At 51.8% G+C, this 68,808-nt stretch overlaps 3 protein-coding genes across 5 annotated transcripts; 2 read left to right on the top strand and 1 right to left on the bottom strand.

Moving 5' to 3' along the window:
- Positions 1–13,727: 13,727 nt before the first annotated feature.
- Positions 13,728–28,032, top strand: Slc1a5 (solute carrier family 1 member 5). The gene is made up of 9 exons (XM_059281196.1): positions 13,728–14,491; positions 17,952–17,994; positions 18,948–18,995; positions 19,435–19,479; positions 19,926–20,086; positions 23,717–23,950; positions 25,954–26,148; positions 26,232–26,366; positions 27,485–28,032. The coding sequence occupies exons 1-9, from the start codon at positions 13,929–13,931 to the stop codon at positions 27,720–27,722; spliced, it is 1,662 nt and encodes a 553-aa protein (XP_059137179.1). The 5' UTR covers positions 13,728–13,928; the 3' UTR covers positions 27,723–28,032.
- An 8,757-nt stretch (positions 28,033–36,789) lies between these two features.
- Positions 36,790–43,387, bottom strand: Fkrp (fukutin related protein). The gene is made up of 2 exons (XM_059281184.1): positions 42,339–43,387; positions 36,790–39,500 (listed from the first exon to the last, which is right to left on the bottom strand). The coding sequence occupies exon 2, from the start codon at positions 39,457–39,459 to the stop codon at positions 37,975–37,977; it is 1,485 nt and encodes a 494-aa protein (XP_059137167.1). The 5' UTR covers positions 39,460–39,500; positions 42,339–43,387; the 3' UTR covers positions 36,790–37,974.
- Positions 39,125–68,496, top strand: Strn4 (striatin 4). Of its 3 annotated transcripts, none has more exons than XM_059281175.1 (18): positions 39,125–39,448; positions 49,996–50,099; positions 50,525–50,598; positions 51,745–51,823; positions 53,750–53,947; positions 55,693–55,834; positions 59,052–59,211; positions 59,735–59,848; positions 60,178–60,293; positions 61,727–61,902; positions 61,976–62,023; positions 62,696–62,817; positions 65,173–65,343; positions 65,469–65,609; positions 65,885–65,983; positions 66,116–66,202; positions 67,326–67,558; positions 67,775–68,496. In XM_059281175.1, the coding sequence occupies exons 1-17, from the start codon at positions 39,416–39,418 to the stop codon at positions 67,493–67,495; spliced, it is 2,034 nt and encodes a 677-aa protein (XP_059137158.1). In that variant the 5' UTR covers positions 39,125–39,415; the 3' UTR covers positions 67,496–67,558; positions 67,775–68,496. The 3 variants fall into 3 exon arrangements, with proteins under 3 accessions (XP_059137158.1, XP_059137148.1, XP_059137140.1); XM_059281165.1 differs by lacking the exon at positions 39,125–39,448 and adding an exon at positions 43,628–43,926 and having other exon boundaries at positions 60,199–60,293; XM_059281157.1 differs by lacking the exon at positions 39,125–39,448 and adding an exon at positions 43,628–43,926.
- Positions 68,497–68,808: the final 312 nt, after the last annotated feature.

Raw genomic sequence — 68,808 nt, 5'->3', positions numbered from 1 at the left:
CACGCCTTTAATCTCAGCACTCGGGAGGCAGAGGCAGGTGGATCTCTGTGAGTTCAAGGCCAGCCTGGGCTACAAAGTGAGTTCCAGAACAGCCAGGGCTACACAGAGAAATCCTGTCTTGAAAAACCAAAAAAGAAAAAAAAAAAAAAAAAAAAAGCTAGGTGTGGCAGCATGCACCTGTAATCCAAGTGTTGATCAGTCAGAGACAGGCCTAGCTAAGCAGTAAGCTTCAGGTTCAGGAAGAGACCCTGCCTCAAAAATAATGTGGAGAGTTACTGAGGAAGACAAGGCTGACCTCTAGCTTTCACATGCACCTGCACCCATATGTGCACAAGAAGAACACATGCACATACTACACACACACATACACACACACACACATAATAAAATAAAAATCATTGTGAAGAGAGATGGAGAAAATACAATATGATATATTAGTCAGGGGCCTGTGGCTCCAGCTACTTGGTAGGCTGAAGTGGGAGAATCACTTCAGTGCCCAGGACAGGCAACTTGGCAAGACATTCTTTTTTTTTTTTTTTTTTTTTTGGTTTTCGAGACAGGGTTTCTCTGTGTAGCTTTGCACCTTTTCCTGGAACTCACTTGGTAGCCCAGGCTGGCCTCGAACTCACAGAGATCCGCCTGGCTCTGCCTCCCAAGTGCTGGGATTAAAGGCGTGCGCCACCACCGCCCGGCAAGACATTCTTTTAAAATAGCGATAATGGTGGTGATGATGAGGTGGCTGGAGAGATAGCTCAGTGGTTTAGAGCACTGCTGTTCTCCCCAGCACCCAATGTCAACTCACAATCTTCTGTAACTCCAGGGCCAGGCGATCTAACACTCCTCTGACCTCTGCAGGCACCAGGCACACTTGTACTGCAACATATACATTCAAACAAAACCTTCACATGCAAAATAGAATACATCTACAATAATAGCAATAGTGTGGCGTGTCAGTCGATGTCCTGCTCCCATGGTGTGACTTCTCTGTTATTCTGAGGAGTTCGTGCCACTTCCGAGTGTCCCCTCATCACCAGGACTTGAGCAGGCTGAAGCCAAAAGCCTTCATGACTCATGGCTTCTCCTGGGTCTCTTTCTGAATTTGCCATGGGAATTTTGGGACTCGGTTTCCTCATTTGTATGAAAACAGATTCTTGGCCCACTGGTTTGTATGTGGCCCAGGCCACACATGCTTGGGCTTAAGCTTGAATCCAAAGCCTCTACTTACTATCCCGTCCCTATGCCAAAATGCTAACACTTGTCCCCTGAGGACCCGGAGGACCTTTCTGAGGGCCTGTCAGTCTGCACTGGGTTGTACCCTCCGCTGGCAATGGCTGAGGTTCAAATTATAACCCCTCAAATCTAATCCCACCTTCTACTAGCCTTCCTCCCCCATAGAAAGCAAGATGGGAGTCTGACTTACTGTCCTGGGCCAGCACTTGGGAGGCTAAGGCAGGAAGATTGTCAAAATTTCAAGTTCAGTCTGGTTTACATAGTGAGTTCCCTGTCAGCCAGGACTACGGAATGAGATCTTAACTAAAAAAAAAAAAAAAAAGTGGAGGCCAGCCAGGGATACATGACATCCTCTCTCTCTGTCTCAGAGAGAGAAGAGAGAGAGAGAATTTGCTGAGATTGTAGCTTAGTTGGTGGAGAGCTTGCCCAGCATGCATGAAGCTCTGGTTTCCAATTCCAGCCCTTCATAACAACTTGCAGAATGAACCTCTCTTCATACAGAAAGGGGATTTATTAGAATGACTAACAGGCTGTGGTCCAGCTAATCCAACAAGAGCGGCCTATGAACGGAAGGTCCAAGAATCCTTCCGTTGCTCAGTCTATGAGGCTGGATGTCTCAGCTGGTCTTCAGTAGACGCTGGAATCCTGAAGAAGTAGGCTCTAATGCCAGTGAAGGAATGGACTTGCTAGCAAGGAAACAAAGAGCAAAAGCTTCCATCTTGTCCTTAAATAGGCTTCCAGCAGAAGGTGTGGCCCAGATTAGAGGCGAGTTTCCCCAACTCAAATGATCTCAAAAGATCTGGATTAGAAGTGGATTTTTGCTGGGCGGTGGTGGCGCACACCTTTAATCCTAGCACTCGGGAGGCAGAGGCAGGCGGATCTTTGTGAGTTCAAGGTCTGGTCTACAGATCGAGATCCAGGAAAGGCACAAAGCTACACAGAGAAACCTTGTCTCAAAAAACAAAAACAAAACAAAACAACAACAAAAAGAAGTGGATTTTCCTACTTCAAATTAAACAAAAATCCCTCACATTTTGGGGTTTTAGTGCATTCTAGTCGTAGTCAAGTTGAAAACCAAGAATAGCCATCACACCAGGTATGGTGATTCACACCTGTCCAGCATTTGATGCCTTGATGAGTAATGCAGAAGAATCAGAAATTCAAGGTCATCTTCGGCTACACAGAGAGTTCAAATTACAGACCAGTCTGAGCTACATGAAACTTTGTCTCAAAGAAAGAAAGAGGAAGCACGAGAGATGGCTCCCATGGTTACCAGCACTGGCTGCCCTTGCAGAGGACCAGGGCTCAGTGTTCAGCATCCACGGCAGCTCACAACTGTAACTCCAGTTCCAGGGGATTTGGCCTCCCATGTGATGCACATGACCACATGCAGGCACTCTTATAAAGGAAAGCATTTAACTGGGGCTTGCTTACAGTTTCAGAGTTTAGTCCATTGTTGGCATGGCAGGAAGCATGGTGTCTGAAGGTAGGCATGGTGCTGGAGAAGGAGCTGAGAGTTCTACACCCTGATCCCCAGACAGGAGAGAGAGAGAGAGAGAGAGAGAGAGAGAGAGAGAGAGAGAGAGAGGGGGAGAGAGAGAGAGATTGGGCCTGGCCTGGGCTTCTGAAACCCCAAAGCCCACCCCCAGTGACACACTTCCTCCAACGAGGCCACACCTATTCCAACACCTATTCCAAGGTCACACCTCCTAATCCCTCTTAAATATCTCCACTCCCTAATGACCTAACATTCAAATATATAGGCCCATGGTGGGGGGCATTCTTATTCAAACCACTATAACATAAAAATACAATTTTAAAAAAATCTCAAAAGAAGAGGGGGAGGAGAGCTGAGCATGTTAGCTCATGCCTTTAATCCGAGCATTTAGGAGGCAGAGGCGCCGGGCGGTGGTGGCGCACGCCTTTAATCCCAGCACTCGGGAGGCAGAGCCAGGTGGATCTCTGTGAGTTCAAGGCCAGCCTGGGCTACCAAGTGAGTTCCAGGAAAGGCGCAAAGCTACACAGAGAAACCCTGTCTCGAAAAAAAAAAAAAGAAAAGGAGGCAGAGGCAAGATACTCTCTGAGATTTCTGGGCCAGCCTGGTCTATATAGCAAGGTCCAGGCCAGTCAGAGTGATAGAATGAGACCTTATCTCAAAAAAAAAAAAAAAAAAAAAAAAAAAAGGAGGAGGAGGAGGAGGAGGAAAGAGAGAAGAAAAAGAAGGAAGAAAGGAGGGAGGGAGGGAGGGGGGGGAGGGAAAGAGGGAAGGTCCTGTGAGGTCAGTGAGAGGGCTCATCAGGTAATGGTGCTTGCCATTAAGCCTGACAACCCAAGCCCAATCCCTGGGACCCACACAGTGAAAAGAAAGAACTGACTCTCACAAGTCAATCACAGGTATGCTGTGACCTGTTGGCCCTCTCCCGAAAATAAATGAAGAAAGAAAGAAAGGAAGAGAGAGAGAGAGAGAAAAGAATTAACAGAGATGGCTTGGGGTTAAGAGTACTTGCTGAGCAACCCAGAAGACTAGAGTTTCGTTCCTAGTACCCATACAGAAAGGTGGGGTGGTCTCACTCCCCTCTGTAACCCAGCATTGTGTGGGTTGGTGGAGAAACTTTAATCACTGGCACTTGCTGTCTGCCACCCTAGCCAAAAAAATGTGAACTCCAGGTTCAGGGAGAGACTCTGCCTCAAAGAAAAACTTTGGAATAAAAGAGGACACAGAATGCTCTCCCCCAGACTCCTCTTACGCACATAGAGGCATGCCCGCCCACATACGTGGGTGGGCACACACACACACACACACACACACACACACACACACACACACACACGAAATGGGGGAAGGAGGGAGGGAAAGAGAAGCAATCAGTGGCAGTCACATCTTCCCCTGTGGTCCTGTGACAGTCTGAGGCAAGTGTCTCCCAGACACAAAAATGTCCTGGTTCTTCAGGCTTGCTGCCCTCAGGGAAAACACCCACAGAGCTGCTTTGAATGGGTTTGGTGTTTACTCCCTGAATCAACTGCTAACAAGGTCATGGGCCTGAGTTCCCGCAGGGCAGGTGTCTGTGTTCCCTCAGAATCCCCGTGTTCCCCTCAGCTCCCACCCAACACCTGACACAGGGCTGTGCCCTCCCAGAGTCCCTCCAGCATAGCCTGACTTGCTTCTGGACCAGGCTTTGTAAAGCAAAATTGTTCTTGTTAGTTTGCTTTTTGGTTGGTTGGTTTTGGGGTTTTTGAGTCAGGCTGGTTCCAAATCGTTACATAGCCCAGGTTGATGCCACCTCCTGAGTGCCAGGATCACAGGCATGTGCCACCATGCCCTGTCCTCTAAAGGGGAAGCTGAGCAGTGATTTCGGCTCCTTTTCAGTTTCTTCTCGCCACAGTATTGAGTGGGCAGGGCCATAGCCATGATGGAGGCTGAAATAAATTCAGAAGCCTATTTTCCCTTGCCAGCAGCCACCTCACCAAGAAACTATTGAACTTTGTAAAAGAAAAAAAAAAAAAACAACACATTGTTTTTATTACAGCTATTTGTGTGTGTGTGTGTGTGTGTGTGTGTGTGTGTGTGTGTGTGTGTGTTAATCTCCAGGATCCACACAATGGAAAGAGAGAACCAACTCCTTCAAGTCGTCTTCTGACCTCGACATGGACCCTGTGCTGTACCCCTCACCCCCAATAAATAAATAAATATAAATTAAAACAAACAAATGGGTCAGGGGTGTAGCTCAATTGGTAGGTGCTTGCCTCACATCCACAAAGCCCCAGGTTCAGTCTTTGCCTACAAAGCAAGGTCAAGACCAGCCTGGACTAGATGGGACCTTGTCTTAAACAAAAAAGCAAACAACAAAATAAAATTAAGAGAAAGGTAATGTTCCCACTAATAAAATAAAAATATAAAAACACAAGTGAGGGTTGGGGATTTAGCTCAGTGGTAGAGCGCTTGCCTAGCAAGCACAAGGATCTGGGTTCGATCCTCAGCTTAAAAAACAAAACAAAAAAAAAAACAAAAAAACAAAAAAACAAGTGAGTTCTTTTTCTGCCAGTGCCCAGGCCTAACCTTTTGTTGTTGTTGTTGTTGTTGTTGTTGTTATTTCTTTCTTTCTTTTTTTGAGACAGGGTCTCTCTACACAGCCCTGGCTGTCCTGGAACTCACAGTGTAGACCAGGCTGTTTTTTTGTTTGTTTTGTTTTTAATTTCTTCAGTTACTAGCCCATGTCCATACATGCGGTATCTGTGTTTTTCAAAATGTTTTTGTCCGTAGTTAAAATTTTATTGAAGCCGGGCGGTGGTGGCACACACCTTTAATCCCAGCACTCGGGAGGCAGAGCCAGGCGGATCTCTGTGAGTTCAAGGCCAGCCTGGGCTACCAAGTGAGTTCCAGGAAAGGCGCAAAGATACACAGAGAAACCCTGTCTCCAAAAAAATAAAAAAAAATAAAAATTTTATTGAAAAATTGACATCAAAATAGGAGATCATTGTTTTGTATGTGTGTGCATGTGTGCGTGTGCATGTGTGTGTGTGTGTGTGTGTGTGTGTGTGTGTGTGTTAAAATCAAACATAATAATCATGTTGGTAGAGTAGCTGAACTTGAAGATAGGCTTTCTTTGAGAAAACACAAATTCGGGAGGTTGTATGGATCGTTAGTGTTGCTTTACAGTGGTTTTTGTTTTAAGGATTTTCATTTTTAATTATGTGTATGTGGGGGTATATACACAGGAGAGCAGGTTCCCACGGAGGCCAGAGGCATGGGAGTCCCTGGAGTTCACAGGTGTTTGTGAGCTGCCTACACAGCCTCCTGTGAGTCCAGCTTTTCCTCCTCCAGGCGGGCACCACCTCCTCCAAGAACCACTGTCTGCCCCTGGCTGGAAACTCTGGCACTCCTGCAGCAACCAGGCCATTTTATGTCCACGAAGCAAGCCTTTGGACTTTGAGCTAGCTGCGGCTTCCTGTGTTTTTCCTTTTCCTCTTCCAGTGACAGGTGGAGCACATCTCTATCCAAAGGCATGGCAACGGCTTCCACCAGTGCTCCGCCGGAGTGAGGCACTAAGAGAAAGTGCTAGGCGGGTCTTGAACTTTTGTTTATTTAGTTTATATGTGCCCGTCTGTCCTCACATGCACACCCAAGTGTAAGATGTTAGATCACATGACAACTTGCTGGAGTTGGTTCTCTCCTTTTGCCATGTGGGTCCTGAAGATCGAACTCTGGTCCTCAGGCTTGGCAGCAAGCCCCTTTTACCTACTAAACCATGTCATAAGGCCTGAAGGCTGGGAGATTTGTGATCGTTTTTGTTTTGTTTTGTTTTAAAGATTTTCATTTTTAATTATGTACATGTATGTGGGGGGGGGGGTTTACACACACACACACACACACACACACACACACACACACACGAGTGTAGGTGCCCTTAGAGGGTAGAGGGATCGGATCCCTTGGAGCTGGAGTGTTTGTGAGTTTCCTGATTTGGGTGCTGGAAACTGAACTCAGGACCTCTGCAAGAGCAATCAATACAAGCTTGAAACCCCCAAGCCAACTCTCTAGCTTTTTTCTGTTGTTGTTTTGTCTTTAATTTTGTTTTAGTTTTCGTTTGATGTTACAGGCATGGGTGTTTGCCTGTATGGATGTCTGTGTACCGCTTGCATGCCTGGTAACCCTGAAGGTCAGAAGAGAGTATTAGATCCTATGGAACTGGAGTTAACAGACAATTGTGAGCCATCAAGTGGGGCCTGGGAGTCAAACCACGGTCCTCTGGGAAGAGCAGCCAGTGCTCTTAACCACTAAGCCATCTCTCCATCCAGCCCCTAGTTTTGTTGTTTTCTTTTGAAGACAAAAGCATCTCGCTATAGCCTAAGCTGCTCTAACACTCCCAGCAATCCTCCTGCCTCAGCCTCCTGAGTGCTGGGATTACTGGGGTCTACCACCACACCCAGATAGCAGTGGTTTTGTTTTGTTCTTCTGCTACCTGGGGCAGTTACTGCTGTTCTCCTGAGCCACACATTTAAGGACCCGAGGCTCAGGTGAATCCCTTTCGACCAAAATCCCCAATGCATCTGAGGGCCCATCCCTGTGCCTGACTGACCCTCACTTCTCTGCCATTATCATGCCCTGTCTCTCAGAAGCATCAAATGTCTCCCTATCCAGGTCACCGGAGCCCAGAGACCATGGGGTCCAATCCTGGACCTGCAGTGGTGGCTAGGGCACATGCCCTAGGAAACTCTCCCCCGGCAGCCTATGCTGGATGTCGAGGAGGAGATAGGGCAACACCTGACACCCCAGCGCTGGGCCTCCAGGCCTAGAAAGGAGTGACAGGTGTAGTGTGCCACAAACTGCAGGGCCTGACAGGCTACAGCTGGGAGAGGCCTGCAGGGCGCTTTACAAGCCAGCTTGTAAATAAGTAAGTAGGCAGGTAGGAAAGGCAGCGTGGGACCGTCTCCAGTTCCCAGGCTCAGAGGCCAGCCAGGACAGGGGCAGGAAGCTCCAGGCCTTCAACTCAAGCAAACCAAAGGTCCGTGTTGGTTGCAGAGCGCTGCAGGAACTCTCTCTACACCTACCACCTCCTTTACTCCCCCACCCCCACCCCATTCTCATGACCTTCAGCTTGCTCTGTGGCCAAGGATGACCTTGAACTCCTCATCTGCCTGCTTCCACCTCCCAAGTGCTGGGTTAAAAGGGGTGCACCACCATGCCAGTTTTAAACAGTGCTGGGGGTGCTGTATGCAGAACCCAGGGCTTCCTCTGTGCTAGGCAAGCACTCTACCAACTGAGCTACAGCCCCACACCTGTTTCGGTTTGTTTTGCCAGAGTCCTGGGATTCCAGTTCTGAACCACCACACCTGACCTTCCTTACTGCTGAATCACATATCCCAGGAGTCCCTGCTGTCTGTGTACCTGTCCCAAAGCAGACCCATGTCGGGGACACAGAAGAGCTGGGAAGAGCCCCCACCCCCACCCCCTCCGTCTTGCAGAAGGGGCAGGTGCAGCCTCTGAGAGGAGCAACCCAGGGTGAGCGATGTAGAGATGGGAGAGTCCAGGTTACTGAGGGGTCTGTAGGCTGGGGGTCGGGAGACTCAGGATCCCTGAGCGGAATCTGAAGACGATGGGGTGACAGAAAGGGGTGTAATAAGACAGGCCGGGGTGGGGGGAACAGTCTATGTAGAATTGGCACGCCAGATGTGTCACAGAGTGTATGTGCTGTTTGCACGAGAGAGCGTGTGTGTGTGTGTGTGTGTGTGTGTGTGTGTGTGTGTGTGTGTGTGTTTGAACGTGCAGGCCAGAGGTCAAACTTGTGTGTTGTTCCTCAGGAGGCATCCATCTTGATTTTGAGGACAGGGTCCCTGTTAGGGTTTAGCGGAGTACCCTGCGCGGCAGGGCCAAGGTATGCCACAAAGATCACACCACAAAACACATCTCATGTAAGAGGTTTATGGGGGAGGGGGGTGAAAGGCCATCTCAGAGCTGGAGAGAGACAGATACAGACAGACAGACAGAGCAGAGAGCAAGAGAGCAGTCTGTGATGGTGGAGACCTTTTAAGGGTACACACATCAAACGAATTTAGTGACTGGTGGCTGGTGATGACATAGCCCACGGCACTGAGTCGCTGAGGGCAGGCTGGGAGAGCACCTCACCTCATTGGCCTGAAACCCTTGATTTGGCCAGAATGGGTTTTCTGCCTTCCTTCCCAGTACTGGGATTACGAGTGTGCACCACCGAGTCCCGTAATGTTTCGTTTGGGCACTGGGGAGAGAACCAAGGTCCTCACGCAAGCACACAGCAAACATTTACCCACAGAGCCACCTTTTCAGCCTTACCACTGCATTTTCATCTGTAGGTCTTTGGGGCCCAGGGCAGCAGCCTGGTCCAAAACAATAGCCTCTTTATTTATTTAGGTTCTTTGTTAGTTGTTTCTTTAGCTGGTACTGAGGATGATATGGATCCCAGAGCCTTGCACATGTTAAATGTTCAGCCTGTCATTGAGCTGTATTTCTGAGCCCAATTTTATTTATTTATTTATTTATTTTTGGGAACAGAGGCTCCCTGTGTAGCCCAGGCTAGACTCTGTCAGTCCTCCTACCTCAGCTTCCCAAGTGCTTGGTTATAGTCATGCCCAGTTTGTAATGTTTAAAGAATGAAATATACACCCGTGTAGATGAATGTCAAGGGAAACGATGAGACATGGTAGTACCAGCTCGGGGCACACAGGTTGGAATCAGGAGGCCGTTGTTAACAACAGCTCACTTTACCTTAGAATTGGGCTGCAGACTGGGCCTGGTGGTACACATCTATAATCTCAGCAATCAGGAGGCAGAAGCAGGGGGATTGCAAGTTCAAAGTCAGCCTGCGTATTGAGTTCTGGGACAGCCAGGGCTATATAGAAAGACCCTGGCTTTGTTGTTGTTTTGTTTTGTTTTTGGTTTTTTTTTTTTTTTGGTTTTTCGAGACAGGGATTCTCTGTGTAGCTTTGCGCCTTTCCTGGATCTCTCTCAGTAGACCAGGCTGGCCTTGAACTCACAGAGATCCGCCTGGCTCTGCCGCCCCCAGTGCTGGGATTAAAGGCGTGCGCCACCACCGCCCGGCTCATCAGGCTGTTTCAATGGGGTTAGGTTAGGTTCCATAGCAATCACAAACAGTCCCGACTTCCTGTTGGGTTACGAAGACAAAGGGCTGGAGGAGGGAGAGATGGTTTCAGTTCCCAGCACCCACATGGCACCTCACAACCTTCTGTACCTACAGCTCCAGAGGACCCGACGCCCTCTTCTGGCCTCTGAGTACGTCAGACATGCACGTGGCACACAGACGCACGTGCTGGTGGAAACACCCATACACATAAAATAATACAATTGAATAAAATACAACGTCAGAGGTTTGTTGCTCGGGGATGTTACCTGTCCAGATTCTAATAAATGTGTCCCACCTCTCTCACTCCTCCCTCACTTCTGCCCTTCCTCTCTCCTCCCATTCCTTGACTTCTTCCTTTACAGCATGTGCAGTTAAATTCCTAAAAAGTTCAGTATTGGTAAAAATGGGTCCCTTTTGATTCCACATTTCAGCCCCATTTTTCACTCCTTGGCTTCTGTCTGTGGCAGAATCCAAAAGCCCTGTCCGTATGCAAAGTCACCTACAAATTCTGCAGGAACCCCGCATCCACAGGGGCTTCCTGTCTCCCAGCAGGGGCTATTGACCTTGCTGAAATCACCTTCCAGTGATGAGGCTGGTTTGAAAGGCCAGCAGGAAATGGATAATTTATGTAATTAACTCCCAGCTCCCGAGCCTCCCCTCCGGGCAGCTGAAATGTGTACAGTCCTGGATTTGGGTTTAATCTAATGAGTTACCGGGACCGAAGCAAACGCACAACAGGACGGACCATGTGCGGTGAGGGCTTGCCTATCTTACGAAGCTGGGAAAACATGGCTGCTGGGAAGACAATACAGGAACAGGGTGGCAGAGAAGGCTCAGAGAGAAAAGGGACTTGCTACCAAACCTGAAGGCTTGAGTTCAATCCCCAGGACCCACATGGTAGAACAACAGAAATTACTAATAATGCAAGGTGTCCTCTGTCTTCAACACATTTATGAGCATGGACTCGCACACAGTAAATAATGAAGTGCAATTTTAAAAACGCTTTAATAATGAGAAGATGGTGTAGTATTTTCATCAAACCTATATCCATCCTCCATATACTTTTTTTATTTGAGACAGGGTGTCACAGTGTGACCCAGATTAACCTGGCACTCACTACTGGTAGCCCAAGGTAGCTTCTTCAGAGTTACAGCAATCCTCCTGCCTCAGCCTCCTGAGGGCTGGGATTCCAATTGGATGGCACCATCCCTCAAAAGCTGATATGGATGCCTCTTCCTCCAACAAGCCCTCCCTGCCCTCTCTCTGTCTCTCAGGCTAGTCTTCCCCTCATGCCCATGTTTACTCCTAGTGTCGCTGGCTGTGGCCAGGCTGGTCAGGAACTTGGAATCCTCCCATAGTTAGGATTGCAGACCTGAACAAGAGCTGTGGGTGAGCTCCTGCCCAGAAGGCTGGTGGGACAGACTGAGCCCTGAAGTGTCCTCTGTCCCTCCTACGGGCAGACACCAGACTTTCTAGAAGAGCCACCCCTCAGGGCATTTCCCAGGTGGTCCACAGGGCCCAGGCAGGCTCCTATGGCTCAGCCCAGCCTCTCACTGGCCCACTTTACCCTTCGGGAAGCCCCAGGCCTTTCTCCCACTGATGAAATCTGAAGGAATCTGGGTAGGAGGTTGGGCCACAGGGAAGAGAGCTAGCTGAAACCAGTTTGTGAGTTTCTTCTCTTACAAGGGGCAGGCAGTGGGGCAGAACACTCCTAGCCAATCCTAACCCCCCACCTTCAACCTCATTTTCCTGGCTGAGACTCACCCTACACATCCCCTGAGATTCTGGGTTCGGGAGGCCTCTTTCCTCCTCCTTCTGAGTCTGTTGTTCTTACCCTTGGAAGAATGACATTGTCTAGACTAAGAATGGACTTTGTGGTGAATTGGCCTAAGGCCAATTTTTAAAAATATTCTTACATTTATTTTATTTATTTATTTATTTTTGTGTGTGTGCCCATGTGTGTCACGTGTGTGTTGCATCTGCCATGCACCTGTGGGGAGCACCCAATCTGTGACTGTCTAAGGAAAAAGACTGCAAATGATCATTTTTCCTGGCTAGGGAGATGGTTTGCTGCTCGAGCATGATGCCCGGAGTTCAAATCCTCAATATTCATGTAAAAGCCTGGCACAACAGTGAATGCCCGTAACCCTAGTGCTAGCAGACACAGGCTGGAGGACCTCAGGGTCCACCTAGCCCCAAGCCTAGCCAAAATTGATGAGCTCAGATTCTGTGAAAGGGGAGAGCAATCGAGGATGACACCTGATGTCCACCTGCACATGCCCACTTGAGGGCAGATGGACCTATTGGCACACAAATGGATTCCACACACAAACACAAGGTCTTGTCTATCAGGGTGGTCTCAAACTTGCTGAGGCTGACCTTCAATTACTGTTCCTCCCCATGTCAACCTCCTGCCTCTGTCTCGTGAGTGCTGGGAATGAAAAATGCTCCAGCCCAGGCTCCCCAGAATTCAAAAAAGATTTATTTTTATTTTATATGTATGTTTGTCTACATGTATGTATGCATGCCACATTCATGCAGTGACTGCAGCAGCCAGAAGAGCGTGGAGCTCCTGGAAAGGCAATTCAGGTCTTCTGCAAGAGCAGCAAGTGCTCTTAATAGCTGAGCCATCTCTCAGTATAGCCTCCTGGAATTTTTTCCTTCCTTCCTCTTTCTTCTTTTGTTTGTTTTTCAAGACTAGGTTTCGCCGGGCAGTGGTGGCACACGCCTTTAATCCCAGTACTCGGGAGGCAGAGGCAGGTGGATCTCTGTGAGTTCGAGGCCAGCCTGTACTACCAAGTGAGTCCCAGGAAAGGCACAAAGCTACACAGAAAAACCCTGTCTCGAAAACCAAAAAAAAAAAAAAAGACTATGTTTCTCTGGGTAGCCTCGACTGTTCTGGAACTCACTGTGTAGACCAGGCTGGACTCAAACTCAAGAGATCTGCCTGCCTCTGCCTCCTGAGTGCTGGACCTAAAGGCGTGCGCCATCCACCACCTAGTTTATCCTCCTGAAGTACTTTTTAAACGGAGAGGAACATGAAGGTCCTGTAATCCCCGGATTTGGGAGGTTGAGGCAAGAACACTTCAAGGTCAGCCTGGGCTACATGAAACCCTATCTCAAAAATAAAAATAAAAACAATGAAAAAGAAAACTAACCGTTCAATGACTGCCTGCCCTTTCTAGAAGTCCTGCTGTGGTTAATCAACTACAACCCACAGCTAGATTCCCTTAGCAGGGTCGGGGTGAGGTCCGGGTGGATGGATGTGGGTTGGTACAGTTTCCCAACGCCCCGCCCCTTTTGGACGCCTTTGCATGCTCTCCGACCCCGCCCCCTTTCCGGCCCCGCCCCTGTCCAGGCATTGTTATTCAGCCTTGCTTGGGTGACCAGCCCCTCTTTGATCTTGGTCCCACCCCTCGCTCACCACCTGGCGCCGAACGCTCCGTAACCAATCAGCGCTCGCGGGCTGGCCTCCGCCTTCTCAGGCCCCGCCCTTCGCCTTTAATCCTAATCGCTTCCGTCTAGCCGTCTCAGAGCCACGCGGCGCGGCCTGGGAGGTGTTTTATTCGCTCTTTGGCGCCACTTTCCACATCCTCGGGCCTCTGCCTATTTGCATTTTGGAATCGGATTTCCTCTCCCGGACCCGCGACCCTCAGTCCATTCCTCCTAGGGCACCAGTACCCAGGGTTCGAGAGCCAGGCGCCCTAGCCCTGGGATCCCGCATCCCGGTCTCCCGGAGCCAGGCATCCCGGATCTACGCCACCTGGGTTGAGCTTCTTGAAGACCTCCGCCACTTGGGCGCCCTAAAGCTTTCCCGGAGTCAAAGATTCCCATGTCCTAGTGTGAAGAACTGCCTCCCCCACCCCAAAAGAAGAAAACTCCCAGTTTTTGGGGATCCTTCAACACTGGGAAAAGTAAAGGGGTCTCGGCGCACAGCCCGGGGGGCTTAGGACACTCCACCCTCCGAGAGCCTGTGGACTCACAACTTCAAGGACCCCTGCAAAGTTCCAGCCTCGACTCTCGGTCCCAAGAACATTGCACCCAGTCTCTAGGCGCGCAAGGAACCCCCAATTGCGGCTCAGCATGGCAGTGGATCCCCCTAAGGCCGACCCCAAAGGGGTGGCAGTGGATCCCACCGCGAACGGTGGCCCGGCGTTGGGCTCCAGAGAGGACCAAGGCGCGAAAGAAGGTGGCTGCTGCGGTTCCTGGGACCAGGTGCGCCGCTGTCTTCGCGCCAACCTGCTGGTGTTGCTCACGGTGGCGGCGGTGGTGGCCGGCGTGGTGATAGGGCTGGGGGTCTCGGCGGCGGGCGGTGCTGAAGCGCTCGGCCCCGCGCGCTTGACCGCCTTCGCCTTCCCGGGAGAGCTGCTGCTTCGTCTGCTGAAGATGATCATCCTGCCTCTTGTGGTGTGCAGCCTGATCGGAGGTGCAGCCAGCCTGGACCCTAGCGCCCTCGGCCGTGTAGGCGCCTGGGCGCTGCTCTTTTTCCTGGTTACCACACTGCTCGCGTCCGCGCTCGGCGTGGGCTTGGCTTTGGCGCTGAAGCCGGGCGCCGCCTTTACCGCTATCAACGGCTCGGTGGGAGGCTCCTGTGACCACAGTGTACCCACCAAGGAGGTGCTGGATTCCTTCCTGGATCTCGCGAGGTGTGTTCCCACCGGGGATTGGGGTGGGAAGGGCCGGGTACAAGCGGCAATGACGGTTCGAGGGAGGAAGGACTCTGAGTCTATGTTGCTCAGGATGGCCCTGAACTCATGGCAATCTTTCTGCTTCACGCTCTCAAGTGCAGGGATTACACACGTGTGCCACCACTAGTGATGGGACTTTAGATCCCCCAGAGTAAGACACGCCTCCTAGAGTCTAGGAAAACCCAAGGTAATGTTAACAGGACTTCGAACTCTTTGGAAGGGTGAATTTTTACGGAAGTTCCCTAAATTTGGGGGCGGATCTAGATGTGGAGGGCTTGTAGAGGAAGGAGGAGTAACCCTTCCTAGTCTTGTTTTTGGAGACAGGTTACAGGGTTCCACACAGCCACGCATGGCCTTGAACTCCTGATCTTCCTGACTTCATCTCCCAAGTGGCTGGGATAACAGAGCATCATTTTGCTTATTGAAAACAAGTCTGCTACATGGCTCAGGCTGCTCTCCTGGCAGTCCTGCCTCAAGCCTCTTTTCCTCGGTTTGCAGGGGTGGGGTGTCTAAAGAGATGCAAGGTCTGATCTAAGGAAAAGAGCCAGAGCCAAGCGCCCCCTCAAATAAAAAAGTTTGCGGCTCCACAGAGAACAGCTGTGCAAACTACTGGGAGGGAATTTTTGGGTGGCGAAGGGCACACAGAAGGGGCTCCTGGGTAAAGATTTGGACCCAGGGTCTAAGGCCCTTGTACTCCTCTGTCAGGAGCCATTGGGGGTGCAGTGGGGATGTGAGGGCCTTCCTGATCCCCAGTGATAAGTGTCCTCGCACCCAGCTTCCCGCTCACTCTCTCTAACTAACCCCAAGCAGCCAATCAGCTTTCCGGTGCCATCTCTCTGCCTTACCATCTCACTTCCTCCTGCGTGCTCCCCTTCAGTGCCCTCCCCCAACTTGCCCTTCTCGTACCCTCCCCACTTTGGAGGACTCTAGACTCTGGGTCCACGTGGCCTTGCCATGAGGCCCTCTGATTCAGTGTCTTCAGATTGGGGACTTCCTGGAAGGAAACGAGAAGGGGTGGAGGAAAAAGTGAGTCAGAAAACAGGGCATCTTCTGTTCCCGGGCCACAGCAGGGGCTGAGATGGAGGACTGGGCTCTTCTTGTCCATACTGAGTATGCCTCCTGGCTGGTGGAGATTAGCTGGGTCTTGGGCCCTGCCCTGGGCTGTGAGCAGGCACACCCACCTTCAGGCTGTTTATGAACAGAGCCTTTCCCTCCTGCCCAAACTCAAAACAGCTGGAACTCACTTGGCTGGCTGGCCACCCACCCTCAGTCTCAGCCAGCTGGCACTCAGGTAAACACACAGACGCACACGTGGCCTTAAGCTAGCTGTGAGGTACGCACACAGGGTTCTAGGCACTCTGTCTATATTTTTATTATTATATGTATGAATGTCTTGCCTGCGTACCACATGTGTACCTGGTGCCCACAGATGCCAAAAGCAGTTATTGGATTCCCTGGGACTGTAGTTACAGGTGGTTGCAAGCTGCCATGTGTATGCTGGGACCTTATTATCTGCACCTCCCCCACCACTAGAACTCTTAAAGAGCCACTTTTTTTGTTTTGTTTTGTTTTTCCAGACAGGATTTCTCTGTGTAGCCCTGGCTGTCCTGGAACTCACTCTGTAGACCAGGCTGGTCTTGAACTCAGATCCGCCTGGCTCTGCCTCCCGGGTGCTGGGATTAAAGGCGTACGCCATCACTACGGCCCAGCTTGGAGCCACTTTTAATGATGCCACAGGCCGGTAGAAGCTTGAAGCCCGAGTTCTAGAGGGCAGTACAAGTCAGACATATGGTGGCTACACCTCCAACTAAGACTCACCACCGGTGAGATGGAGGCAAGAGGATCAGGAGTTCTAGGCTGTCCTGGGCTGCATGAGACTCTCACCTCCCCACCCCACCCCCAAGAACAAGGACAAGCAAAAAACCTTAGGCAAGTTTCTTGCCTTTCTGTGCCCTCAGTTTCCTGTGTGTGTGTGTGTGTGTGTGTGTATTTTTAAGGCAGGGTTACCCTGTGTAGCCTTGTCTTTGAAGCAGCCCCCACGCCTGCACCGATACACCTGCAGCCCCCACACCTGCACCGATACACCTGCAGCCCCCACGCCTGCACCGATACACCTGCAGCCCCCACGCCTGCACCGATACACCTGCAGCCCCCACGCCTGCACCGATACACCTGCAGCCCCCACGCCTGCACCGATACACCTTCAGCCCCCTTCGGTTAAAAAGGCGTTGGCTATGTAAAGCAGTAGCTGTTGCCACCTGGCATAGGGCAGACACCCGCCACACACAAGTGGCCTTGCAAGGACAGATGCATATTCATGACTGGAACAGCCGTCCCCTCTCACTGCCACGTTTCCTCATGCCCAGATCCTCCCCCCTATTCCTCCCGTGCTCTCCGACCCATCGGCCTGCCCCTTAGGGATCACCCTGTCCTCACCCCTCCAGGAAGTAGCTGATGCAAGACACCAGGGTATTAAATGGTTGTAGGGGGTGGAGCTGAGGCCTGGTGTGACCCTGCCATTGCCTGCCTCTCAAAAGCCCAATTTTTTGTTTGTTTAGTTTTTTTAATTTCTAACCCACAATCCCTTAGTTCTGAAATACCAGCTTCCTGGGGCCAGAGGAGGCCAGTTGAGACTCCCACATCCTGGAAAGGTGTGCTGGCTTGGTGGTGTTGGACTAATTCCTCCAGCTACTCTGGGGGCTGAAAGATCACAAGTCTGAGGCAAGCCCTGGGCCGATGCAGCTAGAGGCCAGCCTGGGCAACTTAGCAAGACCCTGTCTCAAAAAATAAAAAGGTGGCTGAGAATGTAGTTCAGTGGTAGAGTGGGCAAGGTCCTTGGGTTCAGTCTCTAGTATGGCAAGATAAAAGGATGCTAGAGTCCAGCTCAAGGGCTTAAGGTACTTTCGCTGCCAAGCCTGATGACCTGGGTTTGATTTCTGAGACGCACACAACAGATGGAGAAAACTGACTTCTGCACACAAGAGCAGTGGGGTGCACATGCCCCCCCCCAATAAATAAATGTTTATGGCCTGGCATGGTGGTGTACACCTTTAATCCCAGCACAATGACAGTGGGAGCTGGATCTCTGAGTTCAAGGGCAGCCAGGGTTACATGATGAGACACTATCTAAATATATGGTGGTGTGTGTGTGTGTGTGTGTGTGTGTGATAAAGAGTGTGATTGTAATCCCAGTACTCAGGAGGTAGCTGCAGGAGAAGCAGAAGGTTAACATCACCTTCAGCTGCATGTTAAGTTTGAGGCCAGCCTGAGCTACATGGAGACCCTTTCTGAAACAACCAAGAACAAGAAAGGAGAGACTCCCATCACCACCCTCCAAGAGGCCAGCCCTGTCCCTCTCCCGCCTGCCCGCTCCCCGCCCTCCCACGACAGTACCTAACGACAATGTCTATTTCTGCAGGAATGTTTTCCCCTCCAATCTGGTGTCTGCCGCATTCCGCTCTGTGAGTCTTCCCGGGTGTGCTAAAGGACTGGGGGTGGGGTGGGGATGGGCAGAGAAAAGGAAAATGCATGTAGTAACTTGCCAGCGGGGGCTTTTGGTTTGCCATGGAGACTCATCTATGCCTTTCCCATTAAGAAATGAGCCTGGGGGCCGGTGGGGGGGGGTGACGAGGGCTGGCCAGACAGCAGGTGGAGGTGCTTCCTGTGGGAGGTTGACAGCCTGATTTTGATTCCCGGAACACGCAGTTATCCTCTGACCTCCAAACGTGTGGGGGGTGCACATGTTGGGTACACATACACACGTTAAATTAAGTTTTAAGAAGAAAGAAAGGAGAATGTTGGGGAGGCTTGGTGGAGCCTTGTAGTACTCACTCAGGAAGGCTGAGGTAAGAGAATACAGGGGCTGGAGAGATGGCTCAGCAGTTAAGAGCACTGGCTGTTCTTCCAGAGGTCCTGAGTTCAATTCCCAACAAACACATGGTGGCTCACAACCATCTGTAATGAGATCTGGTGCCCTCTTCTGGCCTGTAGGCAGGCATGCAGGCAGAACACTGTATACATAATAAATAAATCTTTGGGGTTGGGGTAGAGTGCCAAGTGCAAGGCCCTGGGTTCGGTCCTCAGCTCTGAAAAAAAAGAGAGAATAGGGAGTTCAGGCTACACAAGGAGGTACCGTCTTAATAAATGAAACCTGGCACGATGGCCCTTACTATAATCCCAGCACGTGGGACGTGGATGGGGAGGGATCGAGAGCTCAGGGTTATCCTTGGCTACACAGGGAGTTAGGAGTCAGCCTGGGCTACAAGAGACCCTGTCTTTGGAAAGAGGAGGGGAGGGAGGAATGAGGGATGCTTGGGCCCGGTTTGTGGCTTTGTACCCAGGATGGTGTGTGGCAGCCCTGGTGACAACTGACACTGATTTTTTTTTTTTTTTTTCTCCTCCACTCCATCTGCAGTACGCTACCTCATATGCACCCAAAGACGCCAACGCCTGTGCAGTACAGGTGAGCTGAAGGGTGGGGGTCCTGCAGAGCCTCGCCGGCAGTCCCTTTCTCCGCCTTCCTTCTCCTCTGTCTTTGGAGTCTTCCAGAAGTTTAGTATGATTTTAGATTTAAACTCTGCAATCCTTGAGACTGGAGTTGTGGTTCAGTCGGCAGAGTCCCTACCTCGCATTCCCAGCATTCCCTGGGGTTTCATTCCCCAGCACTGAGTAAGCCAAGCACGGTGGCACACACCTGTGAGCCCAGTAATAAATAGGAGTACAGAAATTTCAGAGTCATCCTTGGCTACATAGGGAGCTCTAGGCCAGCATGGGGGCCGGGGCGCGGGGCGCAGGGCGCAGGGCGGCGGTGGAGCTAGTTTTGGGCATTCTGTTCCCAGCATGGTAGCGGGGAGCCGTGCTGACCGCTGACATGTCACTAATCCTCCCAACCCTGTCTACAGCCACCTGCCTGTACACAAAGAGAGATCAACGGAACCATGGTCCAGGTGAGCAGGACGGGCTGAGGAAGCTGCACCACAGGCCCACTGTGGCTCTTCAGTTTGCCTCCCACCCTTTGCTGTTCGAGTCTTCCCCCCAAAAAATGTACAGTGTGAAATTTGATCTAAAGTCTGTGGTCCTTGGAGCTGGGGAGATATAGCTCAGCAGGTGGAGCGTTTAGTGTGAGTGTGACACTAAGAAAATGCTGCACAGATTTGCCTACGGGCCAATCTGATAGACGAGGCTTTTTCTCAGCCGAGGTTGTTCCCTCTTCCCAGATAAGCCTGGCTTGTGTAAAGCTGATAAAAAATGACCAGGACTCATTAGTTCCAGCCCCACTCTCTCTGGGTGACCCCTGATCTGGTTTCCTGGGCCTCGGCAGGGCCTAGGACAAGTGCAGTGTAGCTGGGTTAATGCTCTCTCTCCTCCACCCTGCTCTGTTCCTTTCCCAAAGCTGGGATGTGAGGTAGAGGGCATGAACATCCTGGGCCTGGTGGTGTTCGCTATCGTCTTCGGTGTGGCCCTGAGGAAGCTGGGACCTGACGGAGAACTGCTCATTCGTTTCTTCAACTCCTTCAATGATGCCACCATGGTCCTGGTCTCCTGGATTATGTGGTAGGTGGTGGGGACAAGGGATGGGCATGTCGGTTGTAGATATGGGGGAGCCTCCCGATGCGGCTCACTGGAGCCTGAGGGGGTCTTCATTAGAATCCAGTGTCCAGCCGGGCGGTGATGGCGCACGCCTTTAATCCGAGCACTTGGGAGGCAGAGGCAGGTGGATCTCTGTGAGTTCAAGGCCAGCCTGGTCTACAAAGCAAGTTCCAGGAAAGGCGCAAAGCTACACAGAGAAACTCTGTCTCAAAAAAAAAAAAAAAAAGAATCCAGTGTCCACCATTCCCTGGCTATGTGGCCTTGGACAAGTGCTAGGATTAAAGCATTTGCCTTCTTGATCATACTAGAGGGTGATGGAAGACAGCCAAACTGATGTACCACAGCTTTCGATGTAACAACATGGTTCCTTTTGAACTAAGGATCTGAAATAGTGCCTGCCTTACTCAATTGCCATGGAGTGTAGGTGACTCATAGAAGCCATGGTCTTGCTCAGCTTGCCTCACGGGTACCAAGAGTGCCTGCGTTCCATCCCCTGTGCCACAGCCACAGATGTGAGTGCTGTCCTCTGGTTTTTGTTAAGTGACTTCAGGAAATGAAAGCAAAAACCACACGCAAATGCCTCTGTTTTCCCCTTATCCATCTGGTCTCAAACTGACCCTGCCCACTTGGCCTGGATCTAAAGATCAGAAATTGAGAGAAGGGCTGGAGAGATGGCTCAGAGGTTAAGAGCACTGGCTGCTCTTCCAGAGGTCCTGAGTTCAATTCCCAGCAACTACATGGTGGCTCACAACCATCTATAATGAGATCTGGCGCCCTCTTCTGGACTGCAGGCACACATGCAGGCAGACATTGCACTGTATATATAATAAATAAATAAATCTTAAAAAAAAAAAAAAAAGAGAGAGAAACTGAGAGAAAAGACAAGATGGCTACTTTAAAAAACAAAACAAGCACACTCCGGAGGCAGAGGCAGGCGGATCTCTGTGAGTTCGAGGCCAGCCAGGTCTACAAAGCGAGTTCCAGGACAGTCAGGACTGTTACACAGAGAAACTCTGTCTCGAAAAACCAAAACAAAACAAAAAGCAAAAAAAAAAAACAGCTTTTCCGGGACTGGAGAGAGTGCTCAGTGGTTAAGAGCCCTGTCAGCTCTTCCAGAAGAACTGGATTGAGTACCCAGAATCCATAGGGTGGCTTGCAAGCTTCTCCAACTCTGATTCCAGGGGAGTCTGTTGCCCTTTGTGGCCAGTGTGGTGTACATACATACATACATACAAGCAAAACCTCCTTACATGTAAAATAAATCTTTAAGAAAAGTAACTTTCCAGTGGCTGGAGAGATGGCTCAGTGGTTAAGAGCACTGTCTGCTCTTCCAGAGGATCCAGGTTCAATTCCCAGCATCCACATGGCAGCTCATAACTGTCTGTAACTCCTGTCCCTGGGGGCCCAACACCATCACACAGACATACATGCAAGCAAAACACCAATGTACATAAAATACAAATAAATAAATTATAAAAACAAACAAACAGGCCAGGCAGTGGTGGTGTACACCTTTAATCCCAGAACTCGAGGCAGAAGCAGGTGGATCTCTGAGTTCTAGGCCAGACTGGTTTACAGAGTGAGTTCCAGGACTGCCAGAGCTACATAGTGAAACTCTGTCTCCAAAAAAAAAAACAAAAACAAACAAACCAGAAAAAGCCATACTCATTGGGTTTGCCTTTTTGTTGTAGATGTTTGGAAAGACGGTTTCACTGTGTAGCCCAGGCTTGCCTCAAACTCAGTTCCCCTATTCTTGCACCCAAGTGATGGGACACAGGCGTCCACCACCACATTCAATATTATTTGGGAGTGTGGTGCTGGGGATCTGAACCAGAGCCAAATATCTTTTAAGTAAGTACTCCTGGGTTGAGCCACACCCCCAGCCTTTCGCTTTGGGGATGGGAGGGAGTTCTGGGCTCTAGGCTCTACCACTGAGCCACAACCATACCCCTGGTATGTCTTGATCAGTAAGATCACTGTGCTGGAGTAGCAAAGTGGTAATGTGAGTGAGAACAGCTTCTCAGACAGCCTGGTTTCCCACCCTGGTGCTGCCCATTCCCAGCTGTACCTTCTACTCTCAAGTTAGACTTAATTTCCTGTGCTTAGATTTTTCTCCGTAGACACTGGGGCCCGTGACAGCTGCTTCAGAGGTCACAAAAGAGTTAATATGCGTACTGTTCTCAGGACAGTGCCTGGTCTGTCCCGTGCTCAGAGTAAACAGTGGCAAATATTTATTTAAGCATTTGCACTTATAAAGTTTCCGGGCAAGTCTGAGTGGCTAGGGCTTGGCCAACTGGCTCTTCCTAGTTGCACAGGTGGCTGGGAACTGGTGCCATTTTGTGTAAAGGAAAAAGCTGAGGAGTCAGTCGGCCATGGCAGCTAGGCAGGAGGGTATTGGGAAGCCTAGCTGATAGCAAGTACACCTTGGGGTCTTTGCTCTGGAGACAGGGATGGTTGTTGGACCAGAAGTGGGACTGTGTACAAATGCCTCCCGGCTAGTGTCTCACTTCATCCTGTAAGTTAGTGATTGGTGTTTTCTTTATTTCGTGTTGAAGACTAAAAGCAGAGATTTGAGCTGCCACTGAGCCACACCCCAGCCCCTCACTGGGGGATTCTAAGCAGGGGCTCTACCACTGAGCCACATCCCAGCCCCTCACTGGGGGATTCTAGGCAGGGGCTCTACCACTGAGCCACACCCCACCCCTCACTGGGGGATTCTAGGCAGGGTCTTTACCACTGAGCCACACCCCAGCTCCTCACTGGGGGGATTCTAGGCAGGGGCCCTACCACTGAGCCACACTTGTCAGCCCTCTTTACTTTTTGAGACAGGGTTTCTTGGTCTTAAACTTTTTTCATGTGTATTCAATGCCTGTGGAGGTCAGAAGAGAGCACCAGATTCCTTGGAGCTGGAGGTCCAGGCTGTTGTGAGCCACCATGTGGATTCTGGAAACTAAACCCGGATCCTGTGGGAAAGCACCCAGTGCTCATAACTGCTGAGCCATCTCTCCATTCCCGGGCCTTGGACTTTTGATCCTCACAACTTAACGCATGCCTATGTGTCTGGAAGGGCATCTTTGTAGTCCTTTTTAGATGCATATTCAGTATTGGCTCCAGTGGCTGTGACTGACATGCTGTAATAGGAACTCTTTAGTGGGCTGTCAGTCAGCCATGATCAAAGGCTTAGGGTATGTTCCAAATGCCACAGAGCTGGGAGTTAGCGTGACCCCGTCACACCTTTTTCTTTTTTACTGAGAGTGTTTCTGATGGCAGCTGCTATAACAAGCGAACCCAGAAAGCAAATGACTCAGAGTGGTGGGTACTTCTTTCATTCATTGTCGAGTATACACCTGAGGCTGCTGTTCTGGCGGGGATGGAGACTCGCAGGCTTTCATCTCGTAGCCAGACTGCCTTCAAAGGGAAGAAGCACGTCTACAGGCAGCTGAGTGTCCCATAGGCCAGTCTTGGGGCGGTACCCTGGGCCACCCCAGACTTCAGGGAGAGGCTGGGACGTGTGGTCAGCTGAAGTGCCGAGCGCAGGGCCTGGCTGTGCCAGTCACGTGGTCAGCAGCACTAACCTGTCTCTGTGATGATCAGGTACGCCCCTGTGGGCATCTTGTTCCTGGTGGCCAGCAAGATTGTGGAGATGAAGGATGTCAGCCAACTCTTCATCAGCCTCGGCAAATACATCCTGTGCTGCCTGCTGGGGCATGCCATCCACGGGCTCCTGGTTCTGCCCCTCATCTATTTCATCTTCACCCGCAAAAACCCCTATCGATTCCTGTGGGGGATCATGACGCCACTGGCCACAGCTTTTGGGACCTCTTCTAGGTGAGGCCTGTTACCAGTTGTAACAAAGGGACCTGGGAGGTGGCTATCGGTGTTTGAAGACCTGTGAAATAGTGTGATTGGAGCCATTTGATATGGATACAGGATGTCTTTTTCTTTTCCTTTTTTTTTTTTTTTGTTTTTTTTTTTTTTTTGGCTTTTCGAGACAGGGTTTCTCTGTGTAGCTTTGCGCCTTTCCTGGAACTCGCTTTGGAGACCAGTCTGGACTCGAACTCACAGAGATCCGCCTGGCTCTGCCTCCCGAGTGCTGGGATTAAAGGCGTGCGCCACCACCGCCCGGCTCCTTTTTTTTTAAAATCAGTTTTTCTTTTTCTTCTTAACCTTTGTGTTTTGTGTGTATCAGCGTTTCGCCTACATGTATGTCTGCAGTGGGTGTGGTGTGCAGAGGCAAGAGCAGAGTGTTTGATTCCCCTGGGGTTGTAGTTACAGCCGCGAGCTGGCAACTGAACCCAGGTCTTCTGGGAGAGCAAGCACTGCTCTTAACCACTGTCCCGTCTCTCCGGACCCTTCCATCAGCTGCTTGGGGTCCTGGGTTCCACTGCCCTTGAAAGAAACGAGAGAAACACTTAGTCTTTTTTGCTTTCTGTTGTATTTTTGTTCTTGTGTGTGTTGTACAGGCGTGAACACTCAGTAAGTCAGAAAACACCCTCTTTGTTTTTCCTCTGTGTGCTCAGGCTATCTGGCCTTCAAGTTTCTGGCATCCCTACCCTTCCTGTAGGGATGTCTGCTGGGATTACAGACATTTGTACTGCATGACTGATTTTTTACATGGGAACGGGGAATTCAACTCTGGTCTTCCTGTTTGTGCAATTAGAGCCATCTCCTCAGACACTCCCCCTCCCTTTTTTAAAAACAAAAAACCGCTGGGCGGTGGTGGCGGCGGCGCACGCCTTTAATCCCAGCACTCGGGAGGCAGAGGCAGGCGGATCTCTGTGAGTTCGAGGCCAGCCTGGTCTCCAAAGCGAATTCCAGGAAAGGCGCAAAGCTACACAGAGAAACCCTGTCTCAAAAAAAAAAAAAAACAAAAAACAAAAAACAAACAAACAAACAAACAAACAAACAAAACAAAACAAAACAAAAACAAAACCAAAAGCATTTATTCTTGTGTGGAGATACGAGGACAGCTGAAGGGAACGGATCCTTTTTCCTACACTAGGGGTTGAACTCAGGGCCATCATGCTTGCTGACTAAGCCAACCTTAGTCAGCCCCCTTTCCTCTTTTTTTGTAGTACTTTGGTTGAAACCATGCCCTTGTGCATGCTAGGGATCAGCCCTTCCACAGAAAGCCACACCCGTCGGCCCTCACTGGGCTTAACCACTGACCTACTTCCCGGGCCTCTTTATTTTGAGACAAGGTCTCACTACATTAACCCAGGCTGCTCTCAAATGTGGAATCCTTGCTGGGTGTGGCGGTGCTTTAATCCCAGCACCTGGGAGTCAGTGGCCAGCCTGGTCTACAAACAAGTTCCAGACCAGCCCCAGCTGCATAGTGAGAGACCCTGTCTCGGGAAGGGGGAAAACACACACACACACACACACACACACACACACACACACACACACACACACACGGACTTGGTCCCTCCCTGGGGTTGAGGTTACAAGATGTGTCACTACATCCAGCTTTTTGTGGGTGTTTGCAGACTTCCGGACACAGGAAGAAAGATAAGATGAGTCTAGAGGGAGCATTTGAGACCTTAGTCCTCCTGTACATAGCACACTATACTCCAAGCACTGTTCAGGACCCCTCTGTTTAGCAGGATCCTGGGTACCTGCTTTGGGAAGGGAAGGACACTGGAGAGCTAGATCCTCTGGATGGTGGGAGGAAAGGGGGTTTGGGCAGGTGGGCAGGGTCTCCGGATGATGTGGGTTAGGGCTGAGTGGTAGATGACAACCTCAGCTTGGGAATGGCCCCGTTGGACTGTGGGCCTAGCCTTTGCGGCCCAGGAGTGCTCACCCAGGCTCACTCTGACTCCCTCCATCAGCTCTGCCACGCTGCCCCTGATGATGAAGTACGTAGAGGAGAAGAACGGCGTGGCCAAGCACATCAGCCGCTTCATCCTGCCCATCGGCGCCACGGTCAACATGGACGGGGCGGCGCTGTTCCAGTGTGTGGCAGCGGTGTTCATTGCCCAGCTAAACGGGGTGTCCCTGGACTTCGTGAAGATCATCACCATCCTGTGAGTGCTGCAGAGCTGTGACCTGGAGCCCTGCCCCCTACTTCCCATCACGATATGTCATCTCACTGCTCTTCCCTCCCCAGGGTCACAGCTACTGCGTCCAGTGTGGGGGCCGCAGGCATCCCTGCAGGGGGGGTCCTCACGCTTGCCATCATCTTGGAAGCCGTCAGCCTCCCTGTCAAGGACATCTCCTTGATCTTGGCCGTGGACTGGCTAGTGTGAGTGGGGCCTTGGGAGTCTGGGGGTGCTGAGGAGTCGCCTGGGAAAGGGCCTAAGGACTTCTGAGCCCAGGAGGAAAGACAAGACGGGTCTAGAAGGGAGCATGTGGAACCCTAGTCCTCCTTATGTTCTGGCGGTGGTGGTGGTGCACACCTTTAATCCCAACACTTGGGAGGCAGAGGCAGGTGAATTTAAGAGTTTCAGGACAGCCAGGTCTACACAGAGAAACCCTGCCTTGAAAAACAAAACAAAAATAATGATGACAATTTATGTATTTTTATTTGTGTGTGCATGATAGGGGATGGAGTATGCTTCATGATGTGGTTGGTTTTCTCTGTCCACGTTTGTGTGGATTCTGGAGATCAGGCTCAAGCCTCCAAGTCTTGGACAACAAGCAGCTTTACCTGCTGGACCATCTTGCCATTTTTTTTGTTTGCTTTGGGGTGTTTTTGTTTTGAGACTGGATCTCATTATGTAACCCTGGCTGCTCTGGCACTTACTGTGTAGTCCAAGCAAGCCTCAAACTCATGGTCCTTCTGCCTCAGACTTTGTGGTACTAGAAATACACGTGCGAGCCGCTGTGCTTGGCCCAATCTTTGGGGTTTTATAAGGAACCCCAGAAAGGCAGTGAGCCGTGGTACTTTGGAACCATGACTCCTAGAACAGGCAGCTTAATCTCAGTTCTGTCATAACCATGCGACCTTACTCTTCCTGTGTCTCAACTTCCCCATCTGTACAATGGGAAGAGAGTAAAGTATGTGCTACACAAGTAGAGGCCTATTTGCATCCCTACTGCCCATATAAAACCCGGCCCTGACGGAGACAGATGGCTCTGTAAGAGCTCATTGGCCAGCCCATCTCCCTGATTGATGTGATCGCGTTGGAGTCAGTGAGAGATGCTGTCTCACTAAGCAAGGATGTCGTGTGTGGTAGTGCACACGTTTAATCTCCGTGCGTTTGAAGCCAGCCTGGTCTCTCTCCATGGTGAGTTCCGGGACAGTTATGTAGAGAAGACCCTGTCTCACAGAACGTCTTTTCTAGCGGGGGAAGGCAGGCTGCCTGGGCCCTGGCCTCCTCTCCCTTCCCTCTGACTTTGTTGCTGCTCGTGTCCTTTTAGGGACAGGTCCTGTACCATCCTCAATGTGGAAGGTGACGCATTTGGGGCAGGACTGCTTCAGAGTTACGTGGATCGTACCAAGATGCCGCCAAGCTCGGAGCCTGAACTGATCCATGTGAAGAATGACATGCCTCTGAATCCACTGCCCCTCGCCACAGAGGAGGGGAACCCCCTTCTCAAACAGTACCGGGGACCCGCCGGGGATGCCGCCACATGTGAAAAGGAATCTGTTATGTGAATATCAGGAGGGACTTTCTGTGCCCTGGTGGCATCACATTGGAAGTGGGGATCATGAGAGCTGGAGAAATGGACTGGTATGGACTCCAGGGGTGGGCTGTTTACACAGTCCGGGAAGCTTTCCTTCCTGGAAAGGATATTGGGAGCCTCATTGCTGGGGTAATGTGCTTATATATGAATGTGTCCACAAATCTCCCCCCATCTTGGCTCCCACTCAAGGAGATGACATTCTTGTCACCCAGAGCCATCCAACCTACCCGTCTACCATGTAGAATTCTCTATCCTTTGAAGGCAAAAGTATGGTGGTGTGATGCTGTCTTAATGGCGGTAGCTGTGTGTGTGTGTGTGTGTGTGTGTGTGTGTGTGTGTCTGTGTGTGTACACATGTGGATGTGTGACTTTCCCAGTAGTCCCTCCATGATGACAAACACTCCCCCACAAGTCGCAGGGAAAGCCAAGGATAAATATTGTCACTCCAGAGCACATTTTTAACAATAAAATGGTGTCAATGCATGGGATGAAGTGTTCTGAAAATCTGACTAACACCGGGTGTGCAGGCACACATCCTTAATTTCAGCATTTGGGAAGCAGGTTTGAGGTTTTTATCTGGGAGAGGACACGGAGAAGAATGAGGAGCTAAAGGCCAGCCTGGGCTACATAGTGAGTTTTGGGCCATCCAGTGCTACATAGTGAGATCCTACCTTTAAAAAAAATATTTTGACTAAACAGGGCCTGGAGAGATGGCTCAGTGGTTAAGAGCACTGTCTGCTCTTCCAGAGGTCCCAAGTTCAATTCCAGCACCCACATGGCAGCTCACAGCTGTCTGTAACTCCAGTTCCAGGGGACCTGATGGCCTTATGGACATATATGCAGGGAAAACACCAATGCACATTAAAATAAATAAATAAATTGGGTGGCGGGGTAGTATATTTTGACTAAACACACTAAATATTTCAATGCCAAAGACAAGTTTAGGCTTCACTGAACTCAAATCATCAGGGGTCACTGAGCTGGTAGGAAGGCTTAGGGGGTGCGGGAACCAGTTGCAAAGACAGACGACCTGAGGTCCATCCCTGGGGCCCACCTGATGGAAGGACAGAACTGATTCCTGCCAGCTGCACACCACCCCAATGTGTATGCACAAATACAATGTAAAACACTTAAAAATATACATATTGGGTTGAGGATTTAGCTCAGTGGTAGAGCGCTTGCCTAGCAAGCACAAGGCCCTGGGTTCGATCCTCAGCTTAAAAAAAAAAAAAAAAAAAAAAAAAAAAAAAAAAAAAAAATTAAAGGGGGCTGGAGAGATGGTTCAGGGCTTAAGAGCACTAGTTGCTCTTCAGAGGACAGGTTCCAAACCCAGCACCCACGTGGCCGGCCGGCCGCTCACGATTGTCTATAACTCCAGTTCCAGGGGATGCCATACCCTCTTCTGACCTCTGGTCACCTGCACATATGTTTACACACTCACAGACATACGGATAAATAAAAGGTAGACGGCTCAACAACTAAGCACTTGCTGTGTTTGCAGAGGGCTCGGATTAGATTCCCAGCACTCAACGATTTCATGGCTCCCTAGGGGACTGGATGTCCTCTCCTGCCCTCCGTGGGTACCAAGTACTTGAGGTGCACACACATACATACATGAAGGCAAAACACTTTACATTTTAAGTTTATCACTTTACATGTAATCTATTTAACTACCTTAATGTGGCTGGAGAGATGGCTCAGCAGTTAGGAGAACTGGCTGCTGCTCTTCCCGGAGGGCCTGGGTTCCATTTCTAGCACCCTAAGGTGGTCCGCAGCCATCTGTCAGACAGTATAAGCCTGGTCCCTGGATCGCAATGATGGTGGAGAGAACTGACCTCACAAAGTTGTCTTCTCCTCTCCACACATCCACAGTAATTTTTTTTTTTTAATATTTTTTGAGACAAGGTCTCACCGTGTACTCCTGACTTTGAGCTCACACAGATCCATCTGCCTCTGTCTCCTGAATGATGGAATTAAAAGCAAGCACCACTACACTCAACTCTACTTAAAATTTTATTGTTAAAAATCGCCATTGGGGGCTGGAGAGGTGGCTCAGAGGTTAAGAGCACTGTCTGTTCTTCCAAAGGTCCTGAGTTCAATTCCCAGCAACCACATGGTGGCTCACAACCATCTGTAATGAGATCTGGTACCCTCTTCTGGCTTGCAGGGATATGTGCAGACAGAACACTGTATACATAATAAATAAATAAATCTTTTTAAAAAAAAAATCGCCATTGATCCTGGCTTGGTGACATCTGTATTAGGGCCTTTGGATAAAATGAATAATGTATTACCTTTGGAAAAATTTATGAACCCGTGCTTGTAAAAATTAGTGCATTTTGTTCTCTCTCTGTTCTACTTACAAATCCTGTACCAGGGCTGGGAGTGGGTCAGTGGTAGAGCCCCTGCCTAGAATCCCCCAGTGAGGGGCTGGGGTGTGGCTCAGTGGTAGACCCTGCCTAGAATCCCCCAGTGAGGAGCTGATGGTATGGCTCAGTGGTAGAGCTCCTCTAATACAAGGTTGTTGGCTTCATCCCCAGCATTGGGGGTATGGGTCTTGTACAACTTCTAGAAAGTTCATATACCACTGTGACTTCTGCCTACTCTCACTATCCAAATATTTCCCATACAATAAGTTGCTCTTCCTTTTAGGGTTCTTTTTTTCTTTCCTTTCTTTTCTTTTCTTTCTTTCTTTCTTCTTTTTTTTTTTTTTTTTTTCTTTAAGACCGGGTCTCTCTAAGTAGCCCAAGCTGGTCTTGAACTAACAGAGATCCGCCTGCCTCTGCTTCCATGCCCAGCCTATGATTCATTTTTATGTGTATATGTCTGTGAATGTATACAATGTGTGTTCATAACTCCGGAGGATATTCTGGAGCTGGAGTTACATATAGGTGTGTGTGAGCACTCTGATGTGGGTGCTGGGAACCAAATCCATGTCTTCCATAAGCACAGCAAATATTCTTTTTTCGGGGAGGGGGCGCTTGAGACAGTGTTTCTCTGAGAAGCAATCCTTGCTGTGCTGGAACTCATTTTGTAGACCAGGCTGGCCTTGAACTCTGCCTCCCGAGTGCTGGGATGAAAGGCGTGCGCCACCACTGCCCGGCACAATCAGCAAATATTAACTCCCTTAGCCATCCTCTCTCCAGCCCTTCCATCGGTTGTGATTTTTTTTTGTATTTTTAGATTTATTTATTTTCTGTGCATGAATGTTCTGCCTGCGTGCACGTATGTACACCATGTGCATGCCTGCTGCCCACAGAGGTCAGAAGAGGCATTGGGGCCCCTGGAACTGGAGTTACGGATGGTTGTAAGTCTCTACGTTGGTTCTGGGAGCTGAATCTGGATCCTCTGCAAGAGCAACAAGTGTTTGTAACTGCTGAGCCACCACTGCACCCTCCATTTTAGGATTTTTTTTTTTTTGAGATAGGGTTTCTTATGTATCCCAAGCTGACCTCAAACAAAGCAATCCTCCTGCCTCAGCATCCCCCAGAGGTGGAATTAAGGTATCGACCAGTCACCTGGCTTTGATTTGCTCTTTTATTTTTCTTTCTCTTGGAAACCTAAAATCTGCTATGTCACTCAGAGTCTTGCTGTTTTGGGGGGCTACTCACCTATTTAGCCCATGCTGGCCAGAAGCTCCAGATCTATGACTTCAGCCTCCTGAGTGCCCGGATTACAGGTGTGTGCACATGCCCAGCTGAGCTGCTGTCAAGGCTTGTGTGTGTGTGTGTGTGTGCAGGCTGTGAGCTCTGCTGCAGTCCGGCACCTGTTTCAATGGGGTCCTGACCTCTGCATGTCTAGTGTTAGACAGGGCTGCTGTCCTCCCCATCCTAAGTCACTCTATTGACTTGTTCCATTTTCCTGGATCTTCCACCGACCTGGGTCTTAGGATGGAGGAATCTTGAGTCTATTCAGCATGGTTTTGGACATTACTTCCCCGTGGTCGTTATGGTTCATACCTGACTCCATGCCCCATCCTGTTGTATACACAAACAGTGCTGATGAGTTTGATGTTGAAGCCATGTGGAACTGGGCTTTTAAATGCCTTTTTTGTTAGGTCCTAATCCTTATTGTGTTGCAATAAAAGTGTAAGAGTATTTTAACAGAGCTAGGTATGGCACATGTGCCTGTAATCCCAGTACGTGGGAGGCGGAGGCAGAAGGATCCCCAGTACATGGGCACCCTGGGCTACCAAGAGAAAGTTGCTGAAGAGACACTAGCAATTGGAAGGCTGAGCCAGGAGGATTGCTGTGAGTTTGAGGCTTGGCTATAGAGTGAGACTCTGTCTCAAACAAACAAACCAACCAACAAACAAAAACCATGTGGGGGGCATGGCTAGAGAGATGGCTCAGTGGTTAAGAACACTGGCAGTTCTTGTAGAGGACATGAGTTTGGTTCCCAGCACCCACAGGGCACCTCACAGACATCAGTATATCCAGTTCCAAGGATTCTGGGCTCTACTCTGGCTTCTGCAGGCACCACACACACACACACACACAGACACACACACACACACACACACACACACACACACACACACACGCTGTGCACATATATACACACGAGCCAAACACTCAGACACATAAAATCTTCATAAAGCCCAAATAACAACCTAGGGCCAGTGACATGTCTCAGTGGGTACAGGCACTTACTGCTAAGACTGATGATCTGAGTTCCGTTCCAAGGACCCACGGAATGAAGGGCAGAACCAACTCTAGCACATTGTCCTCTGATCGCACCATCCCCCAACTGCATGCACGAGAGAGAGAGAGAGAGAGAGAGAGAGAGAGAGAGAGAGAGAGAGAGAGAGAGTATACACATGGTAGTACGTGCATGCTATACTATAATCTCAGTACTTGGGAGGCAGAGGCAGGAGGGTCAGGAGGGCTAGGCCTCACACAGTGAGTTCTAGGCCAGCCTAAGCTACTTCAGACCTTGCCTCAGAAGAGGAGTAGGCGGGGATGCAGCTCAGATGGCAGACGCTGCTTCTTGAGTAGCATGCAAGTGATCCTGGGTTCAATCCCAAGACTGAATTCTGTGACATGTGGACAATAACTTTACATCAGTGGTTTCAAACTGTTGTAGCTGTAACATAGTAGGCTCTTTTTTCCCCTTCTCTTTCTTTCTTTCTTTCTCTCTTTCTTTCTTTCTTTCTTCCTTCCTCCTTCCCTTCTTTCCTTCCTTCCTCCCTCCGTCCCTCCTCTTCCTTCCTTCCTTCCTTCCTTGAGAGATAGGTTCCAGCTATGTATCCCAGGTTGGTTTTGAACTTTCCATCCTCTTGAGTGCTAGGGTTACAGATGTCCACTGCCATGCTTGGCTCAGGGGGCTTCCTTCCTTCCTTCCTTCCTTCCTTCCTTCCTTCCTTCCTTCCTTCCTTCCTTCCTTTTTATTTTTTCCTGGACGGTGTCCCGTTTAACTCAAGCTTGCCTGGTACTATGTAGCTGAGGCTGACCTTGAATTTCTGCCTCTCCTGTTTCCACCTTCTGAGTGCTAGGATTACAGCCATGTGACACTGCCCGGTTTTATGTGGCACTGGGGACCAAACCCAGGGCACTGTATCTTCTAGGCAACCCTCCACCAACTGAGCTGCAGCCCCAGCCCTTCACGTCTCATACTCAAGTTACCACACACCACATTTTCCTGCTCTCGAAAGAACTCCACATCCAGCTCCTGTCACCTCCCACGCTGGCCGCTTCCCTGGTCCACCTGACCCTTGGCCTCTGAGACGTCCTACCTCGGCGCTCATCCGGTTGAGCTGTTCCCCATATGTCCACAAGAGGGCATCAGTTCCTACTTCTGGGAGCTCCCGTTCCCCGCTCCGAGGTGTCTCATCAGGCTGTTCATAGCCCTGGAGGCCTCTGCAGCATCCCCCTTCAGCAGCTTATTCTACCCACCCCCACACACTCCAGCCGCACTGGTCTCTTCTTTTGTTGGTTTGGATTTGTTTTTTTGAGACAAGGTCTCACTCCATAGTCCTAGCTGGCCTGAAACTCCAGGCCTCAGCATCCCTCCAGCTTTTGTTATTTCTTTCTTTAAAAACATTTTTTTAGAGTATCTATTATTATTTGACAGTTTCTTAAGGGTATACACTATATATTGACCATATCCATCCATCGTTAACTCCATCACCACTTCCTCTTCTTTTTTTTTTTTTGGTTCTTCGAGACAGGGTTTCTCTATGTAGCCCTGGCTGTCTTAGAACTTGCTCTGTAGATCAGGCTGGCCTATAGATGATCTGAGTTCAATCCCCAGGACTCACAGAAAGTGGGTGTGGTGAATTTGTGAGTTCGAGGCTCTCTTGGTCTACAGAATGAGTTGCAGGAACAGCCAAGGTTGTTATATAGAGAAACCCTGTCTCAAAAAAACCAAAAAAAAAAAAAAGTGTGTTTATATATGTGTGTGCATACATGTTTGTGGGCATGCGCGTGCAGATATGTGTGCAATGTATGTGTGTGAATGTGTCAGTTTTCTCCCTACACTATGTGGGGTCTGGGGATTGAACTCGGGTCTCAGGCTCGGTGACAAGCTCCCGACCAGGTCTTGCCTGCTAGTTATTTCTTGCTTATGCCAGGCTGCCTCTTGCCCCAGAGCCCTTTCTCTGGCTGGTCCTTCCCCTAGACACCTTTGTCCCAAATCTCTACTTGGATCTTTCTTCATCTCTTTCAAATCTTTGTTCAAATGTCATCTCAGCAAGGTCCTTTCTGAGGATCTTTAATCCAACCCCCACCCCCATCCCATACATCCCTTACCCATCCATCACCTATTCTAGTCACTTAGTTTCTGTTTTAATTTTTTTTACACTTATTTATTGATTTTTGTGCATGTGGCGTGCATTCAGAGGTCAGAGGACAAATCTCAGTTCTCTCCTTCCGATCTTGTTTTTTTTTTTTTTTTTTGAGACAGGGTCTTGCTTTGTAGCCTAGACTAGCTGAGAACTCAACGTGTAGCCCAGGCTGGCCTGGAATTTTTTATGTAGTCAAAGTTGCCCTTGAGCTCCTGCTTCTTCTGCCTCTCCCTCCTTAAGTGCTGGGGGTTGAGCCTAAGACCTCCTGCATGCTAAGCAAGCGCTCTGCCTCAGCCACTGACTACAGTCCCAGCTGAAAGGCTAGTCATTTGTAATATGTAAATGTGTGCGGCCCCCACCACCACTTCCTGAAACCCCAGGTGCTTGTCTGACCCTGATACTCACTAAATGAGCAGCTCCAAATGTGCTGGAAGATGTGTGGAGGCCAATGGCCAAGTGCCGTGGGCAACAAGATTTTCTGAGGTGATGGGCAGGCCCTGGCCAAGTCTCTGGTGAAAGCTGACACAAGCTTCCCTCATTCTACATGGGTGTTGCACTTCCTGGAAAACCCAGAGGCGGTTAGAGCCTCACAGAGGGCCCTGTGTTTACAATGGAGACTTCAATGTGGGACGTAGATCAGTAGCATTTTTGCCTGCACGGAAGGCTGACATTCAGTTGGTCTGATCTGGATGTATAGATTATTCAAATGCAGAAATAATTTCTCCTGCTGATAGTTAGTTGGTGAAGTAGTAAATTCACACAGTCTTTATTAATTTACTGGGGAAGGGCATGCATGCTTCCTCACCACGTGGGGCCTGGGGAGCCAATCGGGCTGTCAGGCTGGCAACAAGCTGTTTTTACCTGCTGAGCCTTCTTACTGACATCATCATCATCATCATGATTGTTGTTGTTGTTGTTGTTATTTTATTGCATGGGAGAGGGTTTGCTCAGTTGTGACCTCAGGATGTCCTTCAATAGTTTCTTTACCTCGCCAAGTGTGCTGGTGCGCTCACAGCACTCGGGAGGCAGAGGCAGGTGGATCTGAGTTCGAGGCCAGCCTGGTCTACAGAGTGAGTTCTAGGACAGCTAGGGCTACCCAGAGAAACCCTGTCTCAGAAAAACAAAACAAACAAAAAACCCTAACTTCATGACCAAAAGCAGTTTGGGGAGAAAAGGGTTGATTTCATCTTACTCTCAGGTCACAATCTATCACTGAAGGAAGCCAGCGCAGGAACAGAGGCGGACACTGAGGCAGGGGCCACGGAGGAGTGCTGCTTACTGGCTTGCTCTCTATGCCTTGTTCAGCCTGCTTGCTTTCTTCTTTTTCTTTTTGATTGAGACAGGGTTTCTCTGTGTAGTCCTGGCGATCCTGGAGCTTGCTATGTGGGCCAGGCTGACCTCAAACTCACAGAGATCCTCCTGCCTCTGCCTCCCAAGTGCTGGGACTAAGGGAGTGCACCACTATGCTTGGCCCGATAGTTTTTTTTTTGTTGTTGTTTGTTTGTTTTTTTGAGACATGGTCACTTGTAGCCCAGGCTGGCCTGGAACTGTCCATGTAGTTGATGATGATGGCCTTGAAGTCCTGCTCCCCCTGCTTCCACCTCTCAAGGGCTGAGGTTGTAGGCAGATACCACCACTTCTAGTTTGGTTGAGATGGGGTCTTGCTGTGTTGAAGGCTGGCCTTGAACTCCTGGGCTGGAAATACTCCAGCCTCCGCCTCCTAAATAGCTGAGATCGAAAATACATACAGCCGTGTTGGCGTCCCGTGCTTTAATAGTTAGCTAGTATTATTTTGTGGTACAGGTGGTCAAGCCTGGGGCCTGTGCAGGCTAGATAAACCTGTGCACTACATCCCTAGCCCTGTGTTGTTTTTTAAATCAGGACCAGAGTATCTATAACCCCAGCACCTGGGAGACTGAGGCAGGAGAATTACACATTGCAGGCCAGCCTGGGATCCACAAGGACAGACCTTGGGTCAAAGGACAACAACAAAAATCCTCCGTTGGGCCAGACGTTTTGGTACACACCTGCCATCCCAGCACTCCAGAGTCAGAGGCAGAAGGATCCTAAGTTTGAAGCCAGCCTAGGCTACAAAGTTAGACCCTGTCTCAAACCCCTGCTCCTCCCAATAAAGTAAATGGAGGGGGGAGAGCACACATCCAGGAAGTGTGTGGAACAAATCCTTGAAGCAAGAGAACAAAAGGCTTTGTTCATCTTAAATTTTTTAATTTTAAAGTAACATAATTTAAGCCTTATTTAACAATATACTGCCTGGTAATAGTGGTTTGAACATGATTTATATGCATAATCAGATAAGGAAAGTTATTTTTAACCTGTTAAATGGCGCAACCACTGCAAGGCCCCACTTGGGTACTATTTCTGGAGCAGGACATAAGGAGGGCCTTGAAATGATGGACTGAATTCAAGTCTCCTATTGGCCACTTTCTAAACTGTCTGGTCATGGGTAAATAACTGCCATTTTGGCCTCAGTTATCCTCCCTGGAAAATGGATGTATTAGCAGCTGTCAATTAAGGGGGTAGGAGTGAGGATAAATCCATTTGTGCGTATGCCTGGGCTCCAGTAAGCGCCCTGTAACTGTGAGCTATGGCAAAGCTTTACCCTTCCTGGCATGGGGGGAAGCAGGTGCAGCGCACTGAAAGAGGTAATAAATATGTCAGCCAGGATCCCCAACCAGAGCCCTGCTAGTCTTCCAGGTGCTCGAAGGGGTTAGAAGCAGCAGCTGCCTCACGCAGCGCTCTCAAAGGAAGTGCCCCATTCAAGGAGGAGAGAGGGTGGCCTGTGCTGTCCCACCACCCAGAGCCACTCCAAGATGGCAATGGAGCAGAGAAGCTGGCAGGCATCGAAGACGAAGAGGAGCGGGGCAGATGCGCCCTCCAGTGGAGGAAGCAAACACTTCAGCCAAGGATCCTGAGGGTTCTAGACACCAACGGAGGTATTCAGTATCTGAGAGGAAACAGGCAGAAAGCAAGACTGGTCCAGGGCCTCCTAAGTTGTACGTGGTAGACTGAGGCTGGCTGGCCTGTCCTCCGGACCTCACTTTCCAAGGGCCTAGGGCTCTGGAACACAGGGCAGAGACTATGCGAAGCCCTGAGGATGGGCTCTAATCCCCGGGCCTGTCCATCAAAGGCCACCACTTTCCTCCGTTACTAGGGTGGGCTAGGAGGTCTCCACACACAGCCCCAGCTCATGGTTTAAGAATATGTATGTTGCTTCAATCTTCGGCAGGGTTCCTGCCAAAGCTGGACTTTTCCTGTGGGCTCCCTCGAGTCTTCCCTGGTAAGTTCACCTCTTTTTTTCTCCAGTGCGCAGCCTCACTGCCCAATCAAACAAGCTTGTCCAGATCCACACGACCTCCAAAGACAAAGAACAGCTTCCTGTACCCTGCTGTGCTCCAGCACCAGATACAAGCACCAGCGTTTCAGCCACCTGTCAAGCTTAAGAGTGCAGGGTTGGGGTACTCAGGGTTCTCGATGACGCCGGGCCCGAACTTGAGTTCCAGAAAGCGGCGGTAGTTGTTGGGGGCCTGTGCCATGAAGCCGGCAAACTGCAGGGAGATTAGCGGCTGCAGGAAGTGCTCCGGGAACTCCACATCCTGCCGGTGGTCCAGCCACGTGTCCTTGGTCATGACCCCATTGCGGGGGTAGAAGGGCCACAGGTCCACGTGCAGGTGGTTGCTCTCGCTGTACTGCACTCGGAAGAAGTCGCCCTCCACTGCCTTCTCCCACACGAAGCCTCGTTCGTCCACTACTGAGCCAGCCTCAGCGCCCCGCAGCTGCTCGCAGTTGCCCACGTCCTCCAGGTAGATGCCCAGGTCTACGTCGTAGTCCCAAGGGATAATGTCGCCGTGGCGGGCTGCACCCAGCAACGAGCCGCCCTCCAGCCAGTAGCGCACGCCTGCCGCCTCCAGCACGCCCACCACATAGCGGGCCGTCTCGCGCAGCGCGCGCAGGCAGCAGGGCGGTGTCCAGCGACCCTCGTACAGGTAGGAGGGTGTGTCGCCCGCCACTGTCCCGAAGCAGCGCGCGCTCTCCTTACTGCAGCCGAACCACTCGAGCCGCCCGCCCTCCCAGCTCACCAGGCGGATGCCCAGTGTGCGCAGTAGCGCCGCCCTCCGCGAGCGCCCCTCGCGTTCCGCTTTCCAGCGCGAGTGGGCCGTGGCCAGCGGAGGTTGGCGCGCTGCGGCGAAGGTCAAGTCCAGCAGCTGCACTGTCCAGCCCCGTAGGGCGGTCTGCAGGAAGAGGCTGGTGGCCAGAGGCCGCGCCAGGGGCACCGAGAGGTTGAAGAGGTCTCGGGAGCGCAGCAGCAGCACAGCATCACCATCTAGGGCGTCGCAGCGGGGCGCGCTGGGCGCTGGACCATAGCGCGCAGTCCACTCCCGCAGGCTGACGTTCAGTGCTAGGCACCGCGCAGGGTTGGCGGTGGCGACCGGGGCGGCTACTAGGCGCGCGCTGCTCCCCCGGAGCGCCTCCACCATACGCTCCAGGTGGCCTGGGGACTCGACCCGCGCTCCGTCAGGCACCAGGGCCACGAACTCCGTGGCCACGTATGTCTCTGGGCGCGAGGCCGCGGCTGGCCGGTCCAGGGCCGGCTGGAGCAACGCCAGGCGAACGTTGGGGATGCGAGGCAAGGCCAGGGGTGGGTAAGGGAGTGTGTCGGCCGCCACTACTACGGGCTGGGCTGGGTCCTGCTGCAGGAAGGAATCCACCAGCTCCGGCACCGCGTTGTCAAAGGCCTCAAACTCCCGAATCAGGACGGTGACTCGGGGACCAGTGGCGGGAGTACGGCGGAGGCCCCGTGCCCGGGAGTTTCTGGGTTGGTGTTGTAGCCACGACACATAAAAGAAGACTAGGAGGTTGAGGATGATGGCGGCCGCCAGGGCAGCCCAGCAGCGGGTGAGCCGCATGGGGCCCGATGTCAGACCCTAGCGGGGACGTCCAAGGCATCCTGGGGAGATAGGATGAAAAGGGAGACTGGAGCAGGTTGTCGGTAGCCCCTCCCTCAAACCCTCAACCCCTCTTCCTGGATCTGATCTCAGCACTTGCCCTCCAGGACTTCGTAGGTTGGACAGCTGATCTTTCTGCAGCTACCTCCCATTGTCGAGTTTACTGATGTGGGACACCACATAGTTGTAAAAATATACCACTGAGCTGTGTGTGCAAGGCTGGTTAAGATGATATATTTGATGTCATGTGTATTTGATCACAATTTTTAAAAGCTGTAGTCCAAGCCGGGCGGTGGTGGCGCACACCTTTGATCCCAGCACTCTGGAGGCAGAGCCAGGCGGATCTCTATGAGTTCGAGGCCAGCCTGGGCTACAGAGCGAGATCTAGGACAGGCACCAAAACTACACAGAGAAACCCTGTCTCGAAAAACAAAACAAAAGAGCCCTCAGAAAAGCAGAAGCAGGATGGAGAGTTCAAGGAGAGCATTGGCTACATAGTAAGACTTTCTGCCTCAAGAGACAAAACAAAAACCCAAAAGCAGGAAGAGAGGAGGAAAGAGGCAACAGCTGCTGCCCTTCAACCCCTGCACTCAGGAGGCAGAGGCAGGTGGATCTCCATAAGTTCAAAGCCAGTCTGGTCTACATAGCGAATTCCAGGATAGCCAGGGTTACAGGCCCTGTTTTCATTTTTATTTTAAAGAGTGCTGGGGGCATGGCTTAGCAATAGAAGCCTAGCCTAGAATTCACCATCGAGGAGTCCACCAAGGGTGTGGCTTTTAGCGGCATAATTGCCCAGCATTAAAATGTTTCATCCCCAGTACAATAATGAAAAGGGGGAAATCCCAATCAAACACACACAAAACAGGGCTGGAGAGATGGTTCAGCAGTGAGGAGCACTGGTTGCTCTTCCAGAGTCCTGGAATTCGATTCCCGGCACTCACAAGGCTGCTCACAACTGTCTGTAACTCCAGTTCCAGGGGCTCTGGTGCCCTCTTCTGGCCTCCACGGGCACCAGGCATGCATGTAGTTAGTACACAGACATGCAGGCAGGCAAAACACTCAAACACTTAAGTAAAAATAAATCGAGGAAGAAGCTGAGGCACAGAGAGGTGAAGTCACTTGCTCAAAGTCACACGGCAGAGAAGAGGAACATGGGACATGAGGCAAGAAGCTAGTTCTGGAATCCTACCAAAGGGCACAGTGCCTACCAAAGGGCACAGTGGTACTCACTTTTTTTTTTTTTTTTTTTTGGTTTTTCGAGACAGGGTTTCTCTGTGTAGCTTTGCGCCCTTCCTGGATCTCTCTCTGTAGACCAGGCTGGCCTTGAACTCACAGGGATCTGCCTGGCTCTGCCTCCCGAGTGCTGGGATTAAAGGCGTGCGCCACAACCGTCCGGCTGTGGTACTCACTTTTTTTTTTTTTTTTTTTTTTTGGTTTTTCGAGACAGGGTTTCTCTGGGTAGCTTTGCACCTTTCCTGGAACTCACTTGGTAGCCCAGGCTGGCCTCGAACTCACAGAGATCTGCCTGGCTCTGCCTCCCGAGTGCTGGGATTAAAGGCGTGCGCCACCACCGCCCGGCGTGGTACTCACTTTTAATACCAGTATTTTAGAGGCAGAAACAAGGGGAAAGGCAGAAAGCTATGAGTTTGAGGCCAGCCTGGTGTACACAATGAGACCTTGTCACACACACACATATACACACACAACTGGAAAACCCTAGTAAACCATCTTGCTTTGTGAGATGGGATCTCACTGTGTATTGAAGGCTGGCTTTGAACTAAGAAACTCTTGCCCTTCTGACTGCTGGGATTACAGGCACATGCCACTATGTCCACCCAACTCTGGTTCTTTTTTTTTTTTTTTTTTTTTTTTTTTTGCCATCAATCACATAGCCCAATTCTTTCACTACATCTCTTCCAGAGCTCAGCTGACAGACAGGTGCTTGAGGGGCTGAATATGCCACATGACTTATCAACTGAAGTCAGTATATCAAGTGGGTACTTACCAAGTACTCTGTGCCAGGGTGTTTTTGAGACAGGGTCTCAATGTAGGCCAGGCTGACCTTGAATTAGGTATATAGCTGAGGATGATTCTACCTACCAAGGGCTGGGCTGGGATTACAGGCATGCACCACCATCTTCCACAAGCACTCTACCAGCTAAACTACATCCTCAGCCCCAGCCCCAACCCCAACCCCAATCCCAGCCCCTGTGTTCAGAGATCTGTGTTCTGTGGTCCTGAGAAGACAGGCAAACCTAAACAACTTAGGTAGGAGACCAGCAGGGGGCATTAGTGAGTAACACAGGGACTTAACTAGGAAGAGTGCTCAGGGAAGGGAGAGTGAAGCTGAGATCTTGGCTTTCCATCCACCACCACCCCCAACATTTTATATGCTAGAAGTGGTGTGTAATCACAGCTCTTGGGAGGTGGAGGCAGGAGCATTAAAAATTCAAGGTCATCCTTGAATTTGAGGCCAGCCTGGGCTACGTGAGACTGTCAGAAAAATTCCAAACCAACAAAAAACAACAAAATAGTGCATAGAGTCTGAGATGGCCCAGCAGGTAAAAGTGCTTGACACCAAGTCTGACCTGAATTTGATTTCCAGGACCCACACAATAGAAGGGACGAATCAACTCCAGCAAGTTGTCCTCTGACCTCTTACACATGCACACAATATAAATATGTGATATTTTTAAAGTGTATGTAAGTGTATCACTTGGATTTGGCCTGAGCCTCGTCACCCAGGTAGGTACTAAAAGGAGGTCTATGCAGGAAAGCCTTTAAGGACACAGAAAGGGCAGTATCTATGGGATTCTTGTGACGTCAAGAGGACTTCTTACCTCCCTAGGTTTCAGGCTGAGGGTGATCAAGGAGGGTGGCTCCACCTTGAGTCATCTGCTCTGCTGAGAGAGGAACCAGAAAACATCAAATGAGCCAACTCCATGCAACAAAGCTCAATTTCATCCTACCCACAAAAGAAGTCGAGGACTCTTTTTTTCTGTTTGAAGTCCATAAGCTGGGTTACCACTTCAATTGTCTCAGGAGTGGGGTGAACGGGTAGAAGGTGTATCAGTTATCAGATCTAACTATCCTTCTTCCATGATGGTGTCCAAGGGCAGCCGTGACAGCAGCTGTTACCATGACAACCTCTTCCCTAGACACATGCATCCTTTGGAGATAATCCTAAAACATCCCCTATCTTTCTGGATCACTAGAAGGTGGGAGATTGCCCTCTTATAGTAACCAGGGCATGGCTTTGACTGTTTCTCATCTCCCTGGAAATGGTCCAGGCCCTGTAACCATAGCAACTGTCCCACAGCAGCCCTTCTCTAAATAAAAACACCTGGTTGGTTTGTCCACGGACCTCCCATATGGGAAGGGGAGATGGTTACCATGGTAATGCCAACTGGGTTGGCTGGGGGAGGGGTGGGGCTGAGGCATTCTTCTTAGAGGAATGTCTTTGGGGCTGGGTTCTTTTCTACCTGAGCACTAGGTGAGGAGAGGTTGCCATAGTAACTGATGAGGATAGGGTCAGAAGAACCACCAGGGACTTGGGTTACCTTAGCAACCTCCTCCTGGTGCAATGATAGTAGAGGTTCGGGGCTCCACATACGCAAAATGGGAGGGGGCTGGAAGAGGCCTCCAGGTTGGAAAGGGTTGCTATGACAACAGACTTGGTCAGGGCTCAGGACGGATCCCACTTCCCAAATCACCCCAGCTCGTCTATTTCTTTTTTTTTTTTTCCCTCTTAATGAGTGAAAGTGATGGGGGTTGGTATTTGCATCTGGAGGGGAATAGGGCTCTGACACTGGGGAGCAGGCCAGAAGTCCCGTTGCGTCTCACTCCTGCAAGGGGGACGATTGCGAGGGGCCCTAGGTCCTTTGCATAAGTTGAGGCAGCCCCTCCCCCTCCCCTATCCGCACCCCGGCGCGCGCGCACCATCGGGGGTCGACCCCGGGTGGGCGAGGCGCGCGCCCGGCTCTGCGCTCGCCTCGGCTCGCTCCCCTCGCCCGCCCGGAGCGGGAGCGGGAGCGGGAGCGCGCGCACGCGCGCACGCGAGGTGGGGGTGTGTGTGTATGTGTGAAGCTGCGCGTCGGCGCAGGCGCGCGGGGCACAGCGGGCGCGCGGGCCGGCCCCGGGGCCTCCATGATGGAGGAGCGAGCGGCCGCCGCGGTCGCCTCGGCCGCCTCCTCCTGCCGCCCTCTGGGCTCGGGCACGGCTCCCAATCCGACAGCGGCGGCCCCGGCCTCCAGCCCTGCTCCCGGGCCCGGCCCGGCAGGTAAAGGAGGTGGCGGTGGAGGCAGCCCGGGCCCCACGGCGGGTCCGGAGCCCCTCAGCCTGCCTGGCATCCTGCACTTCATCCAACACGAGTGGGCACGCTTCGAAGCCGAGAAGGCCCGCTGGGAGGCCGAGCGCGCCGAGCTGCAGGTGAGCACCGCCGCCGCCCTCCCGCGCCCCCCGGCCCGGCCCGCCCCGAGGCCCCGGCCTCGCCTCACCCGCCGCCGCCGCCGCCGCCGCCGCCGCCATCTTGGAGCAATGGCCGCCGGGACGGCCGGGAGGGGGCGGGCGGGGACGGCGACGGGCCGGCGGCGGGGTCCCCGGGGCCTCGGGGCGGGACGCGGGCCGGGACCGGCCCAAGGAACGGAGCCGGGCGGAGCGGGCTGGGAAGCAGCCCCGAGTGGGAGTGACGGGCCCAAGCCGAGGGGTGCCCGAGCGACGCGAGTCGGGGTCCTCGGGGACAGGGCGCTGAGAACGTGCATGGGGGGTCTGCGTGAATCAAAACGCCTCGCATCCGAATCCTGACCAGATGCTAGCCGTCAGGGTGGGATGGACGAGGCGCCTTTTGGGGTGACACACTCTTGACACTTAACTGGATGCCGAGAGTGAGGAGGAGAAGTCTTGAGAGCTGGCATGGGTACCTTGGGGGAGTGTCTGGCCTGGAGGGGATTGAAAAGTGGCTGCGTGAGGACTTGATGAGTGTGGGAGGGAGGTTTACGGGAGGTGTCCCAGGATGAAGTATCCAAGAAGGACACTTTGGGGATGTGTGGGTACCATGCAGGGAAGGGACCGTTTGGGTGGAATCACGGAGTGGGCAGAGGACATATTTTAGGAAGCCGGAGGGGAGCTTGAGGGTGGAGAGCGACAGTTTGGGGTCTTGGAGGCAGTAGATGTAAGGATGTTAGGTAGGAAGCTCTGAACTGTAGGGACGTTTGTTGGGTAGATCCAGTGTGAAGACAAGCGCACCTGTGATGGACACAGTGAGGAGGAACCGAGGTGCCTTTGGGTGATGAGTTAGGGGGAGAGACAGCCTGAGGGGGACCTCCATGAGAGAGGTATTTGTGCAAGGTCCTGAAAAGGGACTTGATGGTTTGTGGAGAAGAAAGGTGCCAGGTGATGGTTCATGGAATAGGAAAGGAGTTGGGCTGGGCTCTGTGACCTTGAACAAGGTACTGTTGGTGGGTAGTGGTCTTTCAGATCTACAAATCAGAAAGGTGAGCACTTGAAGGCCTTCAGGGACGGGCCACCAGGAGTCAAGTGGTTCCTAGGCTGGGATGTTAACAACAGAAATAGTCAGTACTTGGCTTCTGGCAGTCCATCTTTGTGTTTCCAGTGTGCTCGTTCCTGTCTAATTGAAGTAGGGCTCCAAATAAGTGACTGATTCGAATTTTGTCCATGGGATGGATGAAGAGAACATCCTGCTTTTCTCCTATCCTTAGCTGGTGGTAGCTGAGGCTGTGGTGGGAGAGAAATCCTTATGTAAGTGCTCCTCGTGTTGTGCCCAACTCTAACTAAGGCTCTTTCCCAGCATACATCTCATCAGATCTTCTCAATACCCCATTATGTAGGCAGGGCCAATGTCATTACCTCACTCAGCAATAATGACAGCAGCTGCTATTTGTTCAGGGCATATTATGTGCTGGACACTGTATTAAGTACTGTGGTACATGCTATCACTTAATTCTTGTAGCACTCTGAGAAGGGAAGATGGGATCCCTTCCTCTCTGTTTTAACAAGCAGAGGAGGAGCGGGGTTTGGGGAAGGCAGGCTATGAATACTTCGGATCACAGCAGTGAGTGGCAGTGCTGATCTTTCCCCTCTCCGATACTCAGCACAGGTGAGAAAAGTCTCCAGGGAAGCTTAGAGGCCTTGGCAGGTCACCCAAGCCCTCAAAGCAGACTGAGGGCTGAATCTTGTCCTCTGGAACTTGACATGAGCACAACTGACAGTGTTACATCCACTGTAACACCCTCCCCCCCCCACACACACACACTTGCTGTATAGCCCAAGCTCAATTCAAACTTGCCATTCTCCTGCCTCAGCATTCTAAGTGTTGGGATTACAGGTGTGTGCTACCTCTTAATGAGAGGTATGTGTCTGTCCCCTCACTTAGTAACCTTTTGTGGAACTCATGGAGCGCACTCTGTAAGAGGCTCCAGCGTCATCATTTTGTACTTTTGTTACATTGTAAGTCAAACATCAGGGGTGTGCAAGTGTGTGTGTGTGTGTGTGTGTGTGTACATGCACAGAACGAATGGCAATGTGCTAGAATATACCGCTTTGTGACTTTTCATCACGTCTCCTTTTCCTGTCAGCACAGAGAGCTCTTTTTTGATAACGGCATAGTATTCCCGTGGGTATTTATACCATAGCTTATTTATTTCGACCCTTGTCAATGGATTTTTAGGATTGTTTCCACCTTTCCAAACCTGTCAGAAATATCTCTGAGACCTCAAGAAACAGCTCAGTTGGTGAAGCACTTGCTGGACAAGTGTGAGGACTTGAGTTTGATTCCCCCAGAACCCACGTAAAGAGCAGGCATGGCGGCACACACTTGTAATCCAGTATTGGAGAATAGAAATGGGCAGGTTCCCGGGGCTCACTGGCCAGTATGCCTGCCCACTAAGAGCTCCAGGATAAGGAGAGGTCCTGTCTCAATAAACAAGGTAAGGGTGCCTGAGGAATGGTGCTTCTGCATACATGCATTCATATACACACACAAGATATGGCTTTGATGACTGAGTTTATCCTGTGTGAGTGTGAGACAGAGTGGTGAAGTAGATGTCTTTAAAAAATGATGATTGATCTCTTTTGTACTCCTTTTTACATTTTTTTTTTCTTTTTTTGAGACAGGGTTTCTCTGTGTAGTTTTGCGCCTTTCCTGGAACTCACTTTGTAGACCAGGCTGGCCTCGAACTCACAGAGATCCGCCTGCCTCTGCCTCCCGAGTGCTGGGATTAAAGGCCTGCGCCACCACCGCCCGGCTACATTTTTATTTTATTATTTTTGTTTGTTTTGTTTCAAGACAGGGTCTTACTATGTAGCTCTGGCTTTCCTGGAACTCACTATGTAGACCAGACTAGCCTTGAACTCACAGAGATTCACCTGCCTCTGCCTCCAAGTTCTGGGATTAAAGGTGTGCACCACCATACCTGGCTAGATTTTAATTTTAAAAATTAAGTTTGTTTATTGTGGAGGTCAGATGACAAATTGCAGGAGTTGATTTTCTCCTTCCACCATGTGGGTTGAGGCAGGGTCTTGCTGTGTGGCTATGGCTGTATTGGAACTTCATATGTAGATCAGGCTGGCCTTAAACTCACAGATACCCCTCACCACATACACACACACACACACTAACACACCTCTAGCTCCTGAGTGCTGGAATTAAAGGCTCTTGTTACCACATTTGGCCCCTTTTTAATTTTGAGTCAGGTCTTACTCTGTAGCCCAGGATGGCCTCAAACTCGCAATTTTCATGCCTCAGCCTCTGGAGTGCTGGAATTACAGGTCTGCACCATTACAAGAATAATCCCATCCTTTGTAATGGGTGTGCGTCAACATTTCTGGCAAGCAGCATCCCTTCTCACTCACCTTTCTTCCATCCAGCGCTCACACTTTCTGAAGGGCAGTGTCGGTACTGAGAAGCTGGCCTTGGCTGTTTATGATACAGTGCTCAGGACACGTGTGGGAAGAGGGCTGGCCAGGAGATTCCAGAGTTCAGAGCAGGGAAGTAGTGGAGGTGCACTTGGAAAGTAAGTAGAAATGTGTTGGGATAGGTGGCTTCTTAGGAGCAGATGATGTGGCTCTTGCCCCTCGAACCTTCTAGACCAGCAGAAGAGGCTACTCTATTCAGGAGACTGCAGAGAACTGTCTGTGCTCATGCATAAAGTCGATTGTGGGGCTCTGCTCTGTGCTGCTGAGAATGGAGCCCTTGGGGAGAGCTCTAACCTGATGTTCTTGCAGTGGAGAGAGTAGATGAGGCTCCAGGGAGAAACCTCAGCCTCCTGGGTACTCTGGGACCAGTAGAAGCTCTCCCTGCCAGGAGCTGTGTGAACTGTAGGCTCCAGGCCACACACTGAATGGGAGCTTGAGGATAGGAAGATCTGCAGCAGGAGCAGCTCTGTGTTCCATGAGGATGCTGCCTTAGGGGAGCAGCCTGGGAGAGATGGCAGCCCCAAGATGGAACTCAGGGTATTGGGGCCCTGTGGCTGGAGGGTGTGGTGCTTCTAGCTCCCAGCTCCCCTGGTGTCCCCATGTAGGAGACAGGCCAGTGCCAACACTTCCCCAATCCAAGACACTTCAGCCACATCTTCTTGGTTCTCCGTCCTCTCTTCTCTACCAGAGGAACTGCTGGGAAGAGGACAGCGGACTGAGACGGCACTCCTGAGGCCTCCGCTCAGCTAGTCTCAGCTCTTTGGGTTTAAAGACGTCTTCATTGGATTTATTTACTCATGTGTTGGCCGAGATTGCAGGCATCAATGCTACCATGCCCCAATTTATGTGGTGCTGGAGATCAAATCTAGGGCTTCATGCATGCTGGGCCAGCACTTTAACAACCTCAGCCCAGTCCCAGGGTTTCTGTGGCGGCTGCTTTTATTGGGGTGCCTCCTCTTTGAGCTTTGCTAAATTCGCACTTGGTTCTCCACATTGTGGTTGTAATGACTTTGGTACACATCTGGTTATAGCTTTCTCCTGTGGCTTCCCTGCGCTCTTCCTGTTCATCTCTGTGGCCCATGGCCCTTTCTCTCACTTTGTTCACTAGTCCCGGTTCACATTCTGATGACGCCTTGCTGTCCTTGCACGAGGACCTTTAGTCTGCCCTGCTGTCTGTCTCTGCCTGCAGCTCCCCTCCCTCCCTTCCCTAACTTCTGGTCAGCCTCAGTTCTCTGTTAACCCTGGGTAAAACGGGAGGTGGGAGATAGCAAGCCTGGGCACAGGGCAGGGCAGATAGGCCAGGGCCTTGCTAGCCCCAAGGAGAGGATGAACAGCATGAGTGCAAGAACCAGGCAGGTCAGCCTGTGAGCTTTTGGGGGAGCCCTGGAAGCACTTGAGACCTGTGATCTGTAGGAAGCAGGGCCCCAGGAAGATAGCCGTCTGCAAGGGCCTGGCCTCCCAAGCCTCTCCCTGATGGGTCTTGGTTCAAGGGTTAGGTTCCTTTAACTAGCTGGGATTTTGAATTAGTGGACGGGGAGAGAAAATGAAGAGAGGCAAAGGCAGGGGCTGATACAGCAGCTCTCATTGTGGGTTGGAGCTGCATATGAGGAGAGAGAGAGTGCCCCGGTGCTCTGTTCTCTTAGCAGAGGAAGGCGTGATGAGCCACTTAGTATCTGCAGCAAATCAGCACCAGAGCCACACCTGGCTCTCAGGCTGCCTTGGGCTGGAACAGTGGAGCCATTCTGGGAAAGCCCGCAAGAGCCCCGATCTGGGCTTTGGTAGAAGGGCTTCCAGAACTTGATTGGGGGTGCCTCGGAGGCTGTTGGCCCAATGTTTCTAAATGGCCTCTTGACGGACTGGAGCTGACTAGGGCAGCCCAACTAGCAGACAGGGAGGAGAGCTTGGCAGGAACTGTACGCCATGTCTGTGGCACATCTCCTCATGCCCTGGGCAGCATAAAGCTTCGAACAGCTTCTGCATTGTAGCGGGAGCTGAGCCCAGCCTCCTACTCTTGTCCCTGAGCGCCAGAAGTAGCTTCCTACGCCTTCCAGCAACAGATGCTCTGAAGGAATAGTGGGATACCACCTCCACCAGCAACCATAGGGACAGCAGCTGATGGGGGGAGGGAGGAGTCCAGGGCTGTTAATGCTTAACACCCCCAACCCATCCCTGACCTAACTCCTCAGAAGGCCATAGCCAAGTCAGGCCGTGCTGCCCCTGTTTGAACTTCTTGGGTTAAAAATGCCTCCTCAGCTTGCTTCCTTACCTGCCTGCCTGCATGTCTGCCTTCCTTTTTTTTTTTTAAAAAGGTAGAGTCTTAGCCCACACTGGACTTGAACTCATAGCAATCCCTCTGCCTCAGCCTCCCAAGTGCTGAGATTATAGACTGAGCTCTTTTATAGGTGATAGACCTAGAGACCCTGGAGGTGGGCCCAGCATGTCCTCTCTCATTGAACCCTGGCATTGCTGTGGGGGAGGGGCTGAAGCCGTGTCTGAATGGGTGGGGAGGGAGACACAGCATCAGTGACCCTGAGCCCTGTTGTCCTCCTTTCTCTTCTGTCCCAGGCTCAGGTGGCTTTCCTCCAGGGCGAGAGGAAAGGCCAAGAGAATCTTAAGACGGACCTGGTGCGGCGGATCAAGATGCTGGAGTATGCGCTGAAGCAGGAGAGGTGAGCCCTGCCCCTCCAGAGAGGTCACTGTTCCAGACAGGCTGGCGGGCTGCTAGCTACACTCCTGCCAGCAAAGGAAGTTTCTCTACCTTCCTCTTCCCATCATCCCGAGGAATTGGGTGAAGCAGATTGTAGTGGGTGGGATTCAGATGCCAGCAGCAGCATTAGGGGCCATGGCAAACCTACTGTGTGCACCAATTCTGGACAGCTGCTACCTTGCTTATTCTTGCCATAGTCTGATGGTGTTGCTGGCCATGGTTCTGGGAAGGAACTGAGGCTTCAGGAGGAGGGTAACAGAGAATCTTAGAGCTGGTGCCTGTGGGGCAGGGAGTGAATGAATGAAGGAGGCCCTGGGACTTGGGCTTCCTAGGGTGGTCTCTTGGCCTGTCTACACTTCTCTACTCATTTGTTATTTGCTCTTTTAGGGCCAAATATCATAAACTGAAGTTTGGGACAGACCTGAATCAGGGGGAGAAGAAAGCAGATCTGTCAGAACAAGGTACTCGCCCTTGCATCCTCCCTAGACCACCCCCAGCACTGCAGCTGCTTGAGTTTTGGCATAGAGAAGTTGCAGATGGCCTGCACTTTCTTACTCTGCTCCGTGAAAAGCAGCAGTGGCCATAGGGCTAGAGTGGGGTGGAGTTGCATCCTCAGTGTCTCTTCCCATCCTCAGTCCTGTGTCAGACACGGTGCCCAGCACTACCTGTCTGCCATCCTGCTGTCCTCAGGGACATGATGGATGCCCAACAGCTCCTGCCTCCTCCTCTTGTTAGGAGAGTGAGTGGAACTATTTATAGCATGCTGTGGAAAGCACAGGAAAGACATCACTGAAGAGGTGGTGTTTGCTCTGAGCTGTCATTCAGTCATTTACCCTCAAAAATTGATATGTGATGTGCTGGCTTCCTGTCACAGAACAGGGCCACAGCAGAGAGCAGAACAGATGTGATCCTGTTCTGTGGGCACTGGTGGCTTAAGCTTCTGGAAGGAGGGATCAGATGCCCATGGGAGTGAGGGGATGTTTTCAGGTGAGGCACTAGTAGCCAGTCAGTGAAGGTAGACCCAGTGGAAGGGCACCAGCATGCTTGGCTATGCTGGTGATGCTGGGAGCTTGGTCCAGGGCTCTTTAAAGGCCTTGCCTGTAGGGCTAAGGGAGGTCATCATTTCATTCCATGCTTCTCCTACCAAGATGTAAGCTCTTGATTGGTGTGGCCCAGGCATCTAGCCCAGCCATATAGTGGATACCTGATGAGCAATGCACAGAGCAAGTTTCCCAGCCAGCCTCACCTCATCCTGAGAGGTGAAAGCTGTAGCATGGGAGGCAGGCTTTCCTAGGCGCTCAGAGCTGTTCCAGGAAGTGCAGCCAGACTGCCCACTCCTTGCATAAGAAAGCAACAGCCAGCCGTGCATGTGGAGGCACAGCTCTGCTATTATGGGGGTGGTTGGCAGTGGCCAGTCAAGAGCCTAGCAGTGAGGAGAGCTTCCAAGAGAGGAGTCACTTGGAGTGGGAGAGTGGGTGGAGCGCACTCAGGAAGTGGGGACGAGGCCTGTGATGGTGGCGGCAGATTCAGACTTGATGTGAGAAGATGGAGGGTGACCGAGAGTGTCCGTGCCCTGACTGAGCCGGCCTCCTCTTTCCTCTCGCTAGTCTCCAATGGCCCTGTGGAGTCGGTCACACTGGAGAACAGCCCGTTGGTGTGGAAGGAGGGGCGACAGCTTCTGCGACAGTGAGTGAGGGGAGGGGCGGGACAGGATGGGGCATGAAACACACCGCATACTTGGCTCAGAAGATAAGCCCGAGGAGTCTACAGTTCTTCCTGTCCCCACTGGGGCATGAACTATCAGGACCCCACCCCGCCAAAGCTGGAATGACCCATCACCCCATGGGAACCCTCCCACACCCCAAACTTGACCCCGCATGCCTCTCTGACAATTCCTTTTAAAAGAATAATGTTGGGGGAAAAATATTTTTTAAAGAGTGAAATTAAATTATAGCAGTAGTAGTACCTGGGTGCTGTGGGTTCAACCCAGGACCTCAGAGAAGGGGAGCCTTGTTGGCTTGCCTTCTGGGCGGAGAGCTGTCCTGCCTCCTGAGAGGAAAGAGGCCCCAAACAGAATTGTTGGGCTACCAGCCCCCAGCCAAATCAGGATTTGTGTTACTTTAAAGATTGTAGCAGTTTAGAATACCTGAGAAGTAAAGAAGCCCATTTCTGAGGAAATGTGACCCTGTCTGTACATGTTGGCATCTCTGCTATCAGCCTCAACACTTAGAGAGGTGCCCTGGGTCACGAATAGTGTGCTCTGTGCTCTGTTAAGATCCAGGGCTCGCCTTTTACTGCGCTTAGGCTTTGTAATGCTTTGACTAAGTATTATCAAATCCTCCATATAAATTAGCTAGGTTACATAAGGTTAAGAATTTCATGGGTGGAGTGTGGTTTAAGTGTTGAACCAGGCCCTGGAGTCCATCCCCAGCACCATAAAAATCACCACCATGTAATAGGCACTCTTCTGGAAAGCCAAAGATCTTGAGAGCCAATCCATCATGAGGTGTTTCAGTCTTAGGACTCGTGACAGACCTCAGGATGCTGACCTCGGCTGTCTTCAGCTCAGTCTCTGCAAACCACTGCTAGCTTCAGTGGGCACGAACAACCCCAGAGGGCTGTGAAACAAACAGAATGAGAGCCAGGCACAGTGCCTGTCTCTCACTGGTGCAGAGACCACTTGAGAAATCCACGGAGCGCCTACAGTCTCCTCTAGAGCCCACCTTCCAGATTGCCAGGCTTTTCTACTTCTCTTGTCCCCCTCCCCCGGGACTTATCAGAGACGAGACAAGCAAAGGAGGGCACAGGCACCCAAAGGGGCCTCTAGCAGAGCAGCAAGGCAGTATTGTCCCTTAACTTTGGAAGCCGCAGACACCCATGATTGACTTTTTGATCTTTTTCTCTTCTTCTTTTTCTTTTTCCTTTAGGCCAGTCTCAGCTGGCTTCAGTTTTTTAAGTTGCAGAAGTAATAAATGCTCAGGTGTAGAAGTAAGTAGAACGATCTGCAGCGCTCTCTTGCGGCCTGCGGATGTAGCGCAGCGGTAGAGCGCTTGCCTCGCATGCTCAAGGCCCTGGGGTCCATCCCCAGTACTGCAGAAAAAAAGTGTACTCTTGTGTCCTGGAGCCTCCCCTGCAGAGGTCACTGTTGCTCAGTTTATGTCTGTCTTCTAGGCATCCGGGAGGCGAGCACAAGTGTGTGTCTGTGTGTGATGAAAGCATACACACACCTTCACACTCTTTTTTTCCATTTTTATAAAACCTGGAATCACGTGGAACATGGAACATGTACCATGTTCGCTGTGCTGCTGATCATAGCCATCTCTGTGGTACTCTGCCTTCGTCACCCTCTGCCTAGCGTCCATCAGTGGACATCTGGCTTTTCCTGCACGTGGGCTCTCCCCTTCATGTCGGGGACACTGTGCCATAGCAGCGTGCATGGGGACCAGGGCTTCCATTGAGAAGTATTAGAAGCCAAGCTGCTGCTCAGGGATTGCTTCTGAAAATTGCCACCTGCTCTTTGGTGGCCCCTCAGAAGGCTGCTGGGTTTTTCGTGGCCCCAGCAGCCAGAGTAGCTCAATTCATGTGTTACCTGAACTGGCTCTGCTCCCACAGGTACCTGGAAGAGGTGGGCTACACAGATACCATCCTGGACATGCGGTCCAAGCGTGTGCGTTCCCTTCTGGGCCGTTCAATGGAGCTCAACGGGGCCACTGAGCCTATCGAGGGGGCTCCCAGGGCTTCACCAGGCCCTGGGGGACTTAGTGGTGGCGAGTCTCTGCTGGTAAAACAGATCGAGGAACAGATCAAGAGGTGAGCCCCTGAGCAGGAGTGCTGTTCTTCCTCCCTCCGAGGAAGACTGGGCAGTAAGCCCTTCTAGATTGTGTTGGGGCTCCACCACAGCTGGGCTTCCCCTTTAGGTTGTTGCATGGCCTCTTTTCCTAGCTGAGGATAGACCTTGGGTGGTTTGGTTGCAGAGGGAAACGTGTGAGGCCTCTACCCTTGTCTTAGGGGGCTCATTTTGTTCATCTTCCCATCAGTAGTTGGTATTCATCAGAAGCAGTAACGTCATCATTAGGTGATGCTAAGTGCTATGAAGAGTGTGAAGAGAGTGACAGGAGATTGCCAGGTACTGTGGCACATCCCTGTGGTCCCAGCTACTCAGGAGGCAGAGCAGGAGATTGCTTGAGCCTAGGGGTTGGAGACCAGCCTGGCCAGGAAAAAAAAAGTAACAGAAGTAGTGCCCCTCTTGGTGGCTGAGAGGGAGGACCTCTTTGTGGGGGTAGCATTTGGACAGAGAGTAGCAGGAAAGAGTGCTCTCTAGGCACGGGAAGTGCTGAGGACTGGATCCTGAGACAGAAAGGGCTTGGTATGTGTGGGAAGCAAGCAGGAGACCTGTGTGGCATGGCTGCTGCAGTCAACACGTGAGCCTTGTGGCCTGTGGTCTGTGGTGAGGCCAGATCTCAGGAGGCAGCTCACGGACTGCCTCCCAGGCCACGATAAACAGTGGATGCTTAGCCACAGGGCTGTGGGAAGCCAGTGGTTTCAGCAGAGGTATATCATCTGACATCTTAGTCTGCTTCGAGGAGAGATTGCGGAAGCAGGGAGGCTGGCGGGGGGCGCTTACTGTGGGGTCCAGGCCAGGGCTGATGGACCTGAGCAATGGACAGGTAAGAAATGGGCTCTTGTAGAGGACTTAGGGGGAGAGAGAGGGAAGAAAGTCTGAGGAATGGATTGACACCTTTGGAAGTCAGGAATTTGGGGGGGAACGGCAGGAGGTGATGCAGTTGTACAGCTGTGTTGAGGTAAGGTTCTTGTATGTCCCACGTCAAGAGGCCACGTGTAGCTTGGAGCCCTGGACATCTCTCCAGTTTACAGCGCACTGATGTTTGGGGAGGGATCCAGCTGTGGACCCTGAGGGCTCCTGGGTCTAGAGATTGGCCAGGAGAGCTGAAGGAGGAAGTCCTCAAAGGAGAGTGTTCCGGGATGGCCAGAGAGGATGCTCTGTATTGATCTCCAAGGAAAGTAGTGACTGGGTCCTGGCAGTTGACAGCTCTGTGTGACAGTGGACAGCAGGAAGGAGGGTGGGTGTCTGTAAGGAAGGGAAGGAGGCTCTGGGTGAGTCTGTGCCGCTGCACTTGGTATGGGAGCCAGGAGAACAGCAGCAGCAGAGGGATGCCGCCTATGTGATGGGACCTATTGACAGTGAAGAGTTGGAGGTGACTGAGTGTCACAGAGTGGCCACTGCTCAGGCTGATGAGGGCAGGGCGCTGGGCGGCGAAGTCTTCTTACCTCGCTCATATCTGACTTGGCGCAGACATATTCAGGGGTATCTGTCACCACAGTTGGAATTCAGGGGGTGGGAGGCACAGCCATAGGCCTGTACAAGGGTCCCAGGGATGATGGTACACGGCAGAGGCCGAATAAGAGGTTGTGCATGCTCAAAGCCAAGGCTCCTTGGGGCTCAGGAGCTTAGCTGTGTCTGGGCTGTCTCCCTCTCTTTCCCCTTGTCACCTGGCGGAACTGACGTCCCTCCGTCTCTTTCCCTGTCTCGGCAGAAATGCAGCTGGCAAAGATGGCAAGGAGCGCCTGGGTGGCTCGGTCCTGGAGCAGATCCCCTTCCTGCAGAACTGCGAGGACGAGGACAGCGATGAGGACGATGAGCTAGACAGCGTTCAGCACAAGAAGCAGCGTGTGAGAGTGAGTCTTCGTCACTGCTGCCTGGCCTCTGCCCTGGGCCTTCCCTGACCCGTGTGGGGTTGCTTCCCTTCAGCTAGCCTGCCCCCCACCCTGAGTTGACTGTTTTGACCTGTGACTCTTGCTTTCTGTCCTCATGTCCTGAAAAGGGTGTGAAGCACAGGCTCTTGGCAAAGATTTGTGAAGGGAGTAAATGTGCCTGGGCCTAGGCCTGGGTGAGGTCTGGGGAGTCAGTATGAACTGGGGGGTTCCAGTCTGCTAGTGTGGTCAGGACCCTTGCTTGTGGACACTGACCTCATCAGCATGGCCTCCCATCTGGCTCCCAGCACCCAGCATGGTCCTACCTCCATGGTCCTGTGCTGTTTCCAGGATTCTGTCCTTGGTTGTGGTGTGGCTTTAGTTGCCCATTAAGCACCAGCCCAGCTCTGAGCAGGTCATGGGACAAGACCACAGTGGGGCACTGGTAGCTTTGTAGATGGCCACCTGCAGGATGTGCTGAGGTGGAGACAGAAATACCAGCTGTGGGAAAGGCCTGAGCTTTCCCTGAACCCCACTTTCCCAGATGTGGCTCTCTCCCACTCAGTCCAGGCACACCTTCTCTGTCGTGCCCTGGGTTTCCTTCTCTGGACCCTGACAAACCTTTGAGGTGGTGGTGGGAGGAGGGGCTTGACTTCCACTCTGTCCCTGGGGTCCCTAGCATGACTTAGCACAGGGTCTTGTCCAGATGGGCTTCTGATGGGAGCAAAATGACAGACCTGGAACTCTGAAGGAGGCAGAATGCTAAAGGGTGTCTTTGATGTGGGCACTCTAACTTGGCTTCCTGGTTCCTTGGTTCAGATGCTGGAATCTTCTGTTCCTCCCCACCCCCACTCGGGATTGTCTTTTTTTTTTTTTTTTTTTTTTTTTTGATTTTTTGAGACAGGGTTTCTCTGTGTAGTGTTGGTGCCTGTCCTGAATCTCACTGTGTAGACCAGGCTGGCCACTATGCACGCACACACGCGTGCACACACACACACACACACACACACCGCTGTTTTTTCTTTTGTATGTGTATGGGGGGGGAAGGAGGGAGGGAGAGAGAGAGAATGAATATGTATGCAGGTGCTACTTCACGTGGAGGCCAAAGTTTTGCTTCCTCAAGAGCTATCTACCTTATGGTTTCTTGGGTTTGTTTGTTTTCATTTTTGGTGTTTTACTTTATTTTTTGTGTATTAGTTAGAGTTCTCTAGAGGAACGGAACTGATAGAATAAATCTATAGCCAGCTAGATATATATAAATCTGTAGATAGCTAGATAGAAAGAAAGATTTATTAGAATGACTTACAGGCAGTGGTCCAGCCTGTCCAACAATGACTATCTACCAATGGAAGGTTCAAGAATCCAGTAGTACCAGGGGTATGGGGTGGTGGTGCACGCCTTTAATCCCAGCTCTCAGGAGGCAGAGGCAGGCGGATCTCTGTGAGTTCAAGGCCTGGTCTACATGATCAAATTCCAGGACAGCAACAGTGGTTACACAGAGAAACCCTCTCTTGAGAAACTAAAAAAAAAAAACAAAAACAAAAACAAAAACAAACCAGGATCCGGTAGTTTCTCTGTCCACGAGGCTGGGTGTCTCAGCTGGTCTTCAGTATACGCCAGAATTAGAAGTAGGCTCTGATGCCAGTGAAGGAATGGACTTGCTAGTGAGGGCAGACAGGCAGAGAGGAAGTTTCTTCTTCCATGTTCGTGTTTGTTATAGGTGCCAGCAGGTGTGGCCTAGATTTAAAGGTGGATCTTCCCACCTCAAAAGATGTGGATTCTAAGTGGATCTTCCCACTTCAGATGATTTAATTAAGAAAACCCCTTCCCGGTGTGCCCATCCATTTGGGTTTTCGTTAATTCCAGATGCAGTCAGTTGACAGCCAAGAACAGCCATCACACTTTGTTTTGTGTTTTTGACACAGAGTTTCCCTGTGTGGTCCTGGCTGTCCTGGAGCTTGATGTGTAGACCAGGATGGCCTAGAACTTACAGATATTCCCCCTGCTTCAGCCTCCCAAGTGCTGTGAGTGCTGTGATTAAAGGCTTGCACCACCATGTCTGGCTTACCTTGTGCTATTGAGACAGGTTTCTCTCTGGGCCTGGACTTGCTGATAAGCCTCTAGGCTGGCTGATTGGCAAGCCTCAGAAGTGCTGCCTCCCTCTTCTCGCGCTGCTGCAAGGACATACTGCATACCTCCCTTTTTACCTGGTTGAGGGGATTGACCTGATGCTTGTTAGACAAGCAGTCAACTGAACGGTCCTCCCAGCCTCTCAGGACTTTTCTTCTGAGTCTGGATGATGCTTCCTCTGGGAATTGGCCCTCTTAGCGCCTCACAGCAGAAATGATTCTTCGCTTTATTTTGCTTTTGTGTTCTGTGGTAGTGATGCTCAAACTTAGAGCTTCACACATGCCGGGCAAGCACTCTGTCTCGGAGCTTCATCCCAGCCCATTTGTTGGCTTTTGAGACAGTTTCACACGGTAATTGAGGCTCAGCCTCCTGAGCACTAGTTCAGGCATGAGCCATCACCCCCATCTTCCCTCTGACTGTTGTATACCGAGAGGCCTGTGCATTCACTGTTCTTGTCCCCATGCCATGTGGGCTCACTTGTGTGGATACCTGAAAGATGTTATTTCTAGATTCAGGCACTCCGGATGACCGCATTGGGGAGTCAGCTGTGTTCTGGGGCACTACAGTCTGTTGGTGCTGCCCATTTTGGAGTCCAGTTTGAATTTGGGGACCTGGAGCAATTGGCTTCATTCTGTCTAGCTGGTTCCCACACCTATAGGATGGGAAGAAGGGTAGTAGTTTGGGTCACTGTTCACAGCGCTGTGAGGTAGAATGAAGCCATGTCTGTAAGCTCCTTCCGTGAATCTCTAGTTCTTGCTCAAGCACACAGCTGAGTGACAAGTGTGTGTTGTCACAGTTAGCTTTATGCCCAGAGTGGATGTAGAGGGTTCTGATCATTTCCCCTGTGTGTCTTTGTATACCCCCAGGGCTTGTATCGTATGACTTCCTGAGAGCCATGTGTTAGGGAGGGGCCCAGCAAAGCTGTAAGGGGGGATGAGAGTGCCCAGTGCTGTGGTAGAGGAGGGCCCACCGCAGTCTCCAGATCTAGTCTGTGGGAAATGAGCTGAGGGCTTGTCTTTCCTGGGAAGCGGCTGGGTTTGATCTCTGAACTCCAGCCCTTTCCCCACCCTAGCTCCCTTCCAAGGCCCTGGTTCCTGAAATGGAGGATGAGGATGAGGAAGATGACTCAGAAGATGCCATCAATGAGTTTGATTTCCTGGGCTCAGGAGAAGATGGAGAGGGGTCTCCAGATCCTCGACGTTGTGCTGCAGAGGGGAACCCCCATGAGCTGGGTGAGTTGCTGACTGACTGACAGGCCTGGCTAAGATAGGCTCTGACCCTCCATGCTTCAGCTGCTTCCTGTCCGGGGCTCTGTACATTCCTAGGCGGATGTACTTCCTGAGGTGGCTCAAGGATAGCCCAAGCCCAAGCCAGGTCCAGGCCCTTACCCTTCCCTGGAAAGTCCCTGCACACTGTATTCAAGTGGCTCTGCAGAAGTCAAGCTCCAGTCCTCACAGCAAGTGTCCAGTGCCTGCCCAACTCAAGCAGAGGGCAGGATGAAAACTGAGGGTGTCTTCCTGTCTGTGACTCCTGGCCAAAAGGGCCTTGGGGTCCCCTGGGCCTAGGGTAGAACCGGGATTTGCCTGCCACCTCTCACTGGGTCCCTGCCAGTCTGCTTCCTCAGCCTGTCTCTCCCTGGGGTCAGAGCTTTACAGCTTCCACTATTGCAGGAAGAGGCCAGCCGCAGTGGGGTGGGCTTCCATGAGAGACTGGGTAGAGCTGTGGGCCATTCTTGCTCATGCCTCACCCATGCAGAAAGCCGTCGAGTCAAACTCCAGGGAATTCTTGCTGACCTCCGGGATGTGGATGGGCTGCCCCCCAAAGTGACTGTCCCACCTCCTGGCACACCCCAGCCCCGGCCTCATGAAGGTAATCTCCAGCCCCATATTCCAGTACCTCGGGGTCCATGACAGAGGGGGGGGCTGCAGAGATAAGTCCGGGATTTCTGTGTCCTCAGAGGTAAGGCCCAGTCTCCAGTCTGCAGCTCCCTGTCCCAAAAGGTCGTCTGTCTGTCTGTTTCCCTCTCTTTTTGTCTGTCCTCCCCTGTCTGTCTGTCGTCCCTGTCTTCCTTTCCAGCTGCAATTCTTGATCCTGTCTTCCTGCCTCTCTTCCTTGCTCCTCATCCTTTCTGCCTCTCTCTGCCTATCTCTCTCTCTCCCTGGCCCTGTCTGCCCCACCCACCCCTCCCCCCCTACCAGGTTCCTTTGGCTTCTCCTCAGACGTCTTCATCATGGACACTATCGGGGGCGGGGAGGTGAGCCTGGGGGACTTGGCAGATCTCACCGTCACCAATGACAACGACCTCAGCTGTGATGTAAGTTCTTGGGGTGCCCCATCAGTTCTTAGCTCAGCTCTGACCATGTTGCAGGTCTGGGTTCTGTCCCTTTCATGTGAGGACAGTGAGAAGTCATTCCATAGCCCCAGCAAGAGGCTTTAACACACCATGCCTTAGAGAAGGGTGCCCGGCAAACACCTCAGTGTGGTGCAGGCTCTGAAAAGCACAGGAGTTTCTTCATCCCATGCCTTCTTTGGGGATGTGGGGAGATTATTGCCAGCCATGCTTCCCCCACTCAAGGCCTCTATTGTGAGTGGAATAGGGGCTGGAATGAAGGGGCCTCGTGGCTGGCATTCTGTGCTGTGCACCTTGGATCGGTCACTGGGACTTTCTGGGGTGGGTTTGGATGCATTTTTCCAGGGCAGATGATGATCAGGTTACTGACCCCAGTAAGGTTGGAGGCTAGTGTAGAATGCAGAAGTGAGGCTAGGCAGGGTCTATTGGGAGTGTACTGCAGGGTTCCTCAACCTGCCCCATGGGTCTTCAGGGAGTGGGGAACCCACCTGAGCACAGATCCTCCAGTTCCTAAGAATCGTGATAGAAATGCCAGCTGAGCCCAGGTGAAGGGGATCTGAAGGCACTAAGGCTTCCTGACAGCTCTTGGTGTCTCCCAAACCTGGCTGTCTCTCGCAGTGAGCAGCTTCACCTTGTAGGACACGTGTTCCCACAGCATGTGTCCTGGGGCCTGATGGCTCTGCTTCCCAGCCTTCCCTGTCAGGGGCCTGTCAAAACTACAGTCAGGGCTTGTTCCCTAGGGCTCTGTAGCTTGGGGACCTGTCTGCAGTTACTCTGACCTCCCCCAATCCCAGCCTCCTTAGCGAGGCCAAGACCAGCTGTCATCCCACTGCTCTGCAGCATTGTTTGTCTGGGGCTTTTGCTCAGGATGAACAGAGTGCATGTTTCTGAGTGGGACCCACTGTTCTGCCTGCGATTGACCTTTCTGGCTTCCTTTTGTGTGGCACGATTCTGAATGTTGTGTGTCCCGGCCTTGCTGCCTCCTGCCCAGGGCCTTTAACACACAGCCTCTTTCTTCAGTCCCTTTCTCCTTGCTTGGTGCTGGTTAAGTCCTGCTTATCTGTCCCTACCTCACAAGAGCCTCTTGGTCTCTAGAGGAGGGTAGGCTGCCTTGGTGTCCCCTCCTCATGCTCAGAGTTCCTGGTTCTGTGTATTTAGGACCTGTCTGTCTCTCTGAGGGGCCTCTGAACTGTGAGGCCCCAAAGAGTTAGGCTCCGCTGGCCCCTTCAGACCCTCCCATGCTGCTGAAACCTGCTGAGTGTGTCAAGGGCTCCTCTTGGCCTGCGGAAGGGCGGGCAGGCTGGGGCCAGTCAGTTCCAGTCTGAATGGGGTGGCATCAGTGTCTGTGTGAGTGCTGGGATATACAAGAGGACACTGAGGCAGCTCCCCATCCCCAGCTGTCTGACAGCAAAGACGCCTTCAAGAAGACATGGAACCCCAAGTTTACTCTCCGCTCACACTACGATGGCATCCGCTCACTGGCCTTCCACCATAGCCAGTCAGCACTGCTCACTGCCTCTGAGGATGGCACACTTAAACTGTGGAACCTGCAGAAGGCAGTTACAGCCAAGAAGTAAGGATGCCACCCTGGAGGGGGGCGGCCCTAGGACCTGGGGTCTCAGTGACGGAGTTCCTCTTTCCCACAGAAATGCTGCCCTAGACGTGGAGCCGATTCATGCTTTCCGTGCTCACAGGTAGGGCCTGAGCCTGTTCTAAGCCCTGGATCCCAGCAGCATGGGCTAATGCTGCCTGCTGCCCTGGAGACCTGGAGCAGCAGTCTCCATTCTGGGCCCTCTGTATAGTGGAACCTCAGTACACCCCTTACTCGGGGACCATGTTGATTCCCATGTGGTTTCACTGAGGCCCTTCTGAGCAGTAAAGGCAAAGTACAGGAGACAGGCAGCTTTCCCAGGTGGCCTTGCCAGAGCATAGAGGCCAAATTCCCTTTGATGTCCTTAAAAAATACCTAGGAAAGGAGGCTGATGAGATGGCTCAGTGGATAAAGGTACCTGCTCAACCTAAGTTTGATCCCCAGGGTGGGAAAATTGTCCTCTGACCTCCACGTGCACATTGTGATAGGTGACAACAAATAAATTTAAACTATTTTTAAAAATAGCCAAGAGAGCTGGGTATGACGGTGCATGCCTTTCACCCCAGCACCCAGGAGGCAGAGGCAGGCAGATCTCTGTGAGTTCAAGGCCAACCTGGTCTACGGAGTGAGTTCCAGGACAGCCAGGGCTACATGAGAGACCCTGTTGAAAAACCACCAAACAATTAGCTAGGAGAAACCCTCCAGCTCCTGTGAGCAAGGCAGGCCCGCTGAGCCGTAGCTGCTGCCCTCCATCACCTGCCCTTGTACCCTGCAGGGGCCCCGTGCTGGCAGTCACCGTGGGCAGCAACAGCGAGTACTGTTACAGCGGTGGGGCTGACGCCCGCATCCACAGCTGGAAGATTCCGGACCTCAACATGGACCCATATGATGGCTACGGTGAGGATAGACCCTGCCCACACCCTCCCACGTCACAGCCCTGGGAAGCAGCTCCAGCGCTCCCAGTCTGATTTAGCATTAGTGGGTGGGGCAGAGGAGAGGGGCAGGAGGGGTGGTGGTGAGGGGAGGGTTGGGCAGCATCTGAGAATCAGCATAAGCTAGCCTTTTGGGGAGCCGAGACAGGAGAGCCTAAGTCAGGGCCACAGTGGGCTTTGGCAGCTTGGTGGATTCTGTTCTTGGGGACTAGCCAGGGTCTTACCGTGGTCAGTGGAGGGGTTTATTAGAAACATAAGAAGTGAGCCGAGAGGGAGGCATCAATGGCACCACATGGCAGAGAGTTTAGGCTTTGTCTTTGATCCCTTTAAGAGTTAAGTGGAGGAGCCAGGCAGCACTCCGGAGGCAGAGGCAGGAGGATCTCTGTGAGTTCCAGGCCAGCCTGGTCTACAGAGTGAGATCCAGGACAGCCAGGGCTACACAGAGAAACCCTGTCTCAGAAACAAACAAACAAAAATGTCTTTCACTAGAAGTGGACACCAAGTCCCATCCCTAACTAAGAAGCTATTTGCGATTGATTCCTGCTGAGAAAGGGAGTCAGTCTCTCTGATCAGTATCCCTGGGTGTATCATCACATTCCAGGGCTGGCCCCATGCCCAGGAATAGTTGGACAACACAAAATAGACTCCATGTTGTTGGGGTTGATTTTTTTTTATTTTGTTTATTTTTGGCAATTTTTGTTTTTTATCCTCTGTCTTTAGTTTGTCTATTTTGATTTTTGTTTCTCTTACTTTTTTGAGAGAGAAAGAGCATGAAGTTGGGTGGGTAAGGAGGTGGGAGAATCTTGGAAGAGTTGGGGAAGGAATATGATCACAATATAGTTGATGAAAAAAAATATTTAAATACTTTTTTTTTTTAAGAAAAATGTCTTATAGGTTGAGTGTGGTGGTGCACATCTCTAATTCTAGCACTCTGGAGGCAGAGGCAGGCAGAGCTCAGTGAGTTCAAGGCCAGCCTGGTCTACACAGTGTGAGGTCTAGGCCAGCTGGGACTACAAAAAGAATATCTTTTAATAAACTTCAGCTCTGGGGGGTTGTAGAGATGTCTCAGTGGTTAAGGGTGCTGGCTGCTCTTCCAGAGAACCCGGGTTCAATTCCCAGCTCCCACATGACAGTTCACAACTGTAACTCCAGTTCCAGGGGATCTGACACCCTTGTACAGACATACATATAAGCAAAACACCAATGCACATAAAATAATAATAAATCACTAAAAATAAAAAGAAAGAAACTCAAGGTCTGTTTAAATAAAAATGTTTCATTTGTTTGGTTTGGTTTTTCAAGACAGGGTTTCTCTGTGTAGTCCTGGCCGTCCTGGAACTTGCTCTGTAGACCAGGCTGGCCTCAAACTCAGAGATGCTCTTGCCTCTGCCTCCTGAGTGCTGGGATTAAAGGCGTGCATCTCCATTGTTTGGCTGTAAAAGTTTTTAAAACTTTTAAGTAGCTAATTTTTTTTTAAGTGAAGAGGTACCCAGAGTCCTTCATTCTCGGTGCCCTTGCCCTACTCATTGATGCCTGTTTCCTTCTTCTTACATGTATTTGTGTGTGTTACAGATGGCTGTGGGCCACCATTTGGGTGTTGGGAACCAAACCTGGCATAGAGCAAATGCTCTTACCCATCGAGCCATTTCTCCAGCCCCACCTCTGTCCTGTTTTTTACTGTTGTTGGTTGGTTTTGGTTTTGGTTTTTTCGAGACAGGATTTCTCTGTGTCGCCCTGGTTGTCCTAGAACTGGCTTTGTAGACCAGGCTGGCCTTGAACTCACAGAGATCTGCCTGCCTCTGCCTTCCCAAAGCTGTTTTACTCTTGAATATGGCCTTGTGCTAAATTTGTTGTGGCAGAGTACAGAGTTGTATTTACTGTCAAGGTACCAGTTATCTGGGAAGGTCAAGGGTCAGTCCTAAGTGAACTGCCATACTTCAGGTGTTAGCTGGACTTGACCCAGAACTGTGTGGAGTCTTAACGGATAGAGAGGCCACAGAAGGTCCTTTGAGCAGCAGAGGCTGTGAGAACCCAGCAAGAAAAGACACTCTAGGGGCTAAAGGGCGGGCTACCCTTAGTCATCAGAGACAACGCTGCCCCTCCTGCCCTGGTGCCCTGAGCTGCTGACCTTGGCCCTGGGGAGACAGTGAACTCGGAAGCCTCATCTTCTAAGTTGTCGAGCTGCTTCCTGTGCCCTAGAATCTGTCCAGAGGAGCTCATGGGCAGTGGGCAGCCACCCAGGTCCCAGCAGAGCGGCAGCCCCTGGGCCATCCGGTGGGGCTGGCATCACTCACAGCCTGTTTCCTCCTGGCCCGCCCAGACCCAAGCGTGCTGAGCCACGTCCTGGAAGGCCATGGGGACGCTGTGTGGGGTCTGGCTTTCAGTCCCACCTCCCAGCGCCTAGCATCCTGCTCCGCTGATGGCACCGTCCGCATCTGGGACCCCAGCAGCAGTGGTCCAAGCTGCCTCTGGACCTTCCCCATGTCTGGAGGTGAGTGTTGACCCCACGGTCTCAAAGCAGGATGCAGAGCCCAGGGCTCAGGTGGCTCCTGAGAGGACCTCCAGCCACAGGGCGAGACTGGCTCCTTGGTAGCCTTTTCTTCTCTGTGCTCTCAGAACACGGGATCCCCACCTCAGTGGCCTTCACCAGCACCGAGCCTGCTCATGTTGTGGCCTCCTTTCGTTCTGGTGACACCGTTCTTTATGACTTGGAAGCTGGCAGCGCCCTCCTCACGTTGGAGTCCCGAGGGAGCAGTGGTGAGCAGGCAGGCCAGTGGGACTAGGGTTTGAACGCCCATAGGACCCCAGTTCCTCCTGTAGCTCTGGGGACCTAGCCATCAGTGAGATCAGAATGTTGCCCATGTGCCCTCAGGGGCCACAAGCAGGAAGGAAACAAGGCTCAGTGGCGGCCAGCCAGCTTGACACAGTGGGCTGGGTAGTGTGTCCCCAATTGCAGAAGTGGCCTGCCCCTCCTCCCGCTGCCCCAGTCCTGTTCCCTCCTCAGTCCCTCCCTCTCCCCACTTACCTTGCAGGCCCACCACAGATCAACCAGGTGGTGAGTCACCCCAGTCAGCCCATCACCATCACTGCGCACGACGATAGGGGCATCCGGTTCCTGGACAACCGCACAGGTGAGGCCCGGCCTTTCTCCCTCACCGTGTTCTGGGAGTGGGAGGGGGACGGTCAGACTGCCGCATCCTCACCTTCCCCGACAAGGCCTGCAGAGGGAGGCCACTGCCAGCCACTCTCTGTCCCTCCCTCAGGCAAATCCGTGCACTCCATGGTTGCCCACCTGGACGCAGTCACCTGCCTAGCCGTGGACCCCAATGGCGTGTTCTTGATGTCAGGAAGTAAGTTGGGCCCGTCTTGCTGCCCCTTCCCCAGGAGGGTTGGAGGTAAACAGAAGGGGCTGCAGCCCTGGCAGGCAGCTCCACCCTTGAACGTACTAGAAGTTCTGCCTCATTCTCGTCGGCGGTCCGTGGTATCCCTCCCTGCCTAGGGATTTGTCCTTGTGTTGCAGGTGTGAGGTGATGGACCCAGATCCCCTCAGAGTTTGAGCACGTGGTCCCTCTCTGCTCTCAGATACAGGCTCAGCAGCTGTCTACTCTAGAATGGGGAGACAGGTCCCTCAGACCAGTGTCAGCTGCAGTGAGTGTGTGCAGATGTGTGTGCAGATGTGCAAGCAGTGGTGGTGGAGGCTGTAAGCAGATCCCAGCTCGCTCTGCCTGATGTTGCCATGTACTGACTGAGCAGCTACACCCCAGGCCTCCTGTTCCCTGCCCAGTGGCATCAGACCCAGCCCTGATACGGACAAGCTTCAGATCTGAGGCCCTGCTTTCTGGGCTGAGGCCCTGGAGCTGGGCTAACTTGAGGAGCGGAGCTTCAGGCTAGTCACGCTCTCTCACGCCCAGCAAAGACCCTCACCCAGGCAGTCTGCTGGCTCCACTTCCACCCTCAATCCCCTGCAGTTCTCAGCCCTCGTTGGCTGCTTGCCCCAGCCCCTCCTTGGCCATCCCTCTACCTGGAAGCCCCCCCCCCCCCCCCCCCCCCCCCCCCCCCGCAGCCATGTCTTTTCACCTATCACCTAGAGCTAGTGTCTGCTGTTTTCTTTCTTCCCCGCTGTGCTGGGGATAGAACCCAGGGCCTTGGGCTGGCCAGGCCCGTTCACAGCCCCTGAACCACAGCGTACCACTTGAGCTGTTGGTGCTCAGTCACCCTGCGGTCCGAGAGCTGCCTGTTCGTGTGCAGCGGTCCTCCAGCGGTCCTCCAGCGGTCCTTACATGTGCTTGGCGGGTAGCAGAGTGGTTGACAGGATGGGGACAGAAGGGCTGCCGTCATTAGGGCAGAGCCATGGGAGGAAGAGGGCTAAGCTGACTCCCTCTCAAGGCCTTTCCATGAGGCCAGGTGAAGGATTCAAAACCCAGATCTGAGCTGAAGCTTGGTGACAGACTCTTCTGCTCCACGCCTGTGCAGGTCATGACTGCTCTCTGCGCTTATGGAGCCTAGACAACAAGACATGTGTGCAGGAGATCACAGCCCACCGCAAGAAGCATGAGGAGGCCATCCATGCAGTGGCCTGCCATCCCAGCAAGGCCCTTATCGCCAGTGCTGGTGCTGACGCCCTAGCCAAGGTCTTCGTATGATCCCTCCTGGCCTCGCCCTGGCTACACACTGGCAGGGAGCGGGGCCAGGCCAGTGGGGCTGAGGTAAGGACCAGAGGCCATTTGTGTTCTAGGTAGGAATGCAGAAACCCAGTGTCCTTGCCCCAGAAGATACCCCCTCCTCTGTGACCCACTGCCTTTCAGTTTGAGTTGGGTTAAAGCCCACAGTCTGTGAGAGTGAGGCTTCTCTGAGAAGACGGGAGGGATTGGGGCTAGAGCAGGACTATCTCCTAACCAGCTGCCTTCCCTCTGTCTCTGCAGGCAGCCCCCAGCCTCCCTTGAGAGGCTCAGAGTCTCGGCCTCTTTCATCTTCCTGGAGCCTGGTGGTGCTAATGGCCCTTTCCCCAGGAATTACCCCTTGAGGATGGCCTCTGGGGTTTCTGCTCATGCCCCAGCCCTAATTCCTGATATAGCTGTCTCCTGAGTTTGGCACAGCCAGGGCTGGGTGTCCTTGGGGATCTGTTTTTTTCCAAGACAATAGAAGGTGCCAGGCTCCACCCTAGAGTGCCACCCCTCCTTCACCCATCAGATGAAGGGCTGTGCTGAGAGAGAGGGGTCTCCTGTGGCCCTCTTGTGTGGGCCCCAGGCTGTCCTCTTGGACCTCAGTCCCTTCCTCCTGCTTCCAACACTAACCAAGCCTCTGGGGCCAGGCCTTCCTGGGGAGGGCCTCCACGCCTCTGGGGCACTCTCCCAGCCACAGGCCCTCCTTGAGATGTAGAGGGTGGAGTGGGCCCCGGACCCCTAGCTCGCTGTCTATCTGTATAAATGAATGGGATTTTAACGGCGCCCACCCCACGTTATCACTGTGTGATAGTCCGTCAGTCTTGTCCCAGCTCCACACTTTTGCCTCTATTTATTTCACTCTTTATTTGGGTTCCACCTTGTGCCCTTGGTTCCCCCTTCAGGTTCCTGTTTATAAGACCCGTCCCTTTTGACCCCAACTTGTACGTGAAAAAACTGTCTCAATAAACCCTTTGGAGTAAGATAGGTTCCTCAGGCCATCTGTCAAGGGGATAAGGGACCTTTGGGGGGGGGTGTCACTCCCTCTGCCTTGGCTGAGTGGAGTCTGAGGAGAAGGATATATGATGGATTGGGGTTCTGTGATGGAGTGGGGTGGGGGTGAAGCTGGGTGCCATGCCAGTGGAAGGGCGGGAATGGAACACAGGACCACATCCCTGTGAGCCCTCCTTTCTGTCAGTAAACATGTCCGGGGGCGGGGGGCCAGTAAACTGGTGAAGAAATGCTGTGCTGTGGCAATAAACAGTTTACATGAAGACCCCTTGCCTGTTCAGGAG

Source organism: Peromyscus eremicus, chromosome 1 (genome assembly GCF_949786415.1).
Source record: "Peromyscus eremicus chromosome 1, PerEre_H2_v1, whole genome shotgun sequence".
Lineage (NCBI taxonomy): Eukaryota > Metazoa > Chordata > Mammalia > Rodentia > Cricetidae > Peromyscus > Peromyscus eremicus.
Note: the sequence above shows the minus strand (reverse complement) of the source record. Positions and strands in the feature narration are given on the sequence as shown.

Coding starts and splice junctions, on each gene's coding strand:
- Slc1a5 (XM_059281196.1), top strand. CDS start 13,929: ATGGCAGTGGATCCCCCTAAGGCCGACCCCAAAGGGGTGGCAGTGGAT. Junction 14,492..17,951: donor TCCTTCCTGGATCTCGCGAG/GTGTGTTCCCAC, acceptor CTATTTCTGCAG/GAATGTTTTCCCCTCCAATC. Junction 26,367..27,484: donor TTGGCCGTGGACTGGCTAGT/GTGAGTGGGGCC, acceptor GTGTCCTTTTAG/GGACAGGTCCTGTACCATCC.
- Strn4 (XM_059281157.1), top strand. CDS start 43,645: ATGATGGAGGAGCGAGCGGCCGCCGCGGTCGCCTCGGCCGCCTCCTCC. Junction 50,100..50,524: donor TATGCGCTGAAGCAGGAGAG/GTGAGCCCTGCC, acceptor TTGCTCTTTTAG/GGCCAAATATCATAAACTGA. Junction 55,835..59,051: donor ACAAGAAGCAGCGTGTGAGA/GTGAGTCTTCGT, acceptor TCCCCACCCTAG/CTCCCTTCCAAGGCCCTGGT.
- Fkrp (XM_059281184.1), bottom strand. CDS start 39,459: ATGCGGCTCACCCGCTGCTGGGCTGCCCTGGCGGCCGCCATCATCCTC.